Raw genomic sequence first — 72,089 nt, forward strand, 5'->3', positions numbered from 1 at the left:
ATTACTGCGTCTTTTAATTAATATTTCATAAATACTACCTGAATAAATTCAGTTAAGCAAAGGCTTATAGCATTGCCGTCGTCCCGCGTACATACTCCCGGTCTACCGTAAAATCTGGCGTGTTTAGACCAGAGAGCTCTCCTTCGTTTATTCTCAGTATCATCTTAAGCTAAAAATACGAGGTTCCCTACGTACATAATTTACGATACCCCTGATAACGCGCGCGGTCTCTAGAGCCGCGCCAATACGAGGTTACTAACCCGCACCCCGCGAGAGCGCTCGGCATTCGAGGGATCAGGCAACTAGCGTAATACGCTTCCCATCGTACACGCTCAGATAGACTTTATTACGGAGCGGCTTTCCCCTCGACAACTAGAAACGCACGACGCCATTCGAGGGATCAGGCACTGGCGTATTCCCCCGGTATTACCTTTTTGGTGGTTTTATTGCCGTAAATTCGGGAGATATGCCTTTAATCCGTTCTAATATTGAAATAAAAGTATAAAAAGTAATCCCGAGTGTATTTCCGCGTTAAACGGCGTAATACGCTTCCCATCTTACACCCTCAGAAAGACTTTATTACAGAGTGGCTTCTCCCTCGTCAATTGTCCCGTATAGAGACTAACATTTTTGCTCCGCCACTAGATGGTGTGTGCAAAAATATAAAACGGAGAACTGCCTCCGAAAAAACCAAATGAAAATTGATTTCAACCTGTAAATTACATAATAATAGTAAATAAAAAAGTACATTTCATAGTTACAAACCAATGTTTGACTCTATCGATAGTATACATCTTTGTTTATATGAATAAAATGTTAACTTGCCTATCGCACAATACCTGCGTAACGAATAAACAGTCTCTCTTTATGTATTCAAGTGTATATTCATGGACTTCGAGAGAATTCTTAGAATCCCAATTTTGCAACACGATGAAATCAGTCCAATTCCGTCCCATATCATCTTCAGATGCCACTACAAACCCGCATGATTACCACACCATCAGATTTTGTGGCAGTGGGAAGTTAAACCCTAACCACTTTCAACACCTCGAAACAACCACATCTCAAAGACTTTTGAGCCAATAGCCTTATAACTCTCCTGTGACGTTTTAAATGATTTTTTAGTTTGGGGGTCAAAGGTATCCCGCCGTGTGTAATGTTAAAACAAATATTACAAAGCGTCTTTAATTGATCTATGGTACTGTTTTTTAGAATGTGTTTTCTTTGAATTTTATTGCTTCGTTTAAGCAAAGTTAGGTAGGGGTATTTCTTACGAAGTGAGACCGGCAGAATCATAGTATTAAATAGATTAAAAATGCGCCGTCACTCTTTCTTATTCGTCGATAAATACGTACATATTTCCATCTGGAGGGAGGACATTTGTTCTAACTCGTAGACATTCATTCGTGGCTTGATGACAGTCAATCAAACAAATTCTAAAATTGATCCCTCTCCCAGTTCGTTTACCCAACACCCCAAGTTAATACCGGTGGGGGGTATGTAGTCCCCCTCTTTTGCAACAAAGATTACGCTATCAGTATCCATATAAAGTACACGCTCATTCAACTTTGCAAGTGTTTCATAAAGAGTTAATCTACCATAACATGAAACAAAGCTGGCAACATATGGGTTCCCCTTATAATATGTGGGTTGAAACTCGTCCTTAAAACTATACGTTAACAAACATAGCTCTTCGTTTAGGGGCCTTAAATCTATAAGTTCTTTTGTGTTGTCTACTAAAATGCCAATTAGATCTTTATAATCGTCTATTATGATAGACTTTGGTTTGTTAGTATTTAATCCAAATTTTCCCCATAGTGAGTTCAAACAAATTTTTGAGATTGCTCTCATAGCAGGGTTTTTAGTTACCTCATCCATTTCGATTTTAATTCCTTCAGTCTCATAAATTGAATCTAAATATTCCCTCTTTTCTTCGAAGGTTTTAACTGAGGAGGGGAACCCCGAGTTGGCCTGCTTAATCTTTAAAAATTTAATTGCGTAACCACCGAAAAGTCCGTCGCTTACACCTTTTCCATATTTGAAAGTTTCTTTATAATGATGCACTTCTGATATTTTTAAAAGTTTGTAACCCATTTTAATAGCTTTATAAATTTCTGGGGTACACCACACGCCCGAAATTGACCTTTCACCATCGCTATGACTGCAAAGTTCAGTATTTTCTTCGATTAAACAAGATTTACATAAAGGAAAATACAATCGCCCATTATGTCTGTAGGGTAATACAGGAATGTACAGACCATATGGGGGTAACAATGTCGCCGACATGATTCCAAAATAAGCGTCTTTCCGATAATCAAATTTGAATTGAATCACCTCAGGGAAATGCTTCGGGTAAATACCATATTTATTTTGACTAGGGTATAAAGACATAATGTCAAAATATAAAATACGTTCATTTTTACTTGGATCTGCTTTATAGTATAACTTTAGGGGTTCGCATCGTCCTCCATAAAGCGCTGATCTTGATAAGATAGGGTCACATACTTCGACTGAATTCCAAAATTCCCTAAAATCTGAATTTTCAGCCATCAGTTTATCGTAATCACATTCCCACATAGTAATGATCTCAGCCCTAGGATGAAGCTCTTTAATGTATTGTATTCTATCAAGTCTTTTTTCGTAAATAACTTTATTAGTTTCCTTAACTACGCTATTCCACTCACTTCCTTTGTAACACTTTTTACACGCGTGATATAAACAGCCCATGAATTCTAAAATTATTTCCGGGTCTCTACAATAACCATTAACTGCATATGGTCCAATTTTCTTTTCTCCTGATGCTGACATTACAGTTTGAATCTCGACCTTTCCTTCCTTACTTACCCATGCCATCCATTTTATGGCTTTCTTGCTCTAGTTACCTGAACCACGGAATCCAGGGTTTGGAACGACACCAAGGGTATTCTTCTGTAAGTATGTGTGAAGATACACCGAAGTACAAGCTCCAGCTATGGTTATCGCACCGCAATTCATTGGGTCTAAACCCGTTACTGTTTTGAAATGGTTACGAAAACAGTGTACACCCTTCTGAAGGATTTGGACATCAGCCACGCAATATTCTTGTAACTCTAACATGGCATTATAAACGGGTTGTTTTGACTTTTCACTATACCACTTTTCAAAAGCTATGTTATCATCTTTTTTCATAAACTCTGGCTGAAAATAAGATTTATCGGGAATTTTTCCACAATAATCTAAATTGTTTTTGTTTAAAAAGATATATGGGAAAAACTGCTTGCAGGTTGAACCCAACTGAAAGGTCTCCGAAAAAGCCCTTAATGGTATAGCCAGAAAGGAAAAACTACATATAAATTTTAAATTTTGGTTTTTAACAAACATTGCTAGCAGTTTTGCTCCATCGAATATAATTTCTATTTTTCCATAATTATGGATTTACCATTGTAAAATGAAAAACCCGTCATAGGCTCTCATGTTATGAGCAACAATAGTAACATTTTCAAACCTAGGTTTGGTTACTCTACGTCTTTTGTTGTATCTAGTAAAAACATTTTTTTCATCTACTTGGGTTAGGTATTGCATAAATTTGTCTACGCAATCTAGTCCTCTAAAAATGTTATAATCGTAAACATTTTCCTCTATTTGCATAGCAGAAACTAGAAGTATTGGAGTATGAAGGGAATTATCTACTATACATTCGGTATCGAAATAACAATAAGTTGTTTCCTTATACTTTTTAGTAAGGGGTTGGACATAACAAAGCCTAGGCGGGTGTTCAATTTTACATTTTGGGCATACTTTACTACATTTGTGATTTTTTTCTATTTCCTCGCAGCAAATTTTGCATCTTTTTACTTTTTCACAAATTTTATTAGTTCTATGTATTTGGAAGAACTCGGGACCTTTAAAATACCTGTTACAATCTGGACATTTCACGACGTCCAAGGATGGGCTCTCGTGGAATGTCTCAGAGTAACATCGCCAACATTTTGTGGGTTCATTAAAACATTTATGATTTGAGGCCCTAAATACATTACTAAATGCTACTAAGCATTTGTTACAATAAGAAACACATCCGAACATGGCTGCTAAACTTTTAATAACATGCATATGTGTATCTACAAGCAGAAGGAAAAATTTTTTTTCAGCGTAAATTTCACCTTCATAAATTTTCTTAAAATTATTTTCAGCCCTAAACACTATAATTTGGTATTCAGGTTCTAAGATTTTTTGAAAAGCCGAAATCTGTTCTATACTAACGGGTCCTACCGGTAAGTTAGCTTCATGGTGAAGTTTGAGGGCCTCTTCCCTCTGTAGTGGTCTGTTAGGTGCCTGTATTCTACGGTATCGGTTATAGTCGAAACCAGATCTATTTTGTTTTTGTTGTTTTAAATAGGTTAAGTCCGCAACCATTTTTCCGCACACTATGCTTCGAGCTACGCAAAGATCGTCATCGTTTAAAATTGGTAAAAAAGTCCTCCCGTTTTTCATGTAATGTTCTAGTGATAACATCGATCTATTTCTGACTGATTTTCTACCCGATATTGGAATATCCGTTTTTAGAAAAATTGCATCAATTCTAATATCACCGTCTAAAATGAAATTACGATTTGATTGACTAACTTGGCTTATAGCAGCAAAAAGCCTATCAACTGTCAGTTCGTTCAACGCCATAAATCTTAAATTTATGGCATTTTCCAGCTGATCACTTCTAACACAAAACCTGACTCTGTTGTACACTCTAAGAAATTGGAGTGTGACTTAACACCTTTATAAGTACTTTTTTGGGTCCAAATTTGACACCGTTACAGGTGTACATTTACACCCCTGAAGGGATTTAATCACACTTTCACTCAAAAATGTGGTGTGCTTTAACACCTTTAAAAGTAGTTTATATGGGTTCAAATTTGACACCGTTACAGGTCTTCATTTACACCCCTGAAAGGGTTTAATAACACTTATTTGAGCAATTGGTGGCAAAGATAAGTATAAAATTGTGCAACAGAGGTGCAGTTTAACACCTTTTTAACTCTTATATCGCACTGAAAGTGAACTTTTACTCTCATATTAGTGTCGCGTAACACCTTTAAGAGTGTCGCGTAACACCTTTCAGAGTGTCGATTCACACCTTTAAGAGTGTCGCGTAACACCTTTCAGAGTGTCGATTCACACCTTTAAGAGTGTCGCGTAACACCTTTAAGAGTGTCGCGTAACACCTTTAAGAGTGTCGCGTAACACCTTTAAGAGTGTCGCGTAACACCTTTAAGAGTGTCGCGTAACACCTTTAAGAGTGTCGCGTAACACCTTTAAGAGTGTCGCGTAACACCTTTAAGAGTGTCGCGTAACACCTTTAAGAGTGTCGCGTAACACCTTTAAGAGTGTCGCGTAACACCTTTAAGAGTGTCGCGTAACACCTTTAAGAGTGTCGCGTAACACCTTTAAGAGTGTCGCGTAACACCTTTAAGAGTGGGAGATTCTTTGGTAGGATTGTAGTAGAAATTCTAGTACTTTTCCTAGACTTAAGAGCAAAACCGATGACGTAAAAAACACTATAGTAGCTACATTTTGACCACTCGTGAGGCATAACTCAAATATCGAGTATGGTTTTCCTGTTTAATTAAATTTTGATTATCTGCCATTCCGCAGTATTATTAGCAATTAATGCTATATTCATAGCACGGTTCCATCTTGAGAGAACTTCATCACCTATAGGGAGGAAAGTTCTCACATGCAGAAGTATACCTCTTTAAGCGAGGGTTGTTGCATATAAAGTCAATTTTACGGGTTTATAAACTTCTGAAAAAGGCAGAAAGTTTTCAATTCGTACAAATGCATAGGGTATTAAATTAGTTTTGGAGGCTATAATATTCAAGCAGTAGATATAGACGTTCTTGTTAAATTTAATAATCTCTTTTCACTAAGAGTTTTTCGAGCACCAGAAACGCGTTTAGTCTAATTTGCACTACAGATTTTCCAAAAAAAAATTCATTTAGTACTCTAATTTTTCTCAAAATAATGATAAAACATGTCACAAAAGCAACTGGCCCACTTTGGCTTGTCAAGCTGGCCCTACTGTGAGGCCAGTATCTAACCTAGTCTCGTTTTTGCTTTCGCTGTCTATAGACTGCGGAAGCATTGCAATTACCCCTTGCGGCTGGGCGTCTTCTCCCCCCTTCTCCCCCCAATTTTTGGTGTAACCTGAGAGAATCCATCATAAATAAAGTTACTTTCAATTCAAATTTCCCGCTAGAAATATGAATTTCTGTGACATCTATATTCTATGCAATGTACTTTACTTTATCTATTTATTTATGAAATTATTTTCCTCCTCGACCGGGTTTCGATCCCGCGCCATCGCACAGAGCTTTCACTCCACGGATTGACGCCTTTACGCTCTCGGCCGTCTCGTCTTTTTAACAAGAGAGTTATGTTGCTTAAACCTAGCATCTCTCTCACGTGGGCGGCCGGCGCGTTCCTCTCACGTCTTGCTTAGTTGGGGCTCGGAGGAGGGAAATTTGTTCGAGGCTGCGAGTCACGCGTTTCCATGGTAGCGCGCCTATACAACTATACATGCCGAGAATTGAAATCTCTTGGCGGGAAATTCGCGAATGGTAGATAGGCAGTTTAAAACGGGTAGCGCTACAATTATAAAATACGTCGCGTTTTTAGCAATAGAAGGTTTACAAAATTATTTTAGGAATTGTACTCGTCAGAAAGTCTGAAATATAGTAATATAGTAAATAATATATAAAGTAATATAGTAAATATTTCTGAGTGGAACCCATATCACTCGAGAAGAAAGGGTCTCTTTTCAAATTGAATTTATAAATTAAGACAAATCATAGTGCGTTTGAGGGGGGGGGGTTAAGAAATGTGAGTTGGTTTTTAGGGGAGGGGTCTGAGAAAACGTGACGAAGCGTGATCTGGGGGGGACCGAAGGGTCAGAAAATGGCTTTTTTGCAGGACGTAGTTTATGGATTTTCTTATATGCTTTTCTTTTGCCTTTATATCTATTAATCTCCAACCAAGCCACTGAAGCACGTTTAGACGTTAATTCCTGTATTCCTCTTGACACTTAATAACAGAATCCGGTCCGTTCACGCCATAAACTAATTCGTGAACCCATTTGTTCCATGAGAATAAAAAGGCCGAGTAACCTCCTCGGGCATCGTGTTCGTGTTTCGAAAACAACTGATTATATTACGTAGCCATATCTTCAACTGTTTCTTTTAAACTTTCATTTAACTTCATAATATCAATTTCAAACCCTACTTGGTGTAAATTTCCAACAACTGACCTATCATTCATAATTTAGCTCTCGTCACATATCTCATCTTCATAAAACAGTCCCAGGCTGTAGACATCTATTGGATTTCCAAAATGTGTGGGAAACGTTTCAACCAGAAAATTGATATTTCCAACCTTAAATCCCGGAAACCTAAGACTTTTAGATATGAAGACCTATATTACGAGTTTTACAACGCCATTAAACCACGAGAAACAAAGCGGATGTTTACAATAATTTCAAACTTAGAATTTTCTCAGCGCTTAACAGCGCAAACAAACTAGGAAGAAATTCATCACTGATGACGTATAAGCTACATATTTCATGAAGCCACCTCCTACTTTTTGTAATGGGCTATAGGGAGCTAGGTTTTCTTAGAGCAACGCCTGACACTAGCGCTATGGTGGCGGATGTTGGAAGTTTTTCACCAAAACCTAGTAAAATTCGTGCCATTTTTTTGAGAAGTAGAGATCTCCAGTCACCGATTTGGGGAGAAAAATCTAAGTTATAAAAGTGAGTTGAATTTCTTTAGTTATTTATTTTAGTATCTCGTTAAAGATTCGTAAGTTGAGATGTGGGTCGGTAATTTACCGTCCGGTAATATTAGTCTAGGTATAGCTATGGTGCCGTCGGCACTTCAATGTCCCCTCAGTATCTCTTTTGGGTTTTTAAAAAGACCTACAGGGCTTGTAAAAAACATTGGTCACATGACCCAATTCAGGTAGGTAAGTCGGCCATCTTGGAAAATGGCCGCCAAATTGAAATATTTCATAATTCGTAAACTTATGAATCGATTTTAACGAACGAGGTGTCATTGTTATCTTTGGAATAATATTTATCTACATAAATTCTTAAAACTTAATTATTTGTTATAGGTCAAAGTTCAAAAGAAAATTCCGCTATATCCCTTTCAAAAATCCCTCATATTTGTAATTTTCGCATATGTGATATATAATTGGAATTATCGGATGAATAAGTTTATGTTGCCCTATTTCTCAGCTGTAAAATTCAATTTAAAAAGTACGAAAAGCTTTACATAAACTGCAGATATTTATCTTTTCGTATGACCCCCAAATAAGAACAGGATGAAAAGCTTGAGATATGTAAACTTGAAATTATTATATTTTTTGCTGGAGCCTAGGTGGCATCGTGATCGAGATACGCTGAGCTAAGAATATCGTTTTATTGGCTAGAGGTTCTTTTACACAGAACAAACTGCAAGCACAAGCACCAGCGGCCGTATTCTGCAGAAAAGTTAAACTCCTCCTTCTGCCCTTGGCCTTTTAATTGGCTACGTCTACCGATGACGTTACATGCCTTGGCTCAGTGATTGGAGATTCAACCGGCAAAAATAAGCCCTTGACTTTAGTTCAGTTTGAGTTTCAAGTTGAACCAAATTTCGGTGTAAGGTCAGTGTACAGTGTAAATTTGTCGCCAAAGGTCAGTGCTGCAACCTTTCACCCGTAATGTTTAAGCTATTAACGCCACCTATCATATAAACTGAATAGTAATTTCGTGCCGTCTGCTCTTTTTTAATTTTAAATGACGTCAACTTATTTGAGACAGCCGCTTGTTAAGGTAACATCGTTTAATGTTGAGTAAGTTATATATTTTCACGTAAATAATGTGCTTGACATATTTGTATAAAAAATTAAAAACCAATTGTAATTGCCGAATTAACTATTAAACGTCAAATCTTTCCCTGTTTCCTTGTTGTTACTTTGATAACATCGAACCACAACTACCTAAGCGTAATGAAGGCATAACGTGAAGGGCACACAGATTTTTGTGTCAGTAGTTTTATTGGTAATGGTGAAACAGTAATTTTTTCATTCCTGCGTAATTTATCTTCATCTTTTGAAGTTGTAATTACACGCATATTTATATGTTCTTACATTGGTAAGATTTATTTGTAGTTATTGTATTGAATTATACATAGTAATTAAATATGTTTAAAAGACTAAAAAATGGCGCCGCATTCCCTCTATGAGTTGAAGGTTGTACCCTTGTTGGTCATCAGTGACTTAGGTAACACGCCCAAGAGAGGACAAAGATCTGTTAAAATATCACAAAGCAGGTAAATGATGTCCACCGCCAACAGAGAACCCTTTCCCGAGGTGACAATGAAAGGCATTCCTCAACAATATTCCACTTGTTATAGAAGAACGTGAAGCTCTGCGTATTGCAAATTTGGTAAGTTCTCGTAATGTATTAACTATGTTATTAACATTATTTTTTGTAACAGGTGGGTGCAAGCTTCTTGAATAGCCTTCCTCCGGTTTTTGCTGAAGATTCCCCAAAGAGCCTTTTGCTTTCCATGAACATGGTGCTCATCCACTTGCCACTGAAGAACACAGAAATGGTCATAATAATGGTTTCTATTCGACGTAGGGTATAATAGTCCACCTTCTGAAAATTTCATTTGGACATGATTTTTTTGAGATAGAGGGTTGCTGCAAAGTCAGTTAACCATTAAGAGTTACTGAGGTGTCCTTTTAATTTTATTCTTCGCTTCAACATTTCATTGTTCTTTTTTGCATCATTCCTTGTTATTGTTTCAGCATGCATGGCCTTCCTTTATTGTTTCATTTATAAATGGGCTAAACTTTCTTATAGCTTAGTCGCTGCTTAGTAAGAAAAGCAAAGAAACGCTCATAGCTTCCGCTACTGCATGTTTGGATGCCCTACTCATGTTTGCGTCTGTTTGGCAAATAATGACTGAAAATGAAAGGTCTAGGAACGAATACGAAAAGCTAAGGTTTGAAAATTAAAGGTTTAGACTGGAAACTGAGAGTATTCAAGCCAACATGACCGAAGTGAAAAATTGCAGCCTGAAAATAATGACTAATTTTGTTTTTTTGAAGACATGCTCAAGCGAAGCATGTTCTAATTTACTGTAGATAATTTTCTAAATGCCATGAAAGGTTGTTTGAATAATGTCTCCCTGTATTTCGATTATTTTCAATGCTCAATTTGGCATGCACTTTCTTCATGACGGCATGATCTCTCTCTGATTATTGTATTCTCCTTTGTGATTTTATAGTACACATTGTAGATATTCTATTAATTCATTTTCACCAAAGTTTCTTTAATATCCAATTTGACACGTACTTTTTTCATTCTCTCATTATAAATAGTTATTTTTTTCGCGTTTAATCCATTCAATTTATTACATGCGCTATTTCCGTGTATTTTATGGTTTATTTCTTGCATACGTTTTAGTTTACTGTTAACTTATATTGTAATTTATTAGACGCTTCTTTTAATAAGCCAAACCGCCCAATTAAATTTATTGCATGGGTTATATGCATGCATTGAATAATTTATTAGATAGACTTCATAACATTTTTAAATTATTTGGATTTTTGTTATCATTGACTGTTATTAAAAGGGGTTGTGAGCCTGTGTGGATAGTGCTTGTCATCCTCATAGCGCTAAGTGGAGCCGGGGAGGGGTTTAAAAATGAAGAAAACGTCTGTTACCGCCTTTAATGCTTTAAAACCGTTAATGGCATGTTTTTAATCTGTTCAAATTAGAATTATGTTGATGAAGTCTAGCGTTTACTCAAGATGACATTATTTATAACCAGCATGCCAGCACCCAATCAGTCCCGATACACTCTCAAACCCTAAAATTCCGCAATTTATTTTCCACGTATATTAAACTTTACATATTTCTGACTGTCAAGATTTCATTGCTTTTTTCTGTTGCAAGACCGCAAGCATCGTGTGATCCTCAGCGGAGTTCACTCCGAATGGGTCCCTATCGAACGTCGAGTTCCCCAAGGCTCAGTTCTAGGTCCCCTACTATTCAACATTCTTATTAACTCCATGCCGGACACGATCAAATATTCGCAAATTCTTCTCTTTGCCGACGACACTAAACTCTCAAAAATGATTAAAATTCACGCTGATTCGCCGACCCCCTGGCTGAAACTTTACAACCAAAACCTAATTCTTGTCTAACCAACTTTCATTGCGACTCCCTAGAGGTTTTAAATATATTAATGCACATCCCGACAAACAAGTCTCCGGGATCAGACGGCCTCCACCCCTTTATTTTAAAAAGTCTGGCGCCCAGCCTATGTAGCCCGATTACCGATTTGCTTGCCCTATCCTTCAACTCAGGCGTAATCCCTTCACAATGGAAAGAAGCAAATATAACACCTATACACAAAAAGGGGCCCAAAACCAATCCATCGAACTACAGGCCTATCAGCTCCTTAAACCAAATCTCGAAAGTAGCGGAGACTATTGTTCATCGCCAAATACACCATCATCTACAATATACCAACTTCTTCACTTCCGCCCAACACGGGATTCTCCCAAAACGTTCTTGCGTAACCAACCTACTGACCGCTACAAACCTATGGACACGTTGGCTCGATGAAGGACATTGTCACGGCTATATTTTTAGATCCTTTATATTTTTCTGAACGAGAACTTTCTTTAAGCTTTATTTCTATCAATTCCCCGATTTTTGGTTAATTATTCCCAAATGGTAACCGGCGGCTCTGTAGGTCTTGGCTTCTCATGGAGCCCCGCTTCTGACAGTCATTTATCATGCCCCTATCTCTTTGTATTACAAAAATGTCCAAGCGAAGGTTTTTTGGTATATAAGGGTTAAGAAACTATTTTTGTATTTAGGCGGCTTAGGCCATTTGAACTTTGATTTTTATCTTTTTGCTATATTTCAAAAATGAATTGTGTTCAACGTTCGCGTCTTAAGGTCGCCACTTAATGGCACCAGACCATTTGCGTCTTAGGGTCGCCACTTAATGGCACCGGGAAGACTATTCCCTAATTGCTCTCTCTCGGGTCGCCTTTGAGCCCAAGAAATAGCTCTCTCTCTCGCGTGACCTTCGACCTCACCTGAGTTCCGAGAACTTAAACAAATTGGACAGGGTCGCCCTACCTGATTGGCTTAGGAAAAAGACCCGCGAAAACGATAATCAAGGGACATGGTTCCCAGAAGAAAAAGAGGACACTTTGGAAGGAGAGTTAGACCACGAAGGAAGCACGGTGTTCACCGCTTCAAAGAGGAACAGCCAGGCTCGATACTTAGCCATTTATAGGAACAACCAGGCTCGATACTTAGCCATTTTTGGTGGAAAACCTGCTCCAAGACTCCAACTTTAATCGGAGAAGGAGGCTTCCAGAACCTTTTGAAGCCAGTTTAGAAGTCCCCGTGCGTGGCAATAGTTTAATTGCCGGGTGAAGTTTGTGCGCGAACGATTCCTTCAGCGAAATATTCCGCGAAAACGAGAGAGAGAGAGAGAGAGAGAGAGAGAGAGCGCTCGCAAGCGACGATTGGATATCGTAAACTTTTTGATTGAAACAGTACAGTGTATTTATATTATTTTGGGGGATAGTGTGCATGTTTACTTTGGGGTCAATGTTTAAATATTTGTTTCGCATGTTTATATTATTTTGGGGGCCAGTGTAAATATATAGTAAGGGGATTTGTCATTGTTTATCTTTGTTTGGCCAAGGCCTTCTGCTTTGGTTATAGTATTTTGATTATTCGATTAAATTCTGTCATACGCTTGGACATTTCAAACCTCTCCATTTCTTAAACCTATTCCTACCCCTAGACTTAAGTTGAACCCACTTTTAGATTTCGAGAAGCCTCGTGCCTTATGTTAGCCGCTAGTAGGGAAACTTAACTTATTTTGCAGAGCCAGGTAAAAGCGGTTACATAACTGGGGGTCCGTCCGGGATCTTCCATAAAGGTTTCCCTGTTTCTTTTTTTTCTTTTCACGAGCTTCTCTTTATTTGTATACCACCTCTGACGACGCTCCCCATTTTAGCGACAGTTTCGTTTTCTGCCCAGAGTGTATCCCTAGCTTAGGACGACACCACAGTTGCCCGGATTGTTTAAGAGCCTTTCAGTCACAGGAGCGGGACGCTCGACATTTTCGTTTAGAAACGATAAGACAACCCCCTCCCGCCAGAGCCATGGCTGATACCCGCGCCGACGACAATAACCCTAACCTTCCCCGTGGTCAAGATACTCCCGTAGTTCCTCCCGTACCAAGAAATGATGCCCCTTCTCAGGCCGACCAGGCAAATCTATTGGCAGTGTTGGCGGCTCAAATTCAAGCCCTCACTACCACTATAGTGGCGAATAATAATGGTCACAACAATGGCCAAAATAACGGGTTTCGTCCTCGAAATAATAATGGAAATGGGGATTCCGATATCAACGAGGAACCGGTTGAGGCCACGCCTTCGGCCTGGATACCTCAAGTAGAGACCCCTAAATATTATGGCAGAGACGACCGATCTCCCTCCCTGGGTGAATTTTTATCTAAGGCAAAAAGCTTAAGAGTCAGTAGAAATATCTCCATGAATATTTTCTTAACCCGTTGGGTTCCCACACTCCTTTTTGGCCCCGCTTCCGATTGGTGGCACGAAAACGAGGGATGTTTTGGAACTTGGGATCATTTTGAGGACGCCATTAGAGAAGAATTTGGGAATGAGGATGAAGATGATAGAATTCGCGACTTGATTGACGCTCGCAAACAGCAGCCGAAAGAGACTTCACAAGATTTCATAAATGCTATGCAGGACCTAATGAGAAGGTTAGAAACCCCTCTTAGTAATAAAGAAAAGGCTACAAAAGTTTTCAAAAATCTGAGACGTCCCATCCAACAAATTCTTCTGCCCAAAAAGTATAATTCCCTTAGGGAATTGATTGTTGATGTCGCGCGAGCAGAGAGTTTTCTTGTCGAGGACTCTAAAAATTCGACCACCCCCTTGGCCGCTCCTAGCACCCCCACGATAACCCCTAACGCGGGTGCTACTAACCGTACCCCATTTAACCCTGGCCCAAGTAACTACCCTCGCCCTAATCCCCAAAATTTCAACAGGTATGAACCCCCTACCGGTTGTTTTGAATGCGGTAGTCGTTCTCACTTTAAAAATGAATGTCCCCGTCTGCAACGCGGAAACTGACGCGATAACCGACCCCCCAGACAGCAGGGAAACGGGAGGAACGGCGGGTACTCGGGCCAAGGAGCCCCGGTTTCCCGTCGGTCACGCCAATAACCACCCCCCCCCCATGCCGGGCATAAAGGGTCACCTTCCACTTTCGGAAATAAATGTAAATACACTTAAGAACCATGGGGAGAAAAACTTTTATTTGTTCCCGTAGAATTTGGAGGTATTTCGTGTAAGGCCCTGGTAGACTGCGGAGCCACTCATTCAATTATTGACGGGGAACTCAAAGCTCATATCGAAAAAGCGGGTTATGCAACTAGCCCCTCTTACGCTATTGTCAAGCTTCCAAATAAGAAGTTTGTTCAGGCTAGTGGAACCGTTTCTCTCCCTGTTTTAACCCCCGATATAATGTTTGATTGGTCCGCCTATTTTGTAAATAATATTAGTTTCCCCGCTATTTTAGGTTTAGATTTTTTGAGAAAGGCGGGAATGAACGTTAACTTCGCTGAGCGCACCTATTACTGGCAAAGGTATCCCTCTGAAATACATTCTTTTCTCGATGATTGCCGAGAATGCAAAATGTCCCTAACTAATTATTTAGTGGACAAATATATGTTTTCTTCTGACGACGATACGGTCGATGCGGAAGAGTTGAGTAAAGCCCTTAATGAGGCCCCGTTAAATTGAGAGGATAAAAGGCGCCTTTGCCAGGTGGTATATCAGCATAGAACCATTTTCAGTAAAATAGCAGGCAGAACCACAAAAACCGAGCATCATATTGAAACTAAAGGCCCCCAAATCGCATGCCGTCCCTATGGGTACGCCCCCCCCCTTTACAGAATAAAATTAACAGTTTAGGCGAGGATATGCTCAAGCAAGATCTGATCGAACCCAGTGATAGCCCTTGGTGTTCCCCTATCTTTCTCGTGCGAAAAGAGGACAAGGAAGACCGTCTGGTTGCGGATTATCGCGGGGTGAACAGCGTTACAAAACAAGTTGGGAAAACCAAAATATTACCTCTCCGAGTCAAGACGACTACTTACAAACTTATTTACCCAGATATGGAAATGTTTCTTAAGTTAAAATTTATGAAATATTAAAGCAGTATACAAAGCATAGCAAATTTACTGTAAATCAGACGACATTTTACATCCAATAATGATATACTTGTACACATTAAAATCATCCGATGGGGGAAAAACGGGTCATCGGCGTTTTATAAATGACGCTAGCGCAATAAAGCGTGCAAGGTACCAAGGCTTAACAAAAATTGTAGGATAACATATTTATAGAGATAGATAACAACTTTTATAATTAAAATTAGAAACTAACATATCTCTTAAAATTCTCGCGTGATCAACTGGTTTCCCGCCAATTAAATAGCTATAGTCCCATAGAGCTATTTGTATTAATTCCTCCATAGTTTTTTCGCCAAGCTGAGAACTACGCGTTTTACGTCACGTTATCCAAAAAGCCGACTATTTTCTTTGAAGACCGCGCTAGCTCAGCGCTAAGCACCGTAACGTCAAAATTCAAAAACAAAATCCCTGGGCCGCGTTCAGCAACGCTGGGCTCTGCTGAACGCGGCCCAGATTTCCACCATGATAATAAAATTTAAGCCTAATTATTTAAAAGTGTATTTAACTTTCGGCTCACTCTGAACCGTTAATGTCTCTGCATACAGAAACGAAAACCAAACCCAAACGTTTACTTTTTGGTTCACTAGGCCTATTGACAAATAAGAGGTCATTTGACCAACATAGCAGCATTGTGCTTGTATTCACTGTGATTTTAGAAAGGATTATGCTATAAACAGATGTAGTATAGCTTAAGTAATATATAAACATTCATTTTAAATAATAATATTAAAAAACATCTTTGGAATATCAAAATGAAATAGAGCTTTAAAGCTACAAAAGTACTAAATGCATCATAATTACGAAAAATATTTCCACATATTCACTTTATACTAAGGATAAAGGGAATATTATGGTTTCTTTACACATCAAAACAAAACGAACTTCTAACGCAGCGCACTACTGTAACAACGGACGGACACATACAGACAAAAACATAGACTGCTTTTAACTCTTTCCGTATTAATTTTGAATTGAGAAACAAGATTATCTTAAATATTAAAATAAATATAATTAATATTTAATATTTTCTTCGTTAGTTATTCGCCTTATTGAACGTTACATCGTTTTGAAAAAGAACAATTAAACATTCTTGAGAGACTTGACTAATATTGGCGTTTGAAATGAAGCATACGCCGGTTGCTTCGCCTTCATCAAATAGGTAGTATATAAGGGTGTCGAATCGCAGCTATGGATAAGAACAGCGCAATTGCGTGAACCTTTGGTGGAAGCCCCACCATTGGGAGGCCGGACGTTTCTCGTAACCCTGGCCGATCGCCGCGTATGTCTTAACCTTAAGGAGTAGAAGCCAGGTGTACAGACTGGTGTCCATGTGGGATGGACAAAAACAAAGACCAGAAGATGGTGGTGTTAGAAGCCAGGTGTACAGATGGTCTCCATGTGGGATGGACAAAAACAAAGACCAGAAGTTGGTGGTGTTAGAAGCCAGGTGTACAGACTGGTGTCCATGTGGGATGGACAAAAACAAAGACCAGAAGATGGTGGTGTTAGATGCCAGGTGTACAAACTGGTGTCCATGTGGGATGGACAAAAACAAAGACCGGAAAATGATGGTGATAGAAGCCAGTAAGTGCAGACTGGTGTCTATGTGGAATGGACAAAGACCACAAAATGGTGGTGTTTGAAGCCAATAAGTACAGATTGGTATTCATGTAGAATAGACAATTGACTAGTCAGATGAAGTAATAGTGGCCAGTTGATTTGTGGATAGATTCAAGTTTTGAAATTTCCGGGAACTGTGAATACGGTCCGGAAATAGCGAACACATTTGCTTCAATTCGGAAACTGCGAACACGGTCCCCTGGGGTGTAAGTCAATAACAACAGACAGACAGACAGACAGACACACACACAGACACGTCGAAATTAGAACCTCTCCGTGACATACGTCACTCGGAGAGGTAAAAAGATCAGTATCCACTCCCTCGGATCGACGACATTTTGGAATCCATGTCAAGGCCAAAGTTCATAACCCTTTTAGACTTACGCTCGGGCTACTGGCAGATTCCCCTTCACGTAGATTCTCGTGATAAGGCCGCTTTTGTAACGGACAAAGGGCTATTCCGCCCGAAAGTGCTTATGTTCGGATTGACGAATGCCCCCCGGACCTTTCAAAGGATGATAAACAACCTACTTCTTAGACTTCGTAAAATGGGTGTTTTCGCGTATCTCGATGATTTAATCATAGCCACCGACAATTTTGATGATCATTTAGAGTTATTGGATGAAGTTTTAAGTACATTAGGCCAACACGGATTAACCGCCAAGGCTTCTAAAGCCAGGTTCTGTCAGAATAAAACTCGAATCCTAGGCCATATCATTTCCGAGAATGGAATTGAAGTTGATCCCAGTAAAGTGGAGGTTATTCGCGACTATCCCCGCCCAAAATCAGTCAAAGATATACGGCGCTTTTTGGGAATGGCGTCGTATTATCGAAGATTCGTACCCCAATTTTCCAAAATTGCTGAGCCCCTTAATAGGCTTTTACGTAAGGATCGAATTCGTCGTTGGGCATGGGACGCTGAGCAGGAGCGGGCCTTCTCTCAGCTGAAGCATGCTTTATCGACGACCCCTGTCCTTAGCACCCCCAATTTCGACCACCCATTTTTGGTTCGGACGGACGCGTGCGACGTTGGAATTGGCGGCGTACTTAGTCAGAAGATCGACGGGGAGGAAAGGGTAATACAGTATTTTAGTCGCTCGTTAGATTCTTTAGAACGAAAATATTCCATCTCGGAAAGAGAATGCCTAGCGATTGTCGAAACCGTCGAACAGTTCCGCCCCTATATTCAAGGTTCTAGTTTCGAGGTCTTTTGCGATCACAAAAGTTTAGAATGGTTACACCGAGCAAAAGATCCCACGGGCAAATTGACCCGATGGATGTTAAGGCTTCAAGCCTTTGAACCTTTTCAAATTAATTATGTCCCTGGTCACGCTAATCTTGTAGCGGACGCCCTGAGTCGCATACCATCGGCCGAGGGGGATTGTAGTCCCCGGGACCCCGGGCGAGAAGAAATAACTTTGTCTGCAGCAATGATTTCCCCTCCCCAGGATGCTACTGTTGTCAAACTAGATCTAGATACCCTAATCGAAGAGCAAGATAAGGATGACGAAATTTCCGTTGTTAAAAAGCATCTTTTGGACCCCACGTCTTGTAAGGCTCCCCCAAACCTGAGCAGGATAGTTTCCCAATACGCAATGGAAAATGGGCTAGTTTGCAAAGAAGTTGAAAAATATAAGGACAAAGGTTTTGGTGGTTATCGGGTATGGGTCCCGAAATCCCTACGGTCGCGCGTATTATATTGTTGCCATGATAATAAATCATCCGGACATTTGGGTGCCTTTAAAACTAATAAACGAGTAAAAGAAATGTATACGTGGAACAGCATTAACGCTGATATTACGCGCTACGTTAGGAGTTGCCAAGTTTGCCAACAATTTAAAATTCCCCGTACAAAACCCCCCCGGTTTAATGAAACCCGCCGCCATTGCCGATCCATGGTCGGTTATATCCGTGGATTTAAAGGGACCTTTACCCCCTAGCAAGAGAGGTCATACCCAGATATTGGTAGTAACCGACACCTTTTCAAAATTTGTTGAAATATTCCCTCTCAAGAGAGCCACTGCCCCAATCATAGCTAACAAACTAGTCGATGAGGTATTTACTCGTTATGGCGTACCTTCCAGAGTAATCTCAGATAACGGAAGCGTTTTTGTTTCAAAGATCATGCAGGCTACCTTTGAACAGTTAGGGGTGAAACACCGACTGACCTCGATATATTCCCCCAAAGTAATCCGGTCGAGAGAATGAAGCAGACTTTGGGCGCAATGTTAGCAATGTACGTCAAGGACACCCACCGAGATTGGGACCTGGGGCTGCAGCAGCTTGCGTTCGCGATTCGAAAGTGCGATTAGTAAAATGCGCCATCATAACGAATTACCAAGCTAATTGTCGTACGTGGGGCACTTTCCGAAGTAAATCACCGTGAGATAACCTCGTATTTACGGCTAGAGGTCACAAACCTAAAAAATAACCCTTAATGCACATTGGCCCCTGTTAACAGCCGCGATAGTTATGCCCTCCATGGCAGTAGGTGTTTTTTGGTTGTCGTTAGAAAGACATTAATTTCCTGTTTGTTGCAGGATTAATCTTGCAACATTTATGATAAAAAACCAATTTTTCATTAACATTATTGCATTGATTTATTAAAATTTCGCATACGAGGTTATCTCACGGTAGTTTACTTTGGAAGTGTGCCCCACCTACGAATTCAATTAGTGTTACGTCACGCCGCTTTTTCGTCAACTAGTAAAAAGCGTACGACGACATGCTGTTTTTTTCTCAACAAGAATTCACCTTATAAATAGCAAAGCAGTTTTCGTAATCATCACTTCTCGCTTGAATGTTAATTGCTAAGTCTTACGAATTGTCATACACAGTAACCGCGTTGTGCAAATTGTGCCTAATCTTTCAATGAACATAATAAAGTGTTAAGTTTTACCTGCGCCTTTTTTCACTGCCGCTTCACGATACGACAATTAGCTTGGTGCTTCGTTATGATGGCGCGTTTTACTAATCGTGAAAAGTTGGATATGATTTACGTTATGGGTGAATGCCGAGGAAATTCTCGCCAGGCAGTTATTTTGTACACCGAACGCTTTCCGAACCGAAGGCCACCTGCTCGAAGGACTTTAGGTAAGCTAGAAGCTAACCTACTAGCAGAAGGTAGCTTTACGGTTCAACGACGTCAACGTAGGGTTGACCGGATAGTTGGAAACGAAACCCGAGAGATGGACATTGTGGCAAGGTTCAAAGCCGACCCTCACATCAGCAGTAGAGCGGTAGGAGACGAGTGTGGCATCAGCCATCGTATAGTTCTGTCGATTTTGCATCGGAACCGATTCCATCCTTACCGAATTCACCTACACCAAGCGTTAACAGGGGATGACTATCTTGGGCGTCAGGACTTTTGTATGGCAGTGCGGTTCCTCGATGAAGAAATGCCAGGTTTCCTTAGCAAGGTTATGTTCTCTGACGAAGCTACATTCCATCGAGATGGAAGAGTCAACCGACATAACCTTCACTATTGGTCGCAGCAAAACCCTCACTGGCTTCGGGAGCATTACCATCAGGTGTGTTGGAAAACCAATGTGTGGGTTGGCATCATTGGCGACAGAATCACTGGGCCATTCTTTTTTGACGAGAACATCACGGGCAACGTTACTTGGAGTTTTTGCGTCAAGAGTTTTCTGATGCCATTAATGATTTACCATTGGCAGTAGTGAGGGATGGCGCACCACCGCACTTCGCCGTACCCGTAAGAGAGTGGCTGAATAACGAGTTCCCTAACCGATGGATTGGTAGGGGTGGCCCAACGCCCTGGCCTCCGAGGTCTCCTGACCTAACTGCGTTACATTTCTTTCTCTGGGGCTATGTCAAGGGAAAGGTATACGCAACTGAACCTGATTCACCCGACGACCTTAAAGCCAGAATAAGAATCGCCATTGCCAACATCACCCCAGGAATGCTTCGCCACGCCCGCGAATCAATGGCCAGTAGACTTGAAGAATGTCTACATCAGGAAGGTAGACACATCGAGCATTTGCGCTGAAGGACATTAATTTCCTGTTTGTTGCAGGATTAATCTAGCAACATTATGATATCTTACAAAAACTAATTTTTCATTAACATTATTGTATTGATTTCTTACAAATTCTCATTTTTGTTATAATTTGAAACTACGTGAACGATTTGTTTAGTGGATGCCAGAGAATTCTTTAATTAAATTGCCATGAGTCTGGGAAATGGACTACAATTAATTTCCTCATTGTTCTCGAGTTTTTTGAATATTCGAAGTGCGAAAGCGAATTTTGGTCAACCATTCGCATCATGTGATCTAATAGACACAGATATTCATATATACGCTTTAACTGAAACATGGTTCAAGAAAGACTTCTCTGAAAGCTACCCTGGGTTGAATTTTGCTGGTCATGGTCGTGATACACGCAAAGGAGGGGGGGGGTAGGATTATATCTTAGAAATAATATAAAATATGAAATCGCTAATGAAGCATGTACTTTAAATGAGTTTCTCGAAATATTCACTATCATAATAGACCAAATATATATATATATATATATCTGTTGTGTATAGGTCAGGTAATAAGGTTAGTGAATCTTTAAAAACACTTGAACACAGGATCCTGAAAATGGGCCCACCAAATAGTAAAAAGATTATCATTGGGGATATGAACATCAATCTCCTATCTCAAAACAAAGAAACAGAAAATGTGATTGACACAACTCTTAGCTATGGACTAAAACAATTCATAACAACCCCAACCAGGGTGACTAGTAGCTCAGCAACTTTAATCGACCACTGCTATTCAAATTTTCAAGTCGAAACCAAAGTTTTAACAGGCATCGATATCACCGACCATAAACCAATAATTTTGAACTTTAAAGTAGCTACCCAAATCAAAACAACCATTAGCATACGAAATCTGTCTAAACATAATATTGCAAAATTTATCACCAATATAAGTATGGAGTCATGGAAACCCCTGCAGGATTATGAGGATATAAACCAAGCCTTTAACTTTTTTCACAATAAGTTATCTACCATTGTTAACGACGCGTTCCCCTATTATAATGCAACCCGAAAAGATTCGCATAAATGGATCAACCATACAATCCTAGCAGAAATTAGAAATAAAAGAAAACTATTAAAAACGTTCAAACGCAACCCCATAGCAATAAACAGTAAGGCTTACAAAAATTCCCGCAATAGATGTAATAACCTGATAAGAAACGCCAGAATTGCCTACTATAAAGACGCCCTGCTAAAGGTTAAGTCTAAACCCAAAGAAACTTGGAAACTAATAAACAATTTACTTGGAAAAGGTAAAAAAGCTAATGATAATGTAATTAATATCTCGGCGGACACGTTCAATGATGCCTTTAATCCCGCGGTGCCCAACTATCAACAACAAAATGAAAGATATCGAACCCTAAAAAATGTTAAGCATCTCCCAAATACCTTTGTTTGATATGAAACGGATACTACTGAAATATATGGAATAATACAAGACCTTAAAGTTAACTCAGCCCCTGGATTTGATGATCTCCCACTAAAAATAATTAAATTGGCCGCATCCTATGGTATTATATGCACCCAAAGGAGAAGTTTTTCTGCCAAGATAGCCACTCGTTACAGATCTAGGCCTGAAATTCACCCAAACTAATCAAGGTTAATGACAGTTAATTATACAGATTACTTAACTCAATTAAAATATTTTCTCCTATAACCTTAAAATCAATGGGTTAATAATTTCCTTATAAAAATAAAATCCATTCTTAGAAATGTAATCCCAATAAATGTAATAAAAAATTAATTCCAATTATAATTGTTGAAATAGTTTAAAATACAAAACGCTTAAATGGGCAGTTCTAAACGCTTATATGGGCAGTTCTAAACGCCAAGACATAGTTTCTAAACGGTTATATTAGACTTCTGTTTAGATTGCTAAATGTTTAGGTTTTAAACATGTTTTTAGCACCATTTGAGTCACTAAACCGTTATGTAAATATATGTTTAGGATATCAACACTATCGTGTTTAGAAATTAACGCTTTGGAAAAAAATGTATAGGTTTTAAACATGTTTTTAAAACCGTTTATGATTTAAACATGTTAAACAAAGATGGAAGTGCTGAAAACCTAAACGTTGTTTTTTCTGTGTATGAGCAGTTCCCTTATGAGCGGATTTCATAATAGCGGTCCTCATATCAACAGTTCCCTAAATACCGGTTCCCGAATTGGCAGTTTACCCATTACGGCAATTACCGATACAGCGGTTCTCGTAAACGCGGCGTACCGTTACAGCAGTTCTCTAAAGAGCGGAAAAACAGATATGCGAAAAACTATATTTGTTTATTATGGTGTAAGCTGGCCCAGCTGGGTTATATGAACTCAAAAAGAACTAGGTCAGATATGGATAATTTGCTTAGGTTAAAGCTGATTATTTCAACTAAGTAGTATTAGGTCAGGTTAGGTTAGGATTTGTTTCGTTTGGTGAGACTTAGGTTAGTAATATTTTGGAAATGGTGTAACAATGTTACGCCTTTTCCAAAAATACTGTTCACAAATATCTACTTCGGAAATAAGATAACCTTTATCGAATTATAATATGGCTTTTCCAAAAATATACTGTTTACAATTATCTCCCAAAAAACATGATGTTTTATTAGGTCACATTCCTGATTAAATGATCACGGAAAAGGTAGTTTTTGAAACCAACGATTATAACTGTATTGTTAATAAATGCTCGAAACTCGAGACAAACACTGCTATTTCTCAAAATAGCATCCGCTATATCTAAAACAGCAGTTTTGAAAAACTCCGCTGTTTTTTTGGAATCGCGGTTGCTATTTCGAGAACTGCTCTACAGGGAACTGCTCATATGAGGTACACCCGGTTTACGGTCGCATGGTTTTGGTATGTTTTAAAAAGGAAAAGCTTAAAGAATACTGCTAGGCTTAGGAAGAATTGTACAAAGTAGAAATATTGAAAATCGCTAAATGTTAACAGTGCTGGTTTTTTTACGCTCACGTTACATTTTTTGGCAGCGGCGGGATTCAAACCCAAGCCTCCGAAGAGACTGGCACTTTAGTTTTCAAAAATAAATAACAAATTTTTTTAATTTCTATTTTCCAAATCATATTGGTCTCGGTCTTTGATTGAATTATTTTTTTAAAAGACATATTCTTTGTTGTTTCTTGGTTATAAATGCAGAGAGATAAAGAGAAGGACAAGTTTTTAAATTTGACATTTTCCAACTTATTTATACCAAAAGAGTTTTAATATAAGTAAATAAGAGAGTGTGAAAAAGTGCCAAGAATGGCTTCTCTACTAGGCCAAATCAAATATATGCATCATTTTTTACCCTTTCAAAGATTTTTAACTAGTTAACGTTAACGCTAAAGTAAAGAGACAAAAGGTCAAGAATTTAGAGATACTCTTACAAGATAGATTTGTTGTGCTTTGTTGTACCGAGGTGTGGGCGTGGCTTTGAATTTGAACGTTTAGATGAGGTGTTAACCAGTATTGTAGGCGTGGCTTTGAAACGAGAGTAGGCTGCATTTTATCAGAAGCGAAAAATAACATTGAACAAATAGTGGCATATGAAAGTCGAATGCTTCGAAGAAGTGAAAAAAATTATTCCATTTTTGAACGCGAAATAATAGCTGTCATGTACGCCATGGAAAAGTTTCGACCGTACTTGTTCGGAAGACCTTTCATAAATGCTGGGAACCGTAACACCATTGGTTTTGCTTAAGAATGTGAAAGAACTGAGAGGGAAACTTGCCCGTTTGATTATCAAATTGGAGGAGTTCAATTACGAGATTCAGTATCAGACCGGGAAAAATCACACCAATGTTGACGCATTGTCCAGGACAATGCTAATTTTACCTACCGACAACAACCTAATTCAGACCTTCAACACCACACCTTTTGAAACGTATATGAGAAAACTCTTTGTAAAGTGGAAACCACTCACTCCTACGTAGAAAAAGACTGAGCTTTAGCAGAAACACCCACACATCAGACAAGTAAAAAAATTGGCTTGGAAATAAGATGACTATTGCTTTAGAAGAATCGAGAAATTCAGTACCAGATGTGAAATCTCTTTCGAAATTTAGAGCCGAGTTTTATATCAATAATGGACTGTTATTTAGGAGCATAGTTAAATCGCTTTCCCAACTTGTAAAACCGCAATGTATAATTCCAATTATTCTTAGCACGTTCCACAATGATCCAACTTCTGGTCACAGATGTAACCGGGGATATGGTATTTCTTTTTTCCTGTAATTTTACAAGAATTATGCTTTATTGTCAAACTATTTCCAAGAACCAATTTTGAGTTAAATTCTAAAATTGGTTCTTGCATTGATTTTTAACCTAAACCGTACCTAAGTGCTCTGCCCAACTACCTCCCATAAACTTTACACTTGGTCCCATATTCTAAATTGCTTTCTCATGGCCTTTCTTCAAAAGAGCCGAATGTCCACACTCTTTTTCGCATCCTTTTGTATCGCCTATCGGTTTCGCTCCTCAACTGTATACTACAATGTTTTAGTGTGCCACTTAAGGAGGGCATTCTGGTATTCGGAACCCAAGCTGTAAAGACGTTGGGTTCCCTGTTTCTTTAAATAAATAAAAGACTAAATATTAAACTAAGAAATTGTCGGTTTCTTGACTAGGAACCTAGGCTTTAATTCCGCGGCCACATAATACTCCGTTCCAAATACATTTCTAAGATTTCTTTCCTCCACTTTCCCTGCAAAAAATTGAAAATTAGGGCTTTCATAGAGCCGGGCTGCCAGAGCAGCCAGATGTTCAGTGTGAATAAATTTACAAAACCAATCTATCTGGTTTGTGCACTGAACCTATTTCGACTTGTAGCCGTGTAAGCCGACTAGCCGTTAGCATTTGAAACCCGACTAGCTAGCGAAGCCAATCCAGCTAGGTAACAGCTGAGAATCCTGAGACAAAGATATTAAGCTAACCAAGATTATGGAAGTTGATGACTTTTTCAAACCATGTGGTAATACTCATGAAAGGCCTAAGCGGCCTATCTTGACAGGGAATAGCCCTAAAGAAAATAGAATTAAACGGTAAATAAAGGTTTTTTCTAATCGTTATTCGATATTCCACTACTGCATAGCGTTATAGTTTAAGAGAAATGCTCCTTTTAGGAAAACTCTAGGCGAAAAATCTGTACCTGATTATGATGAAGACTCGAAAATACAAAAGAAGGCAACTAATAAAAGAAGAGTTACAGGGGTTCCTATCAAAGATTTCCCAACGGGACCATGGACAAAACAATTAAAGTCACTACCATCAGAGTTCAACATCAGCCAAGTAGTCAGTTTCTTCATCAAAAACAAGGCGAATAAGCATCTAGAAGATGGAAACAGAGTGCCAAAAGCTAAAAAGGCCGGAAGTGTATTTATATGTGACCCGGGGAGTGACAAGGCTTATATATTTGTTAAAAGCATTATTGTTCCATCATTCAAGCTATTGAAAAGGTACGCAGTGCAATTAAAAATAGGAAAAATTAGCGGAGATATTTTAGGTGGTTATTGCGAGTGCCCTTGTGGAAATGGTGGTGTTTGTAAGCACACCTGTGCAGTTTTGTGGTATTTATGGGAATGCAAACTAGAAAATCAACTTGTTCATTCGTCATGATAAATCTTGTACCGAGGTAGCGAAGAAATGGGGATTAAAAAGCAGAAATGCCCATCTTCAAACTAAAATGTTTTTAAATTTAAAATTCACGAAACACAAGCCAAATTATTCAAATGAATCATCTGCATCAATGGTATCAAAACCTCGTCCTAAATACTCCTCACTTCCACTTTTGGACACTGAAGAGAAGCGTAAAGCCTGGTTTTCACTGGCCCAAAACGCAGGAAAAACCGCGTTCCGTGCCGTTTTTTAAAAGGTAACTTGCCGCAAAATTTCGCGTTTTTTAGGCGGCAAGCACGGAATTGGTTTTCTATTTTTCCGCAAATTTTTTCGGAAAGAAAGCGGTGGCCAATAGGGAAGCGACGAATAGGTGACGTCATAGGCGTAATTTGGGTCAGCTCGCGAGATGTTCATTTGGGCGCCATTGCTACTTTGAAAATTAAAAGTCAAGATCTTTCGAGTTTAGACTTTAATTTCTTAAAATGTATAGTTCAGAAAACTTTGTAGAAGAAGTTCGGCTTCATCGGTATTTATACGACAAAACGGATCGTTTTTATAAGGACAATAAAGTGAAAGAAAATCGGTGGGTTGCCATCGGAGCGATTTTCAACATGAAAGGTAAGCCTTGGTCTCCACAGATAATTTAATTACTAGTTTTTGCTTTAAAAGGCAGTTTAAATTTTGTATTAATAATACGAACAATATTTATGAAGGTGAAGAAGCTATGAAAAAGTGGAAAAATATTAGGGATAGGTATTTAAAAGAAAAAAGGCAGTATGAGAATAAGAAAAAGAGCGGTGCTGGCCTAGATGACCTAAATTATCCCCTATGGTCATTATTTAAAATATTGGATAGCTTTTTAGCTTCAACGGTGAAAAAGAGATTGTAAGTGTGTTATTGGGTGGTTTATAAAATTTTTTGTCATACATATTCTTTTATTTTCACCACGTTTACTTTGCAGGACCTTAAGCAACATTTTTAATGCTAATGATGAAGAGCCAAAGAACGATTATCAAGTTAATGTAGATGAAGCAACTGAACTACTTCTTAGAACGCAAGAAATACCGTCAGAAACAGTGCTTTAACAAGTTTAGGAAAGTAATATATTTGAATTTTTTATTTATAAAGTTTTTGAATATTTTAGGAACTATGACAATTTATCTCCGGAGAAAGAAAACGATTCCCAAGTCTATAAGATCGCTGAAGTGGCTGCAAATATATTTGAAGATGTGGAAGACCAACCAGGCTTGCAAAACAAGGACGATTTTGAATTTTGCTGTAGTACCGAATCTAAAAACTGCTTAACATCGGAAAGTCCAGTTAGTAAATTTAAACCTTCAAGAAAACGCCGTCATGAAGAAATTGATAAACAAGTGGTTGATATACTTCAGACTGCAAGCAATATCTTCAATACACTAAAACCTTCAAAAGTTAAAGATGAAATTGAAATTTACTTTGAAAGTCTTGCTCATAAATATAGAAAACTTCCCAAAAAACTACAAAAAGATTTGAGATACCAGTTGAAACATTTTTCTATAATGAAGTAAATGACGATGAATAAATTTTGAAAATAAACTTTATGATTTTAAAACAATTACTAGATGATTTCATTTATTTTCTTAGTACATAGTCTTTTTGAAAATTAGTAGCTCCTTCACTGAACAGATAACTAGCCAGTTTGTCTCTATAATTTGAAGGCTTCATGCCAGACCTGTTAGATTTTCTCATACCAGGTACTACTCTAACAGCAGAATAACCAACCTTCGACCTCCATTGGACTTCCTTAATTATGTTTCCCTTCTCATCCAAACTATCAGTCATACCATCGGGGTTATATTTGCTATGATGAGTCGGTTTCCCACACTCATCTGTCATTAGGAAATTGTGTAAACATACTGTGGCCTGTATTATACCATCTACATTTTCAGAATTTTCTTTTATGGTTCTATGGTAAATGTTCCATTGAGCTGCCATAATTCCAAACACATTTTCAACTATTCTACGAGCTCGACAAATACGATAATTTAAAGTACATTTTACTTCATCCAAAAAATGACCGGAATAAGGTTTCATCATGTTGGTAAGCAAAGGAAATGCATCATCCCCAATGAAATAATGTGGGAATGATATAGACGAATTGGGGAGATTCCTTTCTTGTGGCATAGAAAGTTGCTTGTTTATGACTTTGACACCAAATTCACAAGAGGAGAATATGCCTGCGTCACTTGCACTTCCATAATTACCAATGTCAACCATGATAAAGCGGTAATTTGCATCGCAAAGAGCCATTAGAACAACACTAAAGGTTCCTTTGTAGTTATAATAATGGGATCCACTATAGGCTGGGCACGTGAATACAACATGCTTCCCATCTAGCGCTCCGCAACAATGAGGAAGATTCCAACGTTGGTCAAATTCTTCGCCAATTTTTGTCCATTCCATTTCAGTTTGTGGCATTTTTAAGTACCTTGGCATAAGGGCTTCCAAATTGCTTTGCATGTATCACGAATTACATTGCATACTGTTGTCTTTCCCAACCTGAAGGCAAATGACATGCTTGTTTGATTATCCCCACTAGCCAAGTACCTATAAAAGAATAAATTAAGCACGTAAGAAATGAAATGTTTAATAAAATTAAATTATAATAAAGCAAGGACTCGGACTCATTGCTCGTAACAAACCTATCATTACTATTTTAAACTCACCTTAACGTCAATGCCAACCGTTCTTCAGGCCGAATTGCCTTTCTAAAATTGGTGTCTCGCTTCATTATTTTGTCTTTCACCATAGCCAAGATTCTGTCAAATTGATTAGGTGTCATCCAAAAGAATCTTTAAATAATAACACCATTCGTTCACATCACATTAATATCAGTTGCATTATGAATTCGTTATTATGGTACCAAAGTGTTTAAGCCTAGGCCCTACCTAAAATGGGACTCTAAATCCGATTCACGCATTTCTCGAATCAAGTTGGAGTAAAAACCATGTTGTTTTCTTCTTAAGAAAATGTCACGAACCCAGAATCGCCTTTCATATCGGCTTTGCCTTTGTTTTCGCCATAGCGAAAAGACCAGTACAGCGTTAATTAAATTGAAGTATGCCAAAGCATAATGCTCGACCGAAACCGTGCCGTCCATATTGAAAAATAACGTCAAACTGCTCAGCCGTATACTCTCTTTGGTCAAAATGACTTGGCAGTGCCTCAGTTCAGTTCAGTTTCATGACGGGTGGAGGTCGCTCTTTTTCACGTTACAGTTTTTAGTGAAAACGTTTTGCCGCCGTTTTTTTAAGGAATTTTCCGCAAAATTTTGCGGTATTTTCTTTTCTGTTCCGTGAAAATTTCAGCAGTGAAAACCAGGCTTAATGAAGATGATAAAGATTTGCAAAATAGAATAAAACGCGTGGCTGATAACATTGGAAAAGGCACAAAAGTTATGTGGCAAGAAATTTTATTTGAAAATGACCATCGTCCAGTACCCGAAGAAGTAAGTGAGGGCGAAAATGAACCCGAGGAGATTTTACAAGAAGTTCCTACAAATGTCCCTCAACCAGAAATACCATTTGAAAACATACCAAAGTACAAAACAGATAAGGCGTTCCCCTCAGATTGTGTGGTTACTCTAATACAAGCCAAAAATCTTGAACTTTTAACAAGAAATCAATCCAACTCACAGTTATGGAAAAGTGAAAGAATGAAAAGAATTACTGCCTCCAAATTTGGAGATGTGATAAAAAGAAAAAAGATGTTACTCTAAAATACATAGAGACTATTAAAAGAGGGGCTGACCTATGTGGAAATGCTTTTGTCCAAGAAGGAATTCGAAATGAAGCAAATGCAATAGAAATGTACAAAATTTATAAAGCTGGAACTGTAATTTGTTTCAAAGTGGGATTTTGTGTTAATCCATCCTTACCCATAATTGGCGCTTCTCCTGACCAAATTTGTTACGACCAACATAAGGAAGAATTTGGATTAGTTGAAATAAAAACCTTCTCCAAAGCGAAAAAGGAAGGTTATACCATTTCTCAGGCTATCGATAAGAAACTAGCACCATGCTTAAAAAAGGAAAACAATGGCGAGATTCATTTGAAAGAAAACCACAATTATTATTTTCAGGTTCAAGGTCAAATGGGTGTGACTGGATACAAGTGGTGTGATTTCTTTCTAGTCACTGGAAATGATTCTTTTTGCCAAAGGATATACTTTAAAAGTGATATGTTTAATCAAACAATGGTTCCTAAACTGTGTGATTTTTATTTTAATAATTTTTAGTTTCAGTATCATTTACTTAATAAAGTGCAATACATTTAATTGGTACATTTTGTGCTCAATTTAATCGGTAATATTTTTATAGAGTAATGTCAGTGATTTTTTATGTACTAGATTCCCTGTTTAATAAGGGTTCCTTTTTAAAATTAACCAAATAGGCACATATTTTCCAAACTTTATTCAGTTCTTCATGCATGGAGTTTGGGAATACGTACTGTATTCTTCCGTAGTAATTAATTGACCTCCTGGGTTTCTACTCCAGGGGTGTAAGGTTACATAGAGGATTAACACCCTGTGTTACTTCTGACCTTTCCCGTACTATATAAGAATCGACTGCTTATCGTTATTAAGTCAGTCTTTTCTTCACTACTAAGATGTAGTAGTTCGCTCGAGCGAAGGGCTTTGCCCTAGTATTGGACTTCATCGTAATTAGTAATTATTATTTAATTCTTTAGTTGTAATAAATACAAGTCGGTATTTAATTATCATTTAGTAATTAATTTAGTTAAATAAAAGTATGATTGAACCTAAGGAACAGTGTAGTTATTCTTAGTAGTAGCCAAGGCTTTTATGGCCACGTGGGGCGACTTTAGAAATCTCGCAAGCGTGGTTACATAAATGGCGAGCTTGCCAGGACCGACGGGTTCTAGTCTACTTAGATTTTGCTTTGGCCATGCTAAGCCTTAGAGTGATCGTAGTTAGTAGTAATTAATTGTTAGAAGTAAAGTTAGGGTAGTGACTTTGCGGATTGGGGTCTACCGGTATAAGCACTATTGAGGAGCCTTCCTTTACAATCCCTTCTATTGGAATTCCCTGAATTGTTTTCGGATGGGGCAGGAAGATCAGGACTAGTCTTTCATGAGATACATACGGGATATAGTCCGCCCATGGAATCTCAGCCTTATCGTGTAAATGGTCAGAGGACAGAGTAATCGAACAACATGTTAGGGACATGTTGCAACAATTCACTACGATCACGATGTTCAACTCATACTCAACCTTCTTCAGAAGCAAGTTTAATTACTTGGCTTATCTCAATGGGACACTCCCTAAAGATAAGACATTACAGTAAGCAATCAACGCCTACAGAGGATGATCAAGAGTCAAGTTCTTCAACGGACGGTGGGAGTGCTCACCACCCACCCTGCGGAGACTTCCTTAACTACATCGTCTGATACGGCAGCTTCAGATCTGACTAGCCTCATCCAGGAAGCGTAAGACGTATCTAACCTGGGAGGAAGAAAGCTAGGACGAGCCAACCGTTGCCATAGTTCCTGCTTTCATCAATTTCCTTATATTTTTTAAATGATTAACCTAGTATGATAGTTAACTGAAATCTTTTAATTATCTGTTAAATTATTTAAAGTTTATTACTATTATTATTATGTTATGTTTAAATTAGAAGATTTATGTATTTAAATTTTTCCGGCGATGAAGTCCAATCTTGTCGTCTGGGGGGATGTAACCTTCCGTATTAATTAAGGGACCTCCTGGGTTTCTACTCCAGGGGTGTAAGGTTACATAGAAGATTAACACCCAGTGTTACCTCTGACCTTTCCCGTACTATATAAGAATCGACTGCTTATCGTTATTAAGTCAGTCTTTTCTTCACTACTAAGATGTAGTAGTTCGCTCGAGCGAAGGGCTTTGCCCAAGTATTGGACTTCATCGTAAATAGTAATTATTATTTAATTCTTTAGTTGTAATAAATACAAGTCGGTATTTAATTATCATTTAATAATTAATTTAGTTAAATGAAAGTATGATTGAACCTAAGGAACAGTGTAGTTATTCTTAGTAGTAGCCAAGGCTTTTATGGCCACGTGAGGCGACTATAGAAATCTCGCAAGCGTGGTTACAATACCTCTAGGTCAACGTACCATGCATGTACTTGAAACATGCTCAACTCATAGGCCTACGCTGCAATTAGTTTAATTTAAATTGTCACTAAATTACTTTTCAAAAACTCGGGGCCGTCCTGGATCTGAACCCGGGACCACGTGCATCATAAGCGAATATCATACCCCTAGAACAACGGACCATGTTTGTTATTGAAACATGCTCAATTTCTAGTGCTACAAATTAATTAGTTGCATTAAAATAGTCACTAAATTACTTCTGCAAAAACTTTGGCCCTTCCGGGATTTGAACCCGGGAACACTCGAACCCAAAAAAATATCATACCTCTAGGCCAACGTACCATGCATGTACTTGAAACATACTCAACTCATGGGCCTACGCTGCTATTAGTTGCTATTAAATAGTCACTAAATTACTTCTGCAAAAACTTGAGTCCGTGCCGGATCTGAACACGGGACCACTCGCACCCTAAGCGAGTATCATACCCCTAGACAAATGGACCATGTTTGTAACTGAAACATGCTCAATTTCCAGGGCTACAAATTAATTAGTTGCATTTAAATAGTCAACAAAATTACTTCTACAAAAACTTTGATCCGTCCGAGATTTGAACCCGGGACCACTCGCACCCTAAGTGAGTACCATACCCAAAGAATAAGGGAATATGTGTGTAACTAAAATATGCTCAACTCTTAGGCCTAATTTGTAATTAGTTTCATTTAAATAGTCACTAAATAAATTATGCAAAAACTCGGGTCCGTCCGGTATTTAAACCCGGGACCACTCGCACCCAAAGCGAGTATCATACCCCTAGACCATTGGACCATATATGTAATAGAAACATGCTCAGTTTCTAGGGCTACAAATTAATTAGTTGCATTTAAATAGTCAACAAGTTAGTTTTGAAAAAACTTGGGCCCGTCCGAGATTTGAACCCAAGAACACTCGAAACCAAACAAATATCATACCCCCTAGACCAACGGACCATGCATGTACTTGAAACATGCTCAAATCGTAGGCGTGCCCTGCAATTAGTTGCATTTAAATAGTCTCCAAATTGCTTCTGCAAAAATTCGGGTAAGTCCGGGATTTGAACCCGGGACCACTCGCACCCTAAGTGAGTATCATACTCCTAGACCAACGGACAATTTATGTAATTGAAACATGCTCAATTCGTAGGGCTACAAATTAATTAGTTGCATTTAAATTGTCACTAAATTACTATTCAAAAACTCGGGGCCGTCCGGGATCTAAACCCGGGACCACGCGCATCATAAGCGAGTATCATACACCTAGACCAACGGATCATGTTTGTAATTGAAACATGCTCAATTTCTAGGGCTACAAATTAATTAGTTGCATTTAAATAGTCAACAAATTACTTCTGTAAAAACTTGGGCCCGTCCGGGATTTGAATCCAAGAACACTCGAAACCAAGCAAATATCATACCCCTAGACCAACAAACCACATGTGTAATAGAAAAACATGCTAAATTCGTAGGGCTACAAATTAATTAGTTGCATTTAAATTGTCAGTAAATTACTATTCAAAGACTCGGGTCCGTCCGGTATTAAAACCCGGGACCACTCGCACCCTAAGGGAGTATCATACCCCTAGACCATTGGACTATATATGTAATTGAAACATGCTCAATTTCTAGGGCTTCAAATTAATTTGTTGCATTTAAATAGTCGCTAAATTACTTTGGCAAAAACTTGGGTCAATGCTGGATTTGAACCCGGGACCACTCGCACCGTAAGTGAGTATATACCCCAAAAATAAGGGAATATGTGTGTAACTAAAATATGCTCAACTCTTAGGCCTAATCTGTAATTAGTTTCATTTAAATACTCGCTAAATTACTTCTGCTAAAACTTTGATCCGTCCGGGATTTGAACCCGGGACCACTCGCACCCTAAGCGAGTATCATACCCCTAGACCAACGGACCATGTATGTAATTGAAACATGCTCAATTTGTAGGGCTACAAATTAATTAGTTGCTTTTAAATTGTCACTAAATTACTTTTCAAAAACTCGGGTCCGTCCGGTATTAAAACCTGGAGCCACTCGCACCCTAAGCGAGTATCATACCCCTAGACCATTGGACCATATATGTAGTAGAAACATGCTCAATTTCTAGGGCTTCGAATTAATTAGTTGCATTTAAATAGTCGCTAAATTACTTCGGCAAAAACTTGGGCCCGTCCGGGGTATGAACCCGGGAACACTCGAACCCAAAAAATATCATACCTCTAGGCCAACGTACCATGCATGTACTTGAAACATGCTCAACTCATAGGGCTACCCTGCAATTAGTTGCATTTAAATAGTCGCTAAATTACTTCTGCAAAAACTTGGGTCAATGCGGGATTTGAACCCGGGACCACTCGCACCGTAAGTGAGTATATACCCCAAAAATAAGGGAATATGTGTGTAACTAAAATATGCTCAACTCTTAGGCCTAATCTGTAATTAGTTTCATTTAAATAGTCGCTAAATTACTTCTGCAAAAACTTTGATCCGTCCGGGATTTGAACCCGGGACCACTCACACCCTAAGCGAGTATCATACCCCTAGACCATTGGACCTTATATGTAATAAAACCATGCTCAATTTCTAGGACTTCAAATTAATTAGTTGCATTTAAATTGTCAACAAATTACATCTGCAAAAACTTGGGCCCGTCCGGGATTTGAACCCGGGAACACTCGAACCCAAAAAACTATCATACCTCTAGGCCAACGTACCATGCATGTACTTGAAACATGCTCAACTCATAGGCCTACGCTGCATTTAGTTGCAATTAAATAGTCACTAAATTACTTCTGCAAAAACTTGAGTCCGTGCCGGATCTGAACACGGAACCACTCGCACCCTAAGCGAGTATCATACCACTAGACCAACGGACCGTCTTTGTAATTGAAACATGCTCAATTCATAGGGCTACAAATTAATTAGTTGCATTTAAATAGTCACTAAATTACTTCTACAAAAGCTTTGATCCGTCCAGGATTTGAACCCGGGACCACTCGCACCCTAATTGAGTATCCTACCCCTAGACCAATGGACCATGTTTATAACAGAAACATGCTCAATTTCTAGGGCTACAAATTTATTAGTTGCATTTAAATAGTCAACAAATTACTTCTGCAAAAACTTGGGCCCGTCCGGGATTTGAACCCGGGAACAATCGAAACCAAGCAAATATCACACCCCCTAGACCAACGTACCATGCATGTACTTGCAACATGCTCAATTCGTAGGCGTACCCAGCAATTAGTTGCATTTAAATATTCACCAAATTGCTTCTGCAAAAATTTTTGTAAGTCCGGGATTTGAACCCGGGACCACTCGCACCTAAGTGAGTATCATACTCCTAGACCAACGGACCATTTATGTAATTGAAACATGCTCAATTCGTAGGGCTACAAATTAATTAGTTGCATTTAAATAGCCAACAAAATGCTTCTGCAAAAACTCGGGTACGTCCGGGATTTGAACCCGGGACCACTCGCACCCTAAGTGAGCATCATACTTCTAGACCATAGAATATAAATGTTTAATTGTTTTATACACTCTATACATTTATCATTGAGAATTTTTGAGGCAGCACTTGAGTATCGTTTATTACATTTAACTTATATCTAATAACATAGATTCCGATAAGCATATTATGTTGTACTTATTTATGAGGTAAGTTAATAAATGACAGTATATGAAACAAGAATATAAATGTTTATTTGTTTTATACACTCTATACATTTATCATTGAGAAGAGCTAGAAGATGATATTTTGAACCGTGCCAAAAAGCTTTAAGAGAGGGGAAAAGTAGAAGCGGTCAAAGGGAAAGAGGTTTGTATAGGCGCTTGCTTCGAAGATTATTTTTTAACGGATATGAGAAAGTATGGCCGTGACCACGTGTGATCCACGTTGCATCATAGGCAAAGGAAAAATACACCGGCCCCCACCCTTTTTTCACCGGAATACTAGAGGATATTTCAGTAGAACAAAATTGATTGAATCAGGGATAACTAGAGATCGCAAGTGATGTGGCCTAATTTTGAGCTAGATCCTCTTGTTTTGCTTGGCAGCATTATAGAATGGAATGTTCTTAGATTTAATTGCCGCTGGTGATTTTGCGAACTAAGTTCCATTTTAGAATAATCCAAATCGTTAAATTTAAAAATGAGAGAGTTCTTCGTTTGCGGGGAATATATAGCAATAGACGCCAAAGAATTACTTCCTTGGTTGTTTGTGGATAATTTCTAAATAACTATAACTATTTCCTATAAATTGGAAGAACTTCAAAATCGCTGGAATTTAACTCTTAATCGTAAAGTTATATCATTCGATTTTGATTAGTTTTGTAGAACTCTCAAACCATGAAATTATAATAAAGTTTCTACTTTACGTTTGAAATGAGATTTTGATTGATAATCTATTTCTTTACTTTTCGCTTATTTTTCATCAATTTCTTCCCAGTTTTTTCCCGTACAATTTCTTCCTAGTTTTTCCCCCCTACAATTTTCTCCAAATTTCCCCTACAATTTCCTCCTATTTTTCCCCCTACAATTTCCTAGTAGTTTTTTCCCCCTACAATTTCCTCCTAGTTTTTCCCCCTACAATTTCTTCCTATTTTTTTACCCACAATTTCTAACAAGTTTTTTCCGTGCAATTTAATTTTTTTGCCGCTTACATTTTACACCAATATCCCCGTATATTTCAAGGGCAAATTTCCTATGTTTCCTTAATTTACCATTTTTTAGTGATCACCCTTAACAACGCTAGTTAGGCTAGGTTCTCTTTAAAAAGGAGAGACTTTCTCCAGAAGGATGATTGAGACATCAGTCAAGTTACTGACGAATCTGTCACGCTTGGTGATTGTTGTATCACTAACCTCGTACCAGCTGTTATCTTTTCGAATAAAATTCAGATAGTGACCTTGGTTTAAAGATGAACCTTTATGAATGATGGCGCCCCTAGTTTTGTAAACGCTTTGGTTTAAAACCACTTTCTGATTTTCGAATCCCGATATTTTGGTTAAAATCTTAATAGGGTGACCATTTACTACAGTATCTCTTGGAAACCACAGAAATACGTACTTACTGGCAGAAATCAATACATCACGTTCATTAATTTCTCTGTATTTACAAGTTCCGCATGCCATCATTGCTGGTCTCATCCTTTCGATTAATAGTTTCCAATCAATTTTAGCGAGGTTTTGCAAAGGAAGAGTGAAGACGCAGCTTTGGATAATGTTTCCAGAACTTTTTACAAGGTGACAGTTCGGGCATTTGGTAACGTTTTGCGACTTTGTCCATAATAGTTCTTGAAGAGCGTCAGAGTCACAAGTTTCCATTTCTTCGCAAAGTTTTGGCAAGAGAACCCATAAGAATTCACTAGCATCTTGTTGTTGGCTGTGGGTAAAAGGCAAGCCAACAGCCGTTCGCAAATTGAAACCATCGTCGCAGGAGCTCGTATTGGAATTTTCAACATGCTCAATAGTGTTACGGAGGCAAGTCAAAATAGGCTTATCGCTCAATGATCCTTTATGCCCTTTAACCATGTTTCTTAATTCCAGAATCAGTAAGAGCAATTGCAAAACGCTATTTGCGTAGCACGTTACTCCATCTCCATTTTCAAATCCTTTCAAGGGAAAAATGTTTACACTTTGAAGACCTAGTCTAATCTTTTTATTTGGTCTTTCTTTGGCCGTTTCATCAGATCGCTCTCCTTCACCTTCTAAAATACTCTTCGACGTTGGCCTTTTTGTACCTCTCTTTGATTCCGACCCCACTATTTCTGTAAGTGGAAGATCAGGTCTGTGTTTTTGACGCAGCCTGTTATCCTCCGCAATGGCTCGTCCATCTGCCATAATTTTATTCGGGTCTAACTGCAAGAGATGGAGACCGGCCAAGGAAGTCACTCGCGATAGAGCAACGTATGCCATGCCGGTTCCAAATAAACTTGATCCCAAATCCATAATTGCGCATTTTAAACTCATTCCCTGGCTTTTGTGTATAGTAATGGCGTATGCCAAGATTATGGGGAATTGCGTTCGTTTCACGTATACATTGGTCATTAGCAAGAACTTCACGCTCATTTTCTCGACTACAAAGTCGGGCTTATTGTTCTCGTCGTTTGGTTCCCGATCTACTCTGATCCGGATACCAATGATGTTTCCACGGTCGTTCTTTTGGAATCCCGTTATAACGGCCATGGTGCCGTTAATAACACCTTCTTCAAAATTGATGTTTCTCCTAACCATTACTCGAGATCCAACGCAGAGATAAAGCTTGCTCTCTAAACCTCCAGTTTTTGACGGCTCATTGTCTAACATTTTGAGTCTCCTGACAATGTTTTTGGTAATTTTTTGTCGTAATCAACGAGTTTGTCTTCGCATTCAACGCATTCAACTTTCTGTCGGCTTTCTTCGAGCATTTTTTGTTGAATTTATCGCACATGGCCAATTTCGGCATCAAACAGATGGGATGAAATCCTTCTTTAACAAGCTTAACGTAAAGATTCATAGCCACCTCAATTTTGTTCCCTCCAGGAACTAGTCTACTATCTAAGGTTGAAACGTCATCTTTTGTAACAGTTCCAATTCTAATTCGGTTAAGTAGGTCGCCATAAACTCTGCCGCCGGCCTGTCGTACGTATAGCGTTAGTTCATCGTATTGGAAATACTTCCAAAGATCAGTGCCACCAATGCTATTAAATCTTAGTCTCGCTTCCTGGGAAGTGACTTTTAAAAACGCGGGATTACCCTGTACAGGCGGCAATTGGAAGAAATCTCCAAAAACGAGAATGCAAACGACACCGCCGAAAGGCTCGTTCATTTCTCAAAATTCATTTAGCCTCAAATGAACGTAAGTTAGTAAGACCGAAGACACCATAGAGATCTCATCGACTATCAAGAGTTTCAAATTTCCCAGAGTTTGTTTCATAATGGAAATATTTTCGGAATTGAGGGAATGGTATTCCGCGGTACGCCCATGTTCTACTGGCAACATAAGTAATCTATGCAACGTTACGCCGTTGACATTTAGAGCAGCCAAGCCCGTGGGAGCGGCTATGGCGACGCTACCGCCATTTTTAAAGTGACGTCTAACGGCGTTGGCGATAGTAGCAATAAGAAAGGACTTTCCAGTGCCGCCCGGACCAGATACAAAGTGGCAGAAATTCTCAATTTTTCCTCCCTCTTGAGTGAAGTGATCCATGACTTTATCATAAACACTTTTTTGATCATTGTTGAGTAACGCAACTTGGTCTAGTGCCGTGCCCTCGAAATCAATTTCCATAGCGGCTTCGACATCATGCATCGCATTTTCTGTTTCAACGACGATTTCTTTCCCTTGAAGGGCATTTTCATCGTCAAAGCTTTCTGTGTCCGAAATAGCTGAAGTCCTCTTTAGCTTTTTCGGAGGCTTTGCGCTTCTTTAAAACTTCTTTGGATACCGAGAATTTCTCATGGGTTTTAGCGTTGATAATGAGCTTTTGAAAGCTTCAGCGAAGGTTGCAAATTCGCCCAATAATTCAGTTTCGTTTCGCCATGGTTTGAACAGAATAAGTAGAGTGTGGCAGTACTTTTCTGGTTCCTCTATTGGGTCGTGAACGTAATGTTCTATTATGTAGGGCTTAATCCTCTTTCTCATTAAACCGAGGTTATTTTTCAACTCGATAACATTTTCAGATTTTTTCGCTGCCTCCGAGTACTTGACGTAATCGTAAAACTGGCTGAACTCTCGCAAGCTCAAATCTTCCAAGCTATCGGGTCTGTTGGGATACTTGTCGTCCACAAACCCTTTTTGGCAAATGTCTTCGCTTTCAGGATCAGTTTCCCTCAAGCGTGCAAGATCCTTGTAACATTTCCAAACTTTGGATCGATTTTCTTTCACGTTAGTGTTAATAAACTTGGTGCTGTCAGACTTTTGAAACAATTTCTGACCCAAAATCATGTCCAAAGCTTCGTAAATTCCGAATTACGGTAGCAACTGCTGCAACATTTATGTGTTTGAAATTTTTTTACTAGCCGGTAAAGTTCTGGACTTTCAGCAGCTTTTGGGATTGAACAAGTGACATACTTTTGAACGTACTCCAAAATAGCTATTGCCGAACAGGAACCAATCACTGGAGCTTCCTCAGCCCACAACAAGCAATGATAATGAGCTAAGCCGCGAGATTGGTACTCGACGCGCACAAAATGATGCGCTATCGGACCAAAAACCGGATTTTCTTCACATAGAACAAAGTGTGTGTTGTGAAAATGTAAACTGACGCTTAGAGGATCTAAATTTAATAGTTCAGCCTCCGACATAGATTCGATCCCTGGCACGTCAGCATTCACTCGTCGTAGGTGGTCGTGAAGTTCAATGTCATCGTATTCGGCCGGATTAAAAGTTAAAAGCCAAGTAGGGGGCCATACTCCCTAATCATGGCCAAAACACATTTGAGAGCTTCATACCAATAATCATTGGTACCTCGAATGTGGCCCATGAAAGTCGCTAACTTACTCTCGAGCTCGGAGTCTCGAGATTCAACTTGATTCACGAAATTATTGAGAGATACGTTCATGGGTTTTTTCACTCGTAGAACGTAATTCAATCTACTATTTATTGATTTCATTTCGGCCTCTTGGTATAAATGGAACATGAACGCATAATCTCGTCTAAACATTGGATTCGCGTTCAAAAGACGAGAAGGTCGGTATTCAGTTTCCGTAATTTTCCCAAACGGTCTTTCGTCGTGCTTGCCATAGCGAGCCATTGGGAACAAGTGCACGAATGACATGTATTATAGATTTTTGTCCCAATTACTGATAGGCTCGGCTTCGACACGCTTCATTTGGAAAGAAGCCAACAAATCTTTTCACGGCTGAACTTTCACCGGGTGAATTGTATAGTGATCGTACAGCTCATTCACTTCATCTTTTGAGAGTTTTCGCAACAGTGCCTCAGGTTGAGTTAAAATTTTATAACGGTCGTCTGGCGAAATATTTGATTCGATCACACCATCATTGATAACATCGATATCGATTTGATGCGATTCCGCTTGCGGATTTTTTGCAACTGTACTGAAGCCGTTTGTATTGACCTCGTCGAGGTTGTTTAACAGCGCCAGCGGATCCGTTTTCGCCATTAATTCATCGGGAGTTAATGAATTTGCGTGTTCAATAGTTCCGTTAATCTCTTCGGTGCCATAAATGTAATCCTCATTGATAAGAGTAATATCAATGTCTTTGTACAAAGGATTAATTTTTTTCAGTTTAGCGACGGCCTTTTTCAAAGCATCAAGGCGAAGAATTTTTTGCCAAATCTTTTTGTCACTAGTGGGAAAACCATTAACCGAGACGTGCAATTCGTGAACTTTAGGCAGTGCTGCTGGTATCATATCCAAATTTTTTTGTACTGGAATTGGAAAATATATGATTCTACCTTTCAAAGCTTTCACCGCGTCAAACTGCATATTGGAATTAGTTTTAGTACTAAACCGGACCACAGTGTGAAATGGTTTCACAACCTGAATTAAGGTCTTTTCAAACATGTTCAAACTCGTGACTTCGGTCGGAGGAACGTCAACCCCCAAGCCGTTGAGGAAACATCTAATTGAAACCTTTCCCTTTTGCAATTCTTTAGAAAAATAAGGGCATAAAAGCATGTCCATTTCTCTGAACTCTGGATTTTTCAATAGCAAACCAGCTCATAAAATGAGAAAGGCGTGGTTGTGAAAACTGAAGTGGACGCCAGTTTTTCAACGGTCCTCAAATCTGAATTCTTTAATAATCTCGCGCAACAATCGCAAGATGTGTCGTGAAATTCATTCGTATCACGCTCAGCTCTAGCAGATTGTTTGGCGTAGAAAGCCACGATTTCACTCTCATCGAGACAAGGCCTTATATCGTTCTCATTGCCTTTTGTGGCCTCGTTTTCCGCATTTGACATTTTCAATCCACGTGCCTCAACAATGTTTCTCATTTTAGGTATAACATTTTGAAGAGATTCGTAATCGCCATGATCAATCTCATCGGTCAATGTTGATAAAGCGTTAAGCAACGCTCTAACAGAGTAGATTTTACTCAAAATAGTTCTAATTGACGAGTAATGTGAAGCCAGTTCTCTGAAGGCTCTCAAGTAACTCTCGCATTCCTCGCTTTCAGAGCAATAAGAGAAATGACCAAGATACGGCAAAACTTTTACTTCAAAATCTGAGTCGTCCGATGGTAATTTTACAATAGATTTCTGGCAAAACTTATTTTTGCAGGAGCAAATGTCAAAATCAGAGAAAAAAAATCATTTAGGGCGCTATCACTGGCCTTTGCCGCCTGGTTAATGAAAGCTATGACTTTAAAAATAGCCCGCTCTCTAATGTTGCAAATGTCACTGCATTCCCAATACGAAGCTCTATCTTTGGTTTCAATAAACCCAGATTCGTTAATTATAAAAAAATGCCTTGGTTTGGACCAAGGCCGAAAAAAACAAACGATATGTGTGAGGTTTATCATTTGACTGAAGTTCAGAAATTGCAATTTTTTTTTAATTATTTTTTTTCCTTTAATCCTTAATCAATATTTAATTCAATCAACTGATTTTACTGTTAATCGATCCATTCCCTCTAAATTAATTTAAAAAATTACATATCTACGCTTTTTCAAGAATAATTCCATTTTCCGAAAACATTTTATCATGAAATTAATTATTTTGAAGGGAGTACGTGTTGAGAGTTCAATATTGAATATTTGAAATATTATACTAAGTGTCTAAAAAGAGCAAACGAACTTAGATGTAACTCGAAAGTAAAATTTAAATATTTAAAAGTAGACGCATATACAATTTGACGCGAATTTATACATTTAACTTCGAATATCGAAATGCTACATTTCTTTGTCGCGACCCAATGGCATCATCGCCCCTGTGTTTTAGTTCCTCTGTATGTAATTTCCAAAATGGTGTAAACACTAATAAATATAATCAAAAATGCCTTGGCTACAACAAGACTTAAAAAAGTATCGATAAGACTGAAGGATCAGATATTAATTTTTCTTTTTAATTGAAACTTAAAGGTATGCTTAAGAAAAAACAACGTTCCATTACCGTTTTCCGTTGAAAACACTTATTTTACAGGTAATCAATTTCAAAAATTTACTTATCTCGGGTTTTCGGGCACAATTCCATTCCCCCAAAACATTTTATCATTACATTAATTACGAGGCTATTTAGGGATGGTACCTTAAACCTTCATAACGTGCATTTTTGGGTGAGCATTCTCGGAAACCAAATTATCGGACCCTTTTTCTTGATAAGAAAATCTCTGAAGGCATTTACTTGGACTTCCTGCATCATGAGGTCGTTGCTTGTAAAGTTATTGCAAGACATGGACAGATGAAGAGTGCCTACACCACAATGGTAATCACGTTGAACATTTACGTTGACGTTGACGTTGATGTGTACCAAACAGATTAGAGGTTGTAATTTGAGACCCAAATTTCAAGATTTATCGTAAGACTGTGCTTTAAAATTTTCTGTTGCTCCCCCACTTGACTGGTATGAAGTGATATTTCTGAAGAAGAAAATTTATTGAATTATGGATAACCAGAGATGGCTAGCGATGTGGCTTAGTTATGGGCTAGACGCCCTTGTTTTATTGGCAACACTATTACATTGAATGTTGCCAGATTAAATTGTTGCTGGTGAACTATGTTAATTATATATTAAAATTTAAATGGAAAAGTTACATTTTGACACATTCCTTACCCCAAAATTTTGTATATGGAGCCTATTAATGCATTATAGTGATAATGTAATTAATTTTAGCGTTAAATAGGAAAACATTTAGGCAAAAGAACAACTAGCGTAGTTAAATCTTATTTTGTTATTTCAGTTAAGGGTTATCTGAAGTTACCCAAAAAACCTATTGTTTTCGATTAATTTCACGTTAAATATGGTTATTAAGTTGAAATTAACGGCTTATCTTCTTTTATTAGTGTTATTGCAGTTTATTATACGAGTTTGAACCAGAAATTCTCCTAAACTGGAAACTTTAGAGGAGTGACTGTTTGACTCTTGCGGAACATTGACTATTTTGCCCCAAAACTTTTAAATATCGCGCCTTTTCAATGGCTCTCTTTTAAAAATGGGGAAAATGCTTTTAAATGACAATTTAATTAATCGTAAGAATTAAACAGGAAAATGGAGGCTGGGTGAAGGATAAGTGTAGTTTTAATTTTAATTTGTTAGCTTAATTATAAGTTATCCATGAATTTACCCAAAACATTCGTGTTTTGGGTTAATTTCACATTAATTGTACTTGATTAAGTTTAATTTAACGGCTTATCTTGTTTATCTAGTGTGGATTTAGTTTATAATACAAGTTTCAATAAAATATTAACTTTAATTGCAATTACCCTAAAATTTTAATGTATGCGCTTTTGATGTATTTTAACGATCATTATTATGATCATTAATTTGAAAGTGAAATAGGAAACTACTGTGGCTGTACGAAAAACTTGTAAGGTTTTAATCTTAATTTGAGCGTGGTTCGTGAGAGTGGATTAAGCTTAAAATTTATTCGAATTTTTTACCCTAATTGCAATGTTTAGTGCAGTTTAATATTTTTGCCATATATTCATCATTATGGTACCCTAAACTTTTGAATTTCGCTGCAATTAATGTACTTTAAAGATAGTTTAAATTAACCTAAGTGTGAAATAGAAAATATTGGGCTTTACCAATGGCTTGGGTAGTTTTAATCATAATTAAACAGTTTATTTAAATGTTATTTGAGCTTTTATCCAAAAATGTATATTTTGGTTTAATTTCACGTTAATTATATTAAATTGAGTTAAAATTAACGTAGGATTGTGTTTTGGCAGTGTACAATTAGGTTATAAAATGAGTTTAAATGTATACTTCACCTTAATTGCAATTTTTAGTGGAGTTTTCGATTCTCATTTCACGCTAAGCTTTTGAATTTCGCGCCTATTAAGAAACTTTGGAGATAATTTAAATTATCTTAAGTGTGAAAGAGAAAACATGGGGCTTTACCAACGGCTTGGGTAGATACAATCTTAATCAAGAACATCATTTAAGAGTTATCTGAGTTTTCATCCAAAATATGTATATTTGGGGTTTAATTTCACGTTAATTATACTTAATTACGTTGAAATTAACTTGTCGTCAGTGCTCATTAAGCTTATAAAATGACTTTCAACAATTAATTCACCTTAATTCTAATGTTTAGAGGAGTTTTTGATTATTTCCAACATATTGCGTTCAATTTTTATCATATCCTGTGCTAGGTTTGTGGTAACATAAAGATTATCTATACAATATGTTATTCTATAGTTTAGCTTGAATACCAGTAATTAAATCAAATACCTATACAATTCATAGCAATTTAAACCAATAAACAAACGGCAATGTGGACTGTGGAAATAGCAAACAACGTAACCCTCCGTTTCTAACGTGGTTACGTTGAGAGAATCTGTGATGTAAACCTGAAAATTATTTCACCAATTAAATTATATAACGACACTGTCCTTCACTGTTACTTATGAATTAAACAATCCACTGTTGGTAACAAATAGTTTATAAAATGATAACGTAACATCACAGTATGACTGATTCAATAGGATCAAAAATTATATCACACACCTTCACAATTAGCAGCATTTTAGTGGGATTAACAAATAATGAAACCGTGTATACCTGTCCTCAAATGAGAATGTTGAAGCGCCAACAAAAAGTAATGATGAATACAGTATTAAGTTACGTAGCGTAAAACGGTAACATTACGGAAGGGTGTCATGTCATATCTACAAGGTAGGCCCTGTACAATTTATAGAAAATTAAGCTATAAATGATGAATTTAACGATTTAACGTAATTTTAAGAGGTTATTTTGAACGTAATAAATAATTAGGCCTATAAATAAATTCAATTTTAAGAAAAGAAGGCGCCAAAATTCTAACGTCGTAACTACACGTGTTTAGGCTTAAAAATCGAATAAACCTGAATATTTTCGTTAAAAATTAAGTTAGGAAGATTAATTACACGATTTAACTTAACTTTAAGAGGCTACTTTGAATATAATAAATTAGGCCTATAAATGAATTCAATTTTAAGAAAAGAAGATACCTTTATTCAACTCTTATAAGAAACAAACAAAGGCCTTGGAAAAAATTATTTATTAATAAAATGAAAGCAATTTTTACAGCGGTTATATAAAAATATGCCGCAAAATAACTTATAAATAAAAAATAAAAAAAATAATTTAAAAATAAAAATATAATTTAAAAATAAAAATATAATTTAAAAATAAAAATATAATTTAAAAATAAAAATATAATTTATATAATTATATTATAAAATATAATAATTAAATATTAAATAACAAACCAAAACCTACACATTTAAGGCTTTTTCTTTCTCCGAAGCAGAAAGCTGATGTTGGGCCTGATTAAACTTGCTTTTAAACTCATTCATTAGTTTCTCAGCCTCAGCAATCTGTTGGGAATGCTGTTTCAACTCTTCCCTCGGTGCATTCTCCTTCTCCTTGAACTTCATTTCTAACGAGCTTTTAGCAGCTTCAAAATTGCGTCGTTGGCATTCCATATTCTGGTTCATCTGATGCAGTTTGTTCCCCAACATTTGAATTTTATCTTCAGCTTGCTTTTTCTCCGTTAAAACTTTATCCAATTGATTCTCACTCGTTTGTCTCCCTTTAGAAGGAGTTCCTATTTTCTCCGGGAACGTAGCTTCATGGTTTGACGCAGACCGATCCATCTTAAGCCTATTTAAAAATTAATTGGTATAATTAACACATTAAATCATAATTAAAACTCATTACAAACGTCAAACAGTACTACAAATAGCAAAAGTAAATAGATAGCAATAGTGGTTAATATTTAGGTCTAATTATAACATTAAGTAAATATATTTACCTCTGCGCAACAATAAATAAATCTCAAAGCTTTAATGATTAAATAATGAATTTTATCGCGATTAAAAATTCAGAACCTTGTCAAGGAATACTATCCAAGTTTCCATCCAGCGCGCAATGACACGAGGTTTGCACGAGGTGACGAGGAGCCATTTGATTAGATTTTTGAAGTTTAAAAAACAAAGATCACGTGGGCTTGAACTCGCCAATAAGAGCTCATTTAAGCACAGCCCACTCGATCACGCAAGTTGCACGCGCTATAGAAGCCCGCTCAATCGACCCTGAAAAATAGGTTCGGTCTAAAATTCAAACCCGTCTGGTTTTAACATGGGCCTCTATGGGAGAGGACCAGTTTTTTTCAACGTTTTTGACAATATTAGTGCATCTACTGGTTCAAATCTCTTGAATTTTTAATGAGACGTGTATTGAAAGGTTTGATATTATCCTGTAAAATTTAAAGTCTTCAGCTATAATAGTTTTTTTAATAAAAAATAAAAATCGTCACATGTCATTACTTTTTTTCTCCGAAAAATTTAATTCTAATTTTTGACACTTCTCCGAAAGTCTAGAATTAACTTGAACTAACCGTTGCTTTCTACACCTCTCTTTTCTTCGACGGATTCTTACCGAGTTTGAGGACATATATTTCAATTTGTGTTTCGAAGTTGGTGAAGTCGTATCTTTTACCGCAGAAACGTCTTCATCTCTAGTAGATTGTAACTTTTTATTGCACAACGTTTTAGAATATCGAGAACGATAACTGCATTAAGTACAGATTCAAGTTCAGTCATTCGGACCTTTTTGGGGGGCTTAAACCATGCCAAAAGGTAATGCTCGGAAGGATAATGTTGTTGTTTGACGCAAGAACGACTCTGCGTTTAACTGGTTATAAACTCTTTATTAATTTAATTAGAACATTTAAGTTAATTTCCGGGAACGCTACTGACTGAACACTGACAAGTGATATCTGAGAACAGATAACTGGGAACTGACTTAAATGTATTAGAGATAATATCCTGTAGATGTTATTTTTTATTGTTTTATTTTTTATATCGATCTGTTTAATGTTTTTTAATGTTCTCATTCAGTATATAAAATCAGTTGAATTCATGTTTGATTACGCAGTATGTTTCCGGCATTTAGTTGAATAAAGTTAAATCAATTTTTGTTTAAACTTAGGTGTTAATTAGTTCGGCATGACCCAGTAACAACAACAGGTTATAGGCCCAGTACGCTCCCACCGCGCATTAGAAGTAGGTTAGGAGTCGTGAGTTAGCCAGTACGTGTCAAGATCAATTTCAAGGATGGCTGGAAGTCACCAAGTACGGATTGAAACACTGACGAAAGAAAATTACGATACCTGGAGGATGCAAAGTAGAAGCTTTACTTAACAAGAACGACTTATGGGAATATGTCGAAGGGAAAATCACTAGACCAACTCTTATACCAGGAGTGGAAGGAAACTCTCAGTTGGTTAAAGACTGGGATAGGAATGACCGGAAAGCGAAATCGGATTTGATTCTGGCTATCAGTCCGTCAGAACTGAAACAAGTGAAGAATTGCGTCACTTCTCGGGACGTGTGGACGAAACTTGAATTTATATATCAATCAAGAGGACCGGCTCGCATGGCAACTCTGCTGAAAAAGCTTACCCTGAAGAAAATGCAAGAGGGTGAAAATTTCCAGGAGCATATGAAGGAGTTTTTCGAAACTGTGGACAAGCTGGCGAATATGCAACTGGTAATTAACCAAGAATTACTCGCCATAATGCTGTTATATAGTTTGCCGGAATCATTCGAGAATTTTCGATGTGCTATTGAAACCCGAGACACGTTGCCGGATCCTGAAGCCCTGAAGGTTAAGATTCTTGAGGAAACGAACGCTCGAATCTCAAAAACGGACGATCCATTTCATAATGCGATGACAAGTAGCAACCATCAACCACGAATGAAGTCCGTAACGGGTAGAATCAGAAGCCCGCGAGAAGGTAAAAGCATTTTAAAGTATAAATGTCATGGGTGCAGGAAACCAGGGCATAAGGTTGCCAACTGTCCAGAAAGAAGAAATGGATCTACTTACCGGGCTAGTACAGTAGGAGAAGCCATGATGGTAGAAAGCGAAAATGATGGCCGGGAACTAGATGACTGGTGTCTGGATAGCGGAGCCACGTCGCATATGTCCTCGAAGAAAGAAAATTTCCAGTCCTATCACGAAGTTACTAAGAAACTGAACCTGGCAAATATGGGATCCACGAAAATAGCGGGCATAGGCGATATCAAAGTATCCGGAACAACTGGAATTAGCGAAAAGGTCATGCGACTGGAACGAGCTCTTCATGTTCCGGATCTGCGTACAAACCTCATGTCCGTCTCGAAGATTACAGATAGGGGCCATGAAGTAATATTCAAGAAAAACAGTGCTTGTATCCGGAAATCCGACGGAGAAGTTATAGCTGTTGGGGTCCGAGTTGGAGACCTCTATTTCCTGAGAAAACCAGATGACAAGAGCCATGCAGTGCAAGTGGAAATTTCACCAAAGACCACCATCGAAGACTGGCATTTTCGTTTGGGTCACCTAAATGAAAAGACTCTAAAGGATATGTGTCGAAGAAATCTGGCATATGGGATTAATCTTAAGAAGGATGAAAATCTCGGCGTTTGCGAAATTTGCATAAAAGGGAAGCAGTCGTAGATGCCTTTTCCAAAATCCGGTGAAGATCGTACCTCAGCCTTATTGGAAATAGTACAATCGGACGTATGCGGACCTATTCCTCATTGAGCGGAGCAAGATATTTTGTACTTTTCATTGACGACTATTCCCGGTGGAGTGAAGTAAACTTCCTAAAGCGCAAAACAGAAGTGCTGGAGGTCTTTACAGATTTCAAGCAACGAGCAGAGTTACAAACTGGGAAGAAAATTAAAGTACAGCAGTCTGACAACGGTTCAAAGTATTGCAATCAGAATTTCGACCAGTACTTGAGAGAGAATGGAATCACCAGAAGGCTGACAGTACCGCATACTCCTGAGCAAAATGTTGTATCTGAGAGGATGAACCGGAGTCTACTGGACACGGCAAGATGCATGCTGATTCAGTCTAACCTTGCTCCGTCTTTTTGGGTTGAGGCCATATCAACTGCGAATTATGTCCGAAACCGCTGTCCTTCTCGAAGCATAAAGGGAGAAATACCCTATTCCAGATGGACGGGAAAGAAACCATCACTTCTTCATACAAAGATTTTTGGAGTAAAGGCGCTCATGCTAGACGAAGACGTTAAAAGGGGAAAACTCGACGCCAAAAGCAAGGAATGCATCTTCATTGGCTATTCGCATGAATCAAAGGCTTACCGACTATGGATTCCGGCCGAGAGGAAGATTGTCCGAAGTAGAAATGTAAAATTCCTGGAGAAGTTCGATACTCAAGGCAGTTATGAAGAATTTTCTACCCCGGAAGTTTGCTCAAAGTACGACGGACTGAACCATAAAGAAATTCAACTCCCGTTCCTACGTTCATCCGATAAATGTTCGGAAACGTTAGCAGAAAACCCAGACATCAACGAGGATCAGAAAGAACTCGTGGTTCCAGCTCCATTAAAGATGAAGAAAGGCCCTGGAAAGCCCACGCTTCTTAAAACCGGACTCCCTGGAAGACCAAGGCAAGATGATCCCAGTCAATAAAACGGAGGAACCGGAAGAGGAAGCAGAAACGGAAGAACCCGATGAATCGGCGAGGTTACTGGCTCCATCAAATCCTTTAACTATGAAAATGTTTTGGCCTCTCCATACTCACGGAACTGGAAGGACGCAATTAATGCAGAATTTATCTCGCAAATCAAGTGCAACACATGGGAAATCGTTGAAAGTCCAGAGCACCAAAACATTCTGGGAAACCGACTCATTTTTCGAACGAAATACAATTCACATGGCGACGTTGAACGAAGGAAGGCTCGTCTAGTTGCGAAAGGTTTTGCCCAAAGGCCCGGAATTGATTATCATGAAACCTTTGCACCTGTCGTCCGTTCAAGTTCGATCAGACTTCTAATGGCCTTATCGGTTGAAAAAGGATTATTGGTTCACCAGATGGATGTAGTCACCGCCTACCTCCATGGCGAAATTGAAGAAGAGATTTACATGGAAATCCCAGAAGGCCTAAAGGAATCTCTGCAAGACATATCGCATTCGCTCAAGGAAAGTGAGACAGTCGCCCTTACATCAAGAAAATGGATCCAGGATCTAAAAACCAAAGGTTGCAAGGTGTGTCGCCTCAAGAAATCCCTGTATGGACTTAAGCAGTCTGGTCATCAGTGGTATAAGAAGCTACACCAGAAGCTGACAGAAATTGGAATGAAACCACTGAAAAGCGATCCATGCGTCTATTTTTCGAGAGTGTCCAAGGAAATCATGATTATTGCTATCTATGTGGATGATCTCATTCTCTTTTCAAATGTTTTGACCTGGATGAAGGACATTAAGCTCGGATTGGGAAACTGCTTCGAAATGAAAGACATGGGTCCAATTCACTTTTGCCTGGGGATGGAGTTCCATCAAAACGTCGAAGAACACACCATTACAATCTCTCAGAAGAAATATGGAGAGTCTGTACTAGAGCGTTTTGGTATGCTGGAATCAAAGGCCATAGCAACACCCATGGATGCCAACGTGAAATTGCAGAGACCTGAATCCCCTTCGTTAGAGGAGATGAGCAGTATCCCGTATCAGTCGTTGGTTGGATCACTTATGTATTTAGCCATATCAACTCGTCCACACATTTCATACGCCATCAGCGCTCTCAGTCAATTCAATACAAGCTATGACGAACAACACTCCATAGCCGGAAAAAGGGTGCTAACATACTTGAAGGCAACCATTGATCATGGACTGATTTTCAAGAGGACTGGAATGGACATCGAGGGGTTCGTCGATGCAGACTGGGGCGGTTCTGTAAAGGATCGGAAATCATACACCGGATATGCCTTCAAATTCGCCGATGCGGTAGTTTCCTGGGAAGCTAGAAAGCAACGCACAGTTGCCCTGTCCAGTACCGAAGCCGAGTACATGGCTCTGTCAGATGCCACCAAGGAGGCAATTTTCTTGACATCGTTTCTATATGAGATCGGAGAACCAGTTTCCAGGATAACGCTGTACAACGACAACCAAGGTGCCCAAAAGATGGCTTGAAATCCTGTCTTCCACACCAGGACGAAACATATAGACATCCGGCACCATTTCATTAGAGATCATTACGAGAAAGGGCAGATTGAATTGAAATACATGAAAACTGAAGATATGCCGGCGGATGTTTTCACAAAGAGTCTCTTCCGGCCGAAGCATCTATCATGCATATCGTATCTAGGAATCCATCCGATTAAACATGAACTTAAACCCTAAAATCTACGCAAATTAAGAGGGACTGTTGTATTAGAGATAATATCCTGTAGATGTTATTTTTTATTGTTTTATTTTTTATATCGATCTGTTTAATGTTTTTTAATGTTCTCATTCAGTATATAAAATCAGTTGAATTCATGTTTGATTACGCAGTATGTTTCCGGCATTTAGTTGAATAAATTGAATCAATTTTTGTTTAAACTTAGTGGTTAATTAGTTCGGCATGACCCAGTAACAACAACAGATAAGCTAATTTGATTATTTTTTGTGGCATAAATGGTAATGTTTATATCAATTTAATTGAGTCTTCAGTAAGGCCTGGGCACATGACTAAGTATCATCTAAAAGTTGGTGAAAAATGCTCATCGCGATATTTTCAAGAAACACTTCGTTTTTAAACAGTTGATCTTTGTTTGCGCAACTCTTAAAGACGTGAAAAACTGACGTTTCCCCATCATCTTGTACAACAATTTTAATTGGATCCAATCCGTACTTTAATATGAACCGATCCTTCCCTGTTATTTACAAAAGTATCTATAAATTGAGAGTAAATTTATTCAGACTGGAACCCAATGACTAGAAAATCATTACCTCTTTGCCAAGAAGACTGAGGTTTTCTTTTATTAAGAGACATTTATTTTTATCTTTGTTCATAAGCCAAGCCATAACTTTGGCCAATGTTACACTTTCAGAACATCCTTGTAATTAAGTTTATATATTTATTGCAATTTAACTACGAAAGACATTGTTATATATTTCAAAATCAGACTTTGATAATATAAACGCCAAGGCTTAAACCTTACCTGAGAGTTTTCTTCAAGCCTCACCCGTTTATAGGGAGGTTCTTCTTTTGAAACTTCGTCGCAACTACAAAGGTGTCCCCTTTTTTGCAATATATTGTATTTTACAGTTGTTTGGACTAGTTTTGATTTAAGTTCTGGGCCAAATTGGGATGAAAAGACGGCAGTTGATGATCGCGACGCCATTTTTTCTACGATTCTACCTTGGAACAAGGCCGACTATATTATACAGTCGGCCTTGCTTGGAAACGTACTATTTTTTGGAGGTAACCATGGAAACGTCACGATCTACTGCCAGTCCATTACAAGGACTATACGGCTATGTTTTCTATGGCGCGAATTTGATGGACGTTATTCTTAACATTGGCTCTAAGGCGCGTAGCATACTTTCCCCTAATAAACTTTTGGTCTTATTTTGTTTTTCAAAATCGAATTAGATTAAAGAACCACCATATTACCTTGATTGCGTTTGCTCCATGCAATTTCATGGTTTCTTTACTGGCAACTTTATTCAACTCTCTTTCAAATATTAAAAGGAAATGGTTCAGTTCCTTTCGCGGAAATAATAAACCACACCTATCTCTGTCTTTCAAGGACACCTCCAGAGTATTTTTCTCTTTTTCGCTCATCGTTATGGACGTTATGAAATTTACATATTTAATGTTTGGTTGGCCTTTCTTATTCCTGGCTTCCTAGTGGAGGCTCATCATTTGACCCAGGCACCCTCCAGCCAGTGTAATTAATCTTAATGATGATCACCATCAATGAATCTAAGAAACATATTTAATTATCAGGGGAATGGTAAATTATGTATTTCACATGTAGCATATCACATACTCTACTTTATTGTTTTTCAGGTCAATGTTAGCGTTTGATCTTGGTGTGTTGATTTTGTCTTCTCTGAGGCAAAATTTCATTAAAATTTCAAAGGTAGAATGTGCGACGGCATGAAAACCTGGGACTATGTCACTCAGACTATGACTTTCCGAGTACTTTTTTAAAATACTGATTAAAATATCACATTCTTTAGAAAATGGCACAGATGACTTCTCCAAATTGTTGTCAAGAGCCTTGCAAAAGTAGAATACCATTGCCTTTCTATTTCTATTTGCTTGTCCTCATTTTTGACAGTTTTCTTGCGCAATGTTTTCATAAAGGTTCAGAAATGTACTTCTCATTTCGTACACTAGATCTACTTTAGATGAGTTTGTTGATGTTTCCGAGCCAGATTATCTAAATCCTATGTCTTGTATCAGTTTCATTTTGGAAGCTTTGGAACCTTCAACATTTGCTATTAAGATGTTTTCCACGTTTAACACCAAATCTTCTTGAAGAACATTTTTAATTCAAGACGATATTATTTCAACATCGTTTGTTTTCGAGTCTCCAACCTCTTTTTTGTGATTTTACCATAAGTACTCTTTGGCTTCGTCACTATCTTTGTCCTAGGCTTAGGAACACTTTGACGATTAGCCATCTCTTTATGCTATTCTATTCTATAGATCAGTGGAAATATCTTGTATGAGCATTATATCGAAAGTCCTGAAATGTATATTAGATTTATTTGTTTTAAAACCATACCTTAATATTTCTCAATTCCTGTGTCTTGAGACTCATGCCAAACGGAACGCGTTCCCGGACTCCGGAGTGAACAGCGCTAGAAGCATTAAGCGTCGTCTGCTTTAAAAACAAACCGCCGGAAATGCTCTGTGCTCACGCATACTAAGCCCCACCCATCTCTGAATATGTAGTTTAACTAGTCAATGCACATATATGTTCATGTTAATAAATAAATTCATGGTATCACCGAATGCTAAAACTTACATGAAATCATCCCGTCAGATTAATAACCGTGACATCAATGATTGGCATTTAAAGTCTTGCTTATTTGCATCCCCTCTTCTGTTTTGGTTCTTAGCATAAAACAGTATATTTGACTTCGTGGTAGACACGGCCGATGTACCGTGAATTTGCAGCGCGTTTCCATCGCGAAACATCGGTTATTCTTTAATAAAAAAGTTCAATCGTTGCTAGATTAAGTGGGACTTGGATTTCCATTATAATTAATTGGCGAGAAGACTGAATCCATCACGGTTTAAAAGTGGTTCGTTGTTTATCTTCGATTCGCGCCTATACCGGAGAATTAAATCGAGGAACTCTTGTTTTACGGAGAGTTAAAACCCTGGGTTAACAAATGCAAAACTTCGAGAAATAAACCGTTACTGTTTTTAAACTTATTGTCTTATTATTGCGCGTATTAAAATGATGTACAGTCCCGGACAAAAGATTCTGGACGTTTTCATTTGGCTGCCGTTTTTTTCCTATTTCTAGATAGGTTGACTTCTCAAAATTATTTTAAAATTAAAAATGACACTGTGGTGCTAATAGGGCGTTAGCCATAGCGGAAATAGTAAAGCCCCCCGATAATGACGTTATAAAATAATGCTTCAAATGGATTAACAATGCTAGCGTTGCACGCGACTAGTCATGTAGAATCCAGAACTGTTTTCATATTGTCAATTGGTTCAGAAAATCAAAAGTTATGACAAACTAGTACGAAAAGTTGGGAACCCAACGTATTACCTCTCCGTGTCGAGATAACTCTCACTACCCCCTTAAACAACATAAATGTGCAACTATCGCTTTTTACACACACAAATATTTACTGGTAGATAAATTGACAACCTACAAGCAAAGAAAAATTCTCAAGAATGGCTCCCGCAAATTTAAAAGTTCTATTTTCAACTAGGTGGGCGTATCTGATTAGATTTAAAATATATATTTTTTGGTCTGACTGTTATCTACACCTAGATGGTTTTCAGTCACAACAGTGGAAGCTTCAGTCTTATTTAAAACATGTTAAACAATTATCATCTCTGCAAATAGCTTACACATGTCTTTTTTACCAATGCCTAACCGTTTGGATTTTTCTAAAGCAATCTCAGCACCAAAATATATTTTTTGATACAAAATAAATGTTTTATATTCTAATTAAGAATAAAACAAGAGGATAAAAAAGGTCTGTCCTCTCGTAATTTTTTAAGCTTTTATCATGATTACTCTATACAACAGTAACAAGGAGTATAAACCCATTAGTGGAAGCAGTATGTTTTTTCGAAACAATCTCGCTTATGTTTATCCTATCTAGACTTCGCTAAAAACGTATTACTCCTACGTAAAGTATTAATAGGCAGGCAAGGATTCATACCATTAAAGAAGGAGCGCAATATTTTCCATATTTTCATTTCATATACAGAGAAAAGAAATTATTATGTTTCTGAGAGGAGTTTCCCATTTTGGTTGTTGTTTTGAAAAGTATATCGCAATGCACGGGCCTTGATAGATATAGGAGGCAATGAATGAAATATATCGCATGCACGGGCCTTGGTAGATATAGGAGGCGATGATAATCTCTTTGCACGAAAGGTTTATCTTTAATATTATATAAATAAATATAATTATTTTTAATTATTTTAATCTTCAATAATTAACATTAATAATAGTTAAATCGTTTAAATTAAAGTTATACCTATTATCACCTCAAACTTTGTTAATATTGACGTTTAAAGTGAAGGGTACCCCTCTTGCCTGCTTTCTTCAAATTTTGGGGTATATATACGATTCGTTTCCATTATAATAGTTAGGAAAAAGCGCAATTGCGAAAACCTTTGGTGGCGATCCCACCTTAGGGAGGCTAGACGTTTCTCGTAACCCTAGCTGATCGCCGTGTATTTCCTAAAACCAAACGATGATAATGGAGTAGAAGCCAATGATACAGATTGGTGTCTATGTGGAATAGACGGAAAACCAGTGGATGGAGGTGGTAGAAGCCAATGATACAGATTGGTGTCTATGTGGAAAAGCCGGAAGACCAGTGGATGGTGGTGTTAGAAGCCAGTGTAAGTGCAGACTGGTGTCAATGTGGGATTGACAAAGAACAGAAGATGGTGGTGATTAGAAGCCAGTAAGAACAGACTGGTGTCCGTGTGGGATGGACGAAGACCAAAAGATGGTGGTGATTAGAGGCCAGTAAGAACAGACTGGTGTCCGTGTGGGATGGACAAAGACCAGAAGATGGTGGTGAAAGAACTCAAGAAGAGGAGCCATTTCCGTGACTGTGAAAGCAGTTCGGAAATGGCACTACGTCACACGGAGAGGTAAAAACTTAACTTTTATTGAGTTGCGTACATGGTATCTTAAAGACTTATACTCGCGAACTGGTTACAAATTAAAAGCAAGCTTACAACTGATAACTGCGATAACTGAAGTGACAACTGCCTTTTTTGTTACACAATCTTAGTATATATTTACAGATATATAAAAAACTAGTTGAGTTAAAACACTATCTTATTTCTAATATTATTTTGGTCTGTTCGCCTATTTTTTAGTCTAAATCTCAACATCATCCGCCCCATGAACGGTGGTCGACTGTTCATTAATTTCCAAGTTGTAGAGATTTTGTACTGCTCGTCGGATGTTCACTTTTCCCGGTAGATGAATAGTACAGGCTCGTATCTTCCCGTCACGACCAGGATGGGTTTCGGTGATTCGTCCAATACGCCATACTTGGCGAGGTAGCTTAGCTTCTTCTACAAGGACCACGTCATCGACCTTGAATGGGACTGGATTGACTACTGTTTTGGTACTGTGGGCTGAACGGATCTCGAGAAGATAATGATTTCGCCAGCGCTTCCAGAACTGATTTACTAAAGTGTTTCGATGCTTGAGTCGGAATTGAAGTTGGCTTCTATTGGGATTGAGATCAACATTCGCAAGGTTGTGGACAGGAACTGAAGTGGCTCGTTTCCCAATCAGGAAATGTGCTGGGGTTAACGGCGAGGGTTCTCCAGGGTCGGCTTCACTGTACGTCAGAGGTCTAGAATTTACGACTGCTTCTATTTCGGTAAGAATAGTGTTAAGTTCTTCATGGGAGAGGGTGTTTCTCCCTAGTGATTTCTATAGGCTGATTTTAACGCTCCGGACAAGTCTCTCCCAGAACCCGCCCCACCAGGCGGCACGCTCAACGATATTTTTCCATTTAATTTTTCGATGACAAGATACTCTTGAAATGGTCCTCCTTCCACGTTCTCGTACAGCTTCTGTAGGTCTTTGTCCGCTCTTTTGAAGGATCTGGCATTGTCAGAGTAGATGGTTGAGCAGACTCCTCTCCGCGCTATGAATCTTCTTAACGCCATCATGAACGTGTCTGCGCTTAGATCAGACACCAGCTCCAAATGAATTGCTCTTGTTACTCCACAGGTGAAGAGAGCTATGTAGGTTTTTGACGTTTCCACACCGTTCTTCGTAAACAATAGACCAGCGAAGTCAATTGCCGTCACAGAATTCCCTGGGGAAGGACTGTTCTTGAACAAGGCGAATCCAGATTTTCTGTGCGTTCTCGATTTCCTCGGCGCATAGTGGACCCTTCAGTTTAGGGGTGATCTTTCTGGCGTTTTTAATGAAGCGTACAATCCATGCGGTGACTCGAAAAACCAGTGTAATCGAGCTGTACTTTTCCAGCCTTAGAAGTGGCTGTTTCTCCTCAACTTGACTTGTTAACTGAACGGTGACACGTCTCTCAGTGTCAGCTTCCTTCTTCTGAACGATGGAATGGCTTGGGTTTTGTGGCCATGATGACTTTTCTTCTGCTAACCATGGCGGTCCTTTCCACCAGATGGGATTGGTTTCGAGTTCTTGTATCGTGCAACCTCTTGATGGGCAGTCATCCGGATTTGTTTTCCCATCACAGTGTCTCCAAGATGAAGGTGCTGTCAGCGCATGAATTTCATCTACCCTATTGGCAACGAAGGGTTTCCATTCTCTTGCCAGCCGTTGAATCCAATGGACTACTATCATCGAGTCCGTCCAACAGTAATAGGTAGTTATGTCTCCCTCGATGACCTTCAGCGCATACTGCAACAAGCGGGCCCCGATCACAGCAGCCATCAATTCGAGTCGGGGAATCTTTATCTCCTTTATTGGGCCTACTCTGGTCTTTGAGGAAAGAAGGCTTATTCCGACCCTTCCTGTCGTCGTTTCATATCTCAGGTATGCGACTGCGGCGTAGGCTTGCTTGCTCGCGTCGCAGAACAGATGGATTTCTATCGAGGTTATTTCGTCCTTCGCTTCTTCATAATACCACCGCGGAATACTGATCTTCTGGAGAATTGAAAGCTCGAGACACCATTGATCCCATTCTTGTCGCAGATTTGCTGGGAGTTCCGCATCCCATTCGATTCCCTCTATCCATAGCTTTTGGAACAGGCATTTAACTCGAATCAAGAAGGGCGAAACGAAACCGACAGGATCAAAAACACGGGAGGCTGCTTGTAGCACGCTTCGCTTGGTATTTCTTCGGATTTTCATGAATTCTAGCTATTCTGAGATGTCGAACGTGAAATTATCTGACCCCGACTTCCATGATATTCCAAGGACCTTGAGGGATGGGTTAGAGTGCCCAGTACCAAGGACTAGCGACTTTTCCGAGGTCTACCGCTCTTGTCAGCATTTGGATAGTTCTGCTGAATTTGACATCCATTTTCGTAGATTCTTGCCGGCCCGTGAGAATATGTCCTTTGATTGATAGTATAACGCCTTTGCTTGTTCAATATCCGGCTGGCTGGTTACTAAATCATCCACATTGAGGCTCTTCTCAAGTTCCTTGCAGACTTCTGGATACTCATGCTGACATCGAGCGAAATGATGTCTCAACGTGGCTGTCAACAGAAATAGACTAGAGCTGACCCCAAACAGAACTCTTGTCACCCGAAAATGAATGAACTCCACAGGTTCGGCCTTCTTTGGCAAGGCCTTTATCCAGAGAAACCTTGTAAATTCCCGATCTTCTGGTATTAATGAAATCACAAGGAAGGCCTTCTCGACGTCGGCCATAATAGCTATCTTTCCATTTCGGAATCTCATCAGAGTCGCCAACAGATCCGGATTTAGATTTGGTCCTGGATGTAGTAGGGAGTTCAAGGATGGTTTCCCTTTTTCATGTGCTGCAGCGTCGTGGACTACTCGGAATTTCGTTCTTTCTTTCTCCTCTCGAATTACTGGGAAGTGGGGAATGTAAAACTTCGGCCCATCACTGTTGATCTCCTTCTCTGGTACTATCTCTATTATGCCTTGCTTCAGGTAATGTTGGAAGGTGTCCTGATATCGATGGAACAGCACAGGATCCCGTGACAACTTCTTCACGAGGCCGTGCATTCGCTGACTTGCTAAACCAAGGTTATGGCCCAGTTCCTCTCGACTCGATCTCCAGGGAAGTCTAACCTCGTAACGACCATCTTGAAACCGGATAGAGGCATTATGCTCGACAACGATGTCTTCGTCAGCCTTTGATATTAGGCCCTCTTCATTAATCCCCAAGGATTCGATTTCCCAGAATGCTTTCAGGTTCTCGTTAACTTCGTCTTCTACTTCAATGGCCGTATTCATAACGACAACAGCCTGAGCGAATACGTTAGCTGTCATTGGAGTCGGACCCTGGACGGCCCATCCTAATTTACTTTCCAAGGCTACGAAGGAGTTGCTCAAACGATGGATTTTTCCCGTGACTATTGTCCAGTAGTAGTCTGCTGCAATCAGCATGGATATCTCTCTCGGTACGGATTTTTCCTCTATCTCCGTGATATCTGCTAGTTTTATTCCATTTTGTGCCATCTTCTGTCGTATTTCTTCTCCAGGCATCTTGATGGTTGCTCCGAGTATCTTCGGACTCTCGAAAACTGTCAACATGAATCGGCTCTCTGGATCGATGAGATTGATCAGCGTGATTTTGACCTTTCTTCTGACTGAGGTGCTTGACTTGTTGCTCTCAAAACCTCCGACGTGAATAGTTCCTTGACCTTCAACTGGTAACTTTGGCTTGTCAACCAGATCTTGTGAAATGAACGATCTCTGTGCAACGTTGTCCAGAAGACATCTTATTGGGACCTTTTCGCCATCTCCTTTTGCGTATACTACGATCGTTTGGAGTAATACGTCTTGACCATAGGACTGCCCTCCAGGAACAACCGCCGCCATGGACACCGCTGCCGTGTCGTCATCTGCTTTCTCACCATTAGTAGCCGACGTCTCTGATTTCTCGCCATATATCTCCCTGCAGATGGACTTGTGATGCCTACGTTGACATTTCTCGAATCTTCTTCTCGACTTGCAGCGCCTAGCTGTGTGTCTGGTCTTTAAACACAAGAAACATCTTCCGTGCTGAGATAAGATATCCAATTTACGCTGAAGAGATACGGATTGGCAATCTTCTGGTTTGTGGCTGGTGTCTTCACAATAACAGCATGTTTCCGGGCTTGACACGGTGACATTCAATACTGCGGTTGTTGGCGTCCTGTTTCCTGGAGGGTAATTATTGAATCTTGAAACGTGCTGCTCTCTTCGGCTAAACCGTTCATTACTACTGGGACCCGGATAACCCTCATCGGCTTCTCGGGATGGCTTATTTAGAACGAGTGCTCTCTCGCGACATTCAACTTCTGATCTCAGGTGCTCCATGAGGATCTCGACATCATATTCTTCCTCGATGTCCAACTTCCTAGTGTAATCCAAGGCTATATCTTGGGGTAGCAAATTGATTACCATATGACAGAACATGTATCCATAGTTTGCCGACGGGACTCCAAGAGCTAATAAACCCTTGACTTGAATATCGCAGGCGTCGTAAAGGGATCTCAAAGCCACGACGTGCGTTGACCGTTTGACCGGGTTCAGACTGGTTATCTTATTTAAATGGCAGTTGATGGCGACAGCCTTTCGGCCAAAACGTCTTTTCCGATGGTTAATAGCGATCTCATAATTTTATTCTGTCAGCGACATACCGGTCAAGGCGTTGAAGGCGAGGGGTTAGTCACTTGAATAATCAGGTGTACAAGAGCGCAGAAATCGATTACTTGATTTCTAGAATTCTTAGGAAATCCTCAGTAATCCAAATCATTCTTGTGGGTAATGAAAGGTATTCAGAAATCTCCGATAATCACTGGAAATCACGTGAAATCTAGAGAAAATCAGAAATAATCACATGATTTACTAGTAATCCTTTGTAATTACCTCAGTAATAACACCTTTCGTGAAATAATCACGCATAATCAATCGAGGAATTCGAAAATCCAAAACAAAAATCGTAATCAGTTGAAATAGAAATAATCACTGCATTCATAGAAATTCACGAAGAATCCAGTGGTAATCACGGCATTCACGAAAAAATCACCGGAATTCATTGGAATTCAAACTGGAATCACGAGTAATCCGCGGCAATAATGGGAAATCAGTGTAAACTTTATGGAAATCACCGAAAATAATCATAATCACAGAAATCAAGGAATTCGTTCAGTAATCATCGGAACTCACATAAAAATTAAGAAATCAGTAATCAGGTGTACAAAATTTTGGCGAATGACTAGCCCCTCGGTTGAAGGCGGCTCCTTCCATATAAGACTTTAGGTATACGAACTTAGTGACCCTTCCGATGTCTTCTTTCTCATGGATTGCCGCATTGAATTGATCCCAGAAACTTCGCCACTGGGTATGATCTCCATTGAATTTTGGAATTACAACTTGGGGTAATTTTACTGCCGTCCGATGGGTCTTGGCCATTCTTCATCAAATGTTTGTAGCCTTCTCTTTAGCTTTACCTTATTCGCAGCTATGATCTCTCAAACCTCCTCTACCTCGTTTGTTTCTTCTTCAAGTAAGGCCTCAGGTATCAGTCTTACTTCCTTTTCTTGTAGTTGCTCCAGTAGCGTCTCTAGGCTTTCTTTGCTCGTTCCTTCTTCCTTTTGTATCTCACTTGCGATGCTCTGGATTATCTTCGTTGTTCGCTGTCTTAGGGCGCTTCTTTTTTTTGTATTCGTTCCATATTATACAACTCTTACAGTGTTCTTGACGACCAGCTCTATTGGTAGATCGTTAAGATGGCTTCATGATTTCTTAACGTCGTTAGGTCGAGACGGTAACCTCCTTCTTGCTGAGCTTTAACTTAGTAAGCTCCTCCTGGGTTTCGGCACCATTATGTTACGTCTTAATACTGAAGAGTTGGTATATGTGGGAATAACTTTAATCTAGACTTGGTAACGTATGCAAGTAGTGGTTTATTTTACTATAAAAAAACTTAACTCTTATTGAGTTCCGTACATGGTATCTTAAAGACTTATACTCGCGAACTGGTTACAAATTAAAAGCTAGCTTACAACTTTTAACTGCGATAACTGAAGTGACAACTGCCTTTTTCGTTACACAATCTTAGTATATATACAGATATATAAAAAACTAGTTGAGTTAAAACACTATCTTATTTCTAATATTATTTTGGTCTATTCGCCTATTTTTTGGTTCAAGTGTCAACAAGTGCAGCAAGTATATTTTTCCCCATCATGTTGTTCGCGAATGTGCCTTGCCATCGCATTTTTTCGGGTAAATTTTTTATCACACGTACTACACGAAAACATTTTTGAAATTTAAAGTTTATAACTTCGTGGACTTGGATTTGAAATAAAATGAAATAAAATTTATCGAGCCTTTTATACCCCACCCGAACAACACTCGAAATTTTGTTATCTATATAGGAAATTTATGACTGTCAGTAAAGTAAACATGGATTCACACACTTTTGTTTTATTTAAAATCAAATGTTTTCATTATTATATTTATGTTATCGATTTTGTACATCCAAATCGTCTTCGGGGTCATTCAGGATTTGCTGTATAATTTGCTGAAGGTCGCTTTGACGTTGGAGTTCATCGGTTTCAATGACTGGCTTCATTCTCCTCGCTCGTTTTTTTGGTGCTCCGTCAGTGGGGTTTGAGGCCTTGGTACTTTTACGTACAGGTGTGGTGAACTACCCTCGGGGGTAGGCGGTGGTGTCGATGATGATGGTGGAGCTTCAATTTGGGACAGGATGGGTTCGGGTACTGCCGGTGGAGACAAGGGTGATGCTTCATCCAGCTGGGGGTTAGTAGGAACATCTTGGTTGATGACGGGTATAATCGTGGCTACATCGATGTCAAAGAACCTAAGGACATCCTCCACCTCAGATTCTACGTCTAGAGGAAGATGGACTTTCTACACCTAGTTTAGAAAATCAAATTATAAAGCCAGTCTAAATATAATATTGATAATAATAACATGCCTTTATAAACTGCTGACTTTTTTTAAGTCCGTTCGTCCTTATATTCTCCAAGTTGGCGTGATACGGGAGATTTACCCGAATTTGACGCTTGCTTTCATCGGGGAAAATACCGTTATGCCACGTCCCGTGGTACTTGGAAACAATTACTTTCAAAACTTGAAAAGTGAAAAGGTTCGGAGCTATTAAACCGAACGTTGCCGTATATACGATACTACATAAAGTAGGGCAGATTGGTTTGGTCTCCATTTTAGTTTTTTCTTTTACTTTACGTAGTGAGAAGGAATGGTGCTTTTAAGAAATTTGAAACAGTTATTTATACCAAATAATAGTGAACTTAAGGGAATTCTATGAGAGCGATAGCTCTCTTAGATAAGACCTCATACCGACTTCAATGTATAAGGATGGTTTTTTGATTGGTTATAACTTTTTTTGTATCGTATTAACTGCTTTGAAAAAATTCCACAGAACTACAATTCGGGCCCTCAATATGTGGTTAAAATTTCAAGAAGATCCACCCATTAGTTTATTGTATAAAAAATAAAGTTGCTAAGGGTGGTTTTCATTTCCATAAAATTAATCAGCCCTTTTGGTGAAAAAGTTAAATTTTCCCATAGAAATAACATGGAGTTTTTTTCAAATTTAGCCATTTTGTCGCCACCCTTTTGAAATTAAATATTCGTTTGTTACGTTTGGGAATGGTTTTATATCAAAATTTAAACCTTTTTCTAGGACCATTTTTAAGGTTTTTGAGAAAAATTAATTTTAAGTATGTTTAATTTTAAATTTTAAAAACTACCCCAATCTGCGATATTTTAGCATTTATACACTGTTTTATTAGGAAATATCAGCGAGACCAATGTTGGCCTTTTTTAACGTATAGTTGCCTCATAATAATCCGATTGTTTCTTCTTAATGCCTTTTGGTTGGAATGGCCTATCGATAGTGAGATAAGACGGCTTTAATATTGTTGCAGTGACGTTGACGCGGCCGCTACAGCGACGCCATCAAAACACACGGGTCTAAATTGTCGCGGATATAGTCAAATTCAAACTAGCTTAATGGACATTTTAACTTTTCCCTATTAATTATTCTGGATTACCAATAAAAGATAATTAAACTAGACTCCCAATTAAAGATAATAAACTAGATTACGAATTTAAATAATTAAAGTACTTTACCAATTAAACGTTCTTAAAATAAATTATCAATTAGAGTTAATTAAACTAGACTACCAATTAGAGGTTATTAAACTAGACTACCAATTAGAGGTTATTAAACTAGACTACCAATTAGAGGTTATTAAACTAGATTACCAATTAAGGGTTACTAATTAAATTACCAATTAAGGGTTACTAATTAAATTACCAATTAAGGGTTACTAATTAAATTACCAATTAAGGGTAATTAATCTAGATTACCAATTAAGGGTAATTAATCTAGATTACCAATTAAGGGTAATTAAACTAGATTTCCGACGACTGGTAATTAAACCAGATTACCGACGACCGGTAATTAAGCTAGATTACCGACGACCGGTAATTAAGCTAGATTACCGACGACCGGTAATTAAGCTAGATTACCGACGACCGGTAATTAAGCTAGATTACCGACGACCGGTAATTAAGCTAGATTACCGACGACCGGTAATTAAGCTAGATTACCGACGACCGGTAATTAAGCTAGATTAACGATGACCGGTAATTAAGCTAGATTACCGACGACTGGTAATTAAACCAGATTACCGACGACCGGTAATTAAGCTAGATTACCGACGACCGGTAATTAAGCTAGATTACCAACGACCGGTAATTAAGCTAGATTACCGACGACCGGTAATTAAGCTAGATTAACGATGACCGGTAATTAAGCTAGATTACCGACGACCGGTAATTAAGCTAGATTACCGACGACCGGTAATTAAGCTAGATTACCGACGACCGGTAATTAAGCTAGATTACCGACGACCGGTAATTAAGCTAGATTACCGACGACCGGTAATTAAGCTAGATTAACGATGACCGGTAATTAAGCTAGATTACCGACGACCGGTAATTAAGCTAGATTACCGACGACCGGTAATTAAGCTAGATTACCGACGACCGGTAATTAAGCTAGATTACCGACGACCGGTAATTAAGCTAGATTACCGACGACCGGTAATTAAGCTAGATTACCGACGACCGGTAATTAAGCTAGATTACCGACGACCGGAAATTAAGCTAGATTACCGACGACCGGTAATTAAGCTAGATTACCGACGACCGGTAATTAAGCTAGATTAACGATGACCGGTAATTAAGCTAGATTACAGACGACCGGTAATTAAGCTAGATTACCGACGACCGGTAATTGAGCTAGATTACCGACGACCGGTAATTAAGCTAGATTACCGACGACCGGTAATTAAGCTAGATTACCGACGATCGGTAATTAAGCTAGATTAACGACGACCGGAAATTAAGCTAGATTACCGACGACCGGTAATTAAGCTAGATTACCGGTCGTCGGTAATTAAGCTAGATTACCGGTCGTCGGTAATTAAGCTAGATTACCGACGACCGGTAATTAAGCTAGATTACCGATGACCGGTAATTAAGCTAGATTACCGACGACCGGTAATTAAGCTAGATTACCGACGACCGGTAATTAAGCTAGATTACCGACGACCGGTAATTAAGCTAGATTACCGACGACCGGTAATTAAGCTAGATTACCGACGACCGGTAATTAAGCTAGATTACCGACGACCGGTAATTACCGATGGACGCGCAACGCCCTAAGACTTTTTCTCCCATATTTTCTAAACAATTTTAATTAATATGAAGACTGAAGTGACAGATATTAATAAAAACTGTCATTGTAGACAAAGACTGGAAAGTGTAAAAGATAAGGTTTGAAAATGAACTGCCTGAAGTAACAGATATTAAAATTTTCACTTTTGAAGACATCATTATAAAACATCAATTATTTTAAAAAATTCTTATCTTACTTTTTTTCACCAAAATTACTTCGGGAAAGTATTTTAAAAAGGAACATGCGCGTTATTTTAAAAATACTACGGCTTTACATTTTATTTTTTATCAAAAATTTAAAATTAGGTAGAAAATTGACCCTATAACGTGAGAAAATCGTTGAGAGCTTACAAAATATAAACCGTATTAAAACTTTACAAAACGTATTCTTAAATTGTAAAGCTTTCAAAGTATTAAATATTAACGTGCTGTGTTGCTCTCAAAGATCACGATTAATCTACAGATCTTTTCGACACTAATAACTAAATCACAAAGAAAAGGCCTATATTATTTTCCGCTTCGCAATATTTTCAATTTTAAAATATAAAAATTTAAACTCTTCAAGAGAAATCTTTTCAGATATCGAAGCATTTGAATCTCCTAGAATCAAATGTTAGTTGAAAGTAAAACCAGTACCAAGCTAGTATCCCTTAAACCCTTCTAGGTGACAACTACTATTGAGGACAAAATACTTGGTAAATATTGCTGAAAAATATTTTGGGAAAATGAAATTTTGGTGAACCAAAGTAAGATAAGAATTTTTTAAAATAATTGATGTTTTATAATGATGTCTTCAAAAGTGAAAATTTTAATATCTGTTACTTCAGGCAGTTCATTTTCAAACCTTATCTTTTACACTTTCCAGTCTTTGTCTACAATGACAGTTTTTATTAATTACTTCCAGATATGAATTTTATTTTCAATTGGTGTACAAACACTTCAATTATTTTTTATCCATAAGTGTAATTTATATGCTCAGGAATGTATGGAGGAGTTGGAGTGGCTAAGGTCAAATCCTTATCGGCGTGAAAAGATCTAACAAAGGACTAGCCTTATGTTTTTTTAATTTTATTTTCAATTGGTGTACAAACACTTCAATTATTTATTATCCATAAGTGTAATTTATAGGCTTTAAATAAACAACAATGGACGTGATCTCCGTGGTATTTACAATTTAAATTGGGACTTTTTGTGCAATTCTTTAATTTGGGACAAAGCAAAGAATCGGCGTTTTCCACGTCAACCCCGAGGTATTTCGAGAGTATAGCCGACTTTTCAAGTCCCTTCGTCCAATAAACGCTGGCTACACCGTTAATATCCTTAAAAATATGGGGAATGTCGCTATACTCATAGTCTCCGTCATCCCACTCCAGGGCGCAAATAATCCTTGAAATCCAGGAATTTGTCCGTTTTTCTTGGGAAGTCAGTTAGTTGTATGGAAACGGTGGTTTAAAAACGAACACCCCATTTTCATTAGTTCCATCGACGTAGTACGCCAACTCCATTATGATATATCCGTTCTTTGGCCGTAGGAAGCTGACCTCAACAATGCATGTCTTTTCCGTACAGTTCATCATTTTAAGTTCTATTAGTGTAAAGTATCAATAACAGTTCTAATGATATTGCTGTTATAAGATGTTACTTACATCGGCAGGCCAACTTGATCCCTAATACCGTCCTACCGCATTTCTCTTCTCTTTTAAACCCCCGTTTGTTTACTTTACACCCAAAAGGGTCAATACGATTTTTCGCATAAGTCTGCAATTTTACAGAGCCCCATCGCAATATTTGAAAACCATTCTTCCACCCTTTACTGTATTAGTTCCATTTCAATAGATAAACAATCGATTTATAAATAATCTCGAGAAATAAACTTTTCACGCTACCGCCTAAGGATACACCAAATTCCCGGGAAAATTCTCGCTCTCTTGTGTTCGTCGTTCGAGTTAGGGGTGATTTTATGTCGTTGGCTGATAAAGTGCTATCGGTATTTGCGAAGAATTATCACGGCGTTGAAATTTTTGATTTTACGGTGAATTTTTAGAGTTCATGTTTTGACTAAAAGCACGGTTTGGGGTTCGAGAGTATCGCCGTAAAATGACCACTGACACGCCGGTAGCCATTCTGGGGCCTCGGTAAACGGAGCCCAGAACCCCGTTATTTTGAGCTCTCAATTTCATATTACTCACGAATACATTAAGTAATTGTTTATTTTCTCACAAATACATTTAGTAATTATTTATTTTCTCACAAATACATTTAGTAATTATTTATTTTCCCACAAATACATTTAGTAATTATTTATTTTCTCACAAACACATTTAGTAATTATTTATTTTCTCACAAATACATTTAGTAATTATTTATTTTCTCACAAATACATTTAGTAATTATTTATTTTACCACAAATACGTTTAGTAATTATTTAATTTCCCACAAATACATTTAGTAATTATTTATTTTCCCACAAATACATTTAGTAATTATTTAATTTCCCACAAATACATTTAGTAATTATTTATTTTTCCACAAATACATTTAGTAATTATTTATTTTCCCACAAATACGTTTAGTAATTTTTTTTTATCCCACAAATACATTTAGTAACTATTTATTTTCCCACAAATACATTTAGTAATTATTTATTTTCCCACAAATACATTTAGGAATTATTTCTTTTCCCACAAATACATTAAGTAATTATTTATTTTCCATTTACTTCTTAGAATACATCAATAAATATATCTCGTAAACATATTCTTACGCGTGTATTCGTTTTAAGAGTTCTAACGAATTTACAAAAATATTAGTAATTCGAATATTCCAAGTAATTAAGTAGTATATACTATTAACTTTGGATTCCCTAATTGGAACGCACTATCACTAGGTCATGCTAATTTTTTAAAATTTAAAAAAAGACTAGTTTCATTCGCCGACAGAAGAATTTGTTTACGGTTACAATTATTGTAAGAACTTCTATTTTGTTTCACTTAGAACTTTGGTCAGTTGAGTATTCGTCTAAGATCGCGTTAGATATTTACACGCTATTATAGTAACTTTAGCTTATGGTCATTTCCAAGTGTCACTTATTTAAATAAACTTAGTTTAATCCGCAAACGACAATAAATGAAGTAGGGCCTAGCTTAGTATCACCAAAAGTGGATAAGAGGAAAGTTTGAAAGTGGCCAGAAGTCGCGAGGCATCAGAGTTTCGCCATGATTGGCCGTTCAATCGGCGTAGCTCTATTAGGCTTATTCACTCCCTAAAAGTAGGCTTTGTGCTAGTTCGCGGTTACCGTCGTCCGCTATTGTGTATGCTAAATTGAATTCGGTCGAATGCAGCCGCGCTCCATGTCTTAAAATTTGTAATATTTGCTTACGGGTGGTGTACAATTTTGATGCGTGATTTAACCATGAAGATGCCTATGCTTTGTGCAAATAAATACTAGTCTGTACCGACTCTTAGCCATGTGTTTGTTCGGATCGGAATCGTTTTAAATCAGTTTCCGGTTTAAAGTTCCGTTGCGAGGGATTACATTCCTAACAATCCTCGTTTAAGCCTAATGATGTGCAGTGGCTCTCGAAACTGGAATCTTGTCAGTAGCTCGACGGTGAAGACGAAAGAAGCGACTGCAAGCAATGCCGCCCACAATCTGAACTTGGTTTCAATGTCGTTGAACCTGAGTACGTGTACTTCATTCTCAGCCGTCGAATGTTGAGGTTCCAATTCGATGTGAAAGTCTCTCTCGATCAAGCGGTGATACGATGTGATTTGGCCGGTTTCCACGAAAACCCGCAATCTGCAATCACCAAAAGGTGAGATACTTCAAATCAATAACATAAATCAGGTTGTAAAATTTTTCCGCATGTTTGATGTTGACTTTATGCCACCTACAAGGTGAAGATTTCTGAATATTGATAAACTCCATATGGAAAGAAAAGGTAACTGTTCCCGTGAGCGTCAAATTTTGCGCAATTATCTTGAAAAGCGCCACACTGTTCACGTACAGAGTAAATTGGTTACAGCGCCAGTGTATGCCCCTCTATGCGATTTAGAAATGAGAATAACGTTTCGGGCGATACAATAACGTCTTTGGATTAACGAAAGAGTGGGGCCCATGGACCCCAATTTGGACTTGCAGTCGAAAGAAAGGTTTATTCCAAAATGCAAAATGCTTTGTCCAAATTAGACTCGTGCCATCGTCTACTCGCATCTTCGCAACAGATCACGAAAAACATTTGCGCCACTGTTCAGATACTTGCAAATATTTTGCTTTTCATATTCTGAGA

General features: G+C 38.3%; 2 protein-coding genes and 1 non-coding gene across 3 annotated transcripts; 1 reads left to right on the forward strand and 2 right to left on the reverse strand.

The window, feature by feature from the left end:
* Positions 1–26,823: 26,823 nt before the first annotated feature.
* LOC149658469 (uncharacterized) lies at positions 26,824–28,157 on the forward strand. The gene is made up of 4 exons (XM_089844506.1): positions 26,824–27,228; positions 27,324–27,495; positions 27,572–27,676; positions 27,755–28,157. Exons 1-4 carry the CDS (start codon positions 27,093–27,095, stop codon positions 28,155–28,157), a joined length of 816 nt encoding a protein of 271 aa, XP_089700632.1. The 5' UTR covers positions 26,824–27,092.
* A 64-nt stretch (positions 28,158–28,221) lies between these two features.
* Positions 28,222–29,755, reverse strand: LOC149658470 (uncharacterized). The gene is made up of 3 exons (XM_089844507.1): positions 29,538–29,755; positions 29,316–29,441; positions 28,222–29,101 (listed from the first exon to the last, which is right to left on the reverse strand). The coding sequence occupies exons 1-3, from the start codon at positions 29,747–29,749 to the stop codon at positions 28,222–28,224; spliced, it is 1,218 nt and encodes a 405-aa protein (XP_089700633.1). The 5' UTR covers positions 29,750–29,755.
* Positions 29,756–34,620: 4,865 nt separating this feature from the next.
* Positions 34,621–34,692, reverse strand: TRNAP-AGG (transfer RNA proline (anticodon AGG)). The gene has a single exon. It is a non-coding gene; the product is annotated as a tRNA-Pro (tRNA).
* Positions 34,693–72,089: the final 37,397 nt, after the last annotated feature.

The sequence above is a fragment of the Phalangium opilio genome, unplaced genomic scaffold (genome assembly GCF_054372755.1).
Source record: "Phalangium opilio isolate 3A_F unplaced genomic scaffold, DU_Popi_V2 ptg000077l_1, whole genome shotgun sequence".
Classification (NCBI taxonomy): domain Eukaryota; kingdom Metazoa; phylum Arthropoda; class Arachnida; order Opiliones; family Phalangiidae; genus Phalangium; species Phalangium opilio.

What these genes read in the sequence shown, in the direction of transcription:
- LOC149658469 (XM_089844506.1), top strand. Translation starts at nt 27,093, where the DNA reads ATGTATAGTTCAGAAAACTTTGTAGAAGAAGTTCGGCTTCATCGGTAT. An exon ending in AGCGATTTTCAACATGAAAG is followed by an intron (nt 27,229 to 27,323) that starts GTAAGCCTTGGT and finishes ATATTTATGAAG; the next exon opens with GTGAAGAAGCTATGAAAAAG. An exon ending in CTTAGAACGCAAGAAATACC is followed by an intron (nt 27,677 to 27,754) that starts GTCAGAAACAGT and finishes TGAATATTTTAG; the next exon opens with GAACTATGACAATTTATCTC.
- LOC149658470 (XM_089844507.1), bottom strand. Translation starts at nt 29,749, where the DNA reads ATGGACGGCACGGTTTCGGTCGAGCATTATGCTTTGGCATACTTCAAT. An exon ending in GATTTAGAGTCCCATTTTAG is followed by an intron (nt 29,442 to 29,537) that starts GTAGGGCCTAGG and finishes TATTATTTAAAG; the next exon opens with ATTCTTTTGGATGACACCTA. An exon ending in CGGTTGGCATTGACGTTAAG is followed by an intron (nt 29,102 to 29,315) that starts GTGAGTTTAAAA and finishes ATACATGCAAAG; the next exon opens with CAATTTGGAAGCCCTTATGC.